We start from the raw sequence: 64,443 nt of genomic DNA on the forward strand, positions 1-64,443 counted from the left end.
ATGGCAATATTATAATGAAATTACAATGTGACCCCAGATAATCTGCCACCTGGCTAGGTTCCCTGTGAAGGCCCAGAAGACAGTCCTTCACAAGAATGCCCTGGTAAAGCAGGGGCACCTGTTTTGCTGAGAAGGTCAGTGATGGTTGTCTTCTGTAGACCAGGATTGACAATAGGAGATGCTGTGGTAGTACTGGGCCCCCTTGTATCAATGAAGATTCTGGAATAGCAGAAGCCAATGATGGTATTTAACTGACCTACACAAGATGGAAATAATTTTCGTAACAGGCCTTGTCATGGGCTGAACTGTGTCCTTCCCAACCCCTAGTACCTCAAATGACTGTGTGTGGACATAGCATTTTTGGAAAGATAGTGAAGGTAAAACGAGGTCACAGAGGCCCTAATCCAATATGACTGGTGTGCTTGTAAGAAGAGAAGATTAGGACACAGACACACACAAAGGGAAAACTATGTGAAGACACAGGGAGAAGGCCACCATCTATAAGCCAAGGAGAGAGGCCTCAGATGAAACCAGCCCTGCTGACGCCTTGATCTCAGGCTTCGAGCCTCCAGAACTGTGAGGAAATACGTTTGTGTTGTTCAGTCACCCAGTCTGTGGTACTTTGAAATGGCACCTTGAGTAGACTAACCTGGGCCGCAAGGCTGAAGTCCCAACCAGAATGCCCTGACCCCCAGAAATCTGTTGTGACATTACTAGACATGGTATTCTTACGGACAAGAGACAGCATAGCCAACTTGGGTGATAGATGACTTGTAAACCCCCGAGAAATTTAAATGTGGGGAGCAAAAAGCTGATGTCAGCCACTGCGACAGAAAGTCATGTTCATTCCTCCGGTTTCCAGATCTAAGTCAGTTCACAGACCCAGAGTCCAGCAATTGAAGGGAAGGGTGTGGACCTTTGGGGAAGCACTCACAGTGCTGCCGGAAGTATGTATAATAAATATACCCCCAATGCTCCCCCAAAGGTACCTGTGTCCCTTTACATTCACTTACACCCAGAAGGAGGTTGAAGTCAGCGGCTCATTCGCCAAGGCCAGCGTTCATCCGCGGTGGAGAACAAAGAAGCCACAGATGGAGACAGGACAGTGGGATGTTGCTTGGGACTGAATAATTGTGTCCTCCCCAAATTCACATGTTGAAGTCCTCACTGTCCACGTGATGGTATTTGAAGCTGGGACTTTTGGGAGGTAATTGGGGCCAGATGAGGTCATGCGCGTGGAGCCCCCATGATGGGATTCGTGCCCTTATAAAAAGAGGAAAAGATAGGAGATCTTCCTCTCTGTCTCTCTGCCCTTTGTCTGTGTGCATGGACCAAGGACAGGCTATGTGAGGACATGACCAGGAAGAGAGCCCTCACCAACGGTCTGGGCATGCTGGCTCCCTGATCTGGGACTTCCAGCCTCCAGAATCATGAGAAAGAAATGTTTGGTGTTTAAGTCCCCAGCCTGTGGTATCTGTGACCGCAGACCGACCTAAGATTTGATGTCAAAGTCAGAGAAGTCATCAGTGGTAAATATCCAGAAGCCAGACACCAAGGTGAAGCCGTGTGTCGAAGCCAGTTAACACCCAGGAGAGTAGAAGCAGACATCATTCTGGTCAGTTTTGTTACCCCATTGTTTAAGCTCGACGTGTGATAACTTTAAAAAATATCAGTATGAATGCGTGGGGGCTAGGTAGAGTACGACAGGAGCCTAAGCTGCGAGAGGACAGCCCTAGCTTTTGACGCCTAATTCCAAAGGAGGACACGTCCTTTTCTATCCTTGGTCTCCTGGTTCCCGGCAATAGCAGAGTCCTGGCCTGGACAACCTTGCATGCTGACCTCATTTGCATTCCGTTTTTACATTTTGGGGGATGATGCCCTATTCTACGGTGACTCAACTACCTAGAAAGTACCATCATTCAATAAAACCATCTTGCTAATTTGAAATGCTGGAAAAGGGGTGCCTGGGTGGCTCAGTGGGTTAAGCGGCTACCTTCGGCTCAGGTTATGATCTCAGGGTCCTGGGATCGAGCCCCTGGTCGTTCTCCCTCTCCCTCTGCCCTCCCCCTGCTCCTGCTCTCTGTCTCTCTCTCAAATAAATAAGTAAATAAAATCTTCAAAAAAAATGCTGGAGAAAACAGACCTATAGCATGAAGAGGATTTGGGTTGGCCAATATTTTCATCAAAGAAAACAAGATTATGAAGAGCGGCTGTACCATGTTTGCCCACTCACATCAACTTCACAACGTTTTTGTTGCATTTCCTGGCGCCCGCCTTTTAACACAGAACGTCCTCAGGCCGAGTGAGTCCTGACCAGAGATCTTAGCAAGACTGGGTCAGCGTAAAGGAGTTGAAAATCTTCATAAATGCATGCTGAGTGTTTGTTGCTATTCATTACGTGAATGCTCTTAAGAAAGGAATTTTAATGTTGACATTAATGGAATTCCTGTAAGTACTTCAGTAAGTCCTAAGCCATGCAGCAGGTACTTAGCAAGGAGGTGAGAGGTGGAGTTTGTTTGTTTTTTTCTTCTAGGTCTACAGTAACCATCCTTTTTTTTTTTTTAAAGATTTTATTTTATTTTTAAAGATTTTACTTATTTATTTGACAGAGACAGCCAGCGAGAGAGGGAACACAAGCAGGGGGAGTGGGAGAGGAAGAAGCAGGCTCCCAGTGGAGGAGCCCGATGTGGGGCTCGATCCCATAACGCCGGGATCACACCCTGAGCCGAAGGCAGACGCTTAACGGCTGAGCCATCCAGGTGCTCCAAGATTTTATTTTTAAGTAATCTCTGCACCCATCGTGGGGCTTGAACTCACAGCCTCGAGATCCAGAGTCACACACTGTGCCGACTGAGCCAGCCGGGCGCTCCTATAGTGACCATCTTTTTACGATTATTGTTTTCTCTCATGGAAGAGAGTTCTGGTCTGTACATAAACTGAATAGTGCACATTGTTATTATTTTTTTAACCTATCAACTCACACTGTTACGCCTTCATGCGGAAGGGAAGCATTTACGTCGGATCTGAGAACAAGGCCCGGTATACTGCTGCGGGACCACACTGTCTGAGGATCTGAGAAGTGGAGCTGGAGCCTTCCCACGAGGAGTGGGGACAGGCCCGAGGTGGGGAGGGGGCAGGGAGGATACCGCTGTGGTGTCCCAAGCAAGGAGGCGGCCTTAGGTTTGGGTGCGTGGTCAGAGTGAGTGGAGGGGTCCCAACTTGAAGTGATAAGAAGTCTGTCGACAGAATTTTCGAGCAGGGAATGAACCAGACCCTCCGCAGATTTATTCTGAAGCGCCAGGCCCCTGGTAGCTAAAGGGGGAGGAAGGTCACCAAGTGGGGAGGCTACAGAGACCTAACGCTAATACTGGACACCTTTGAGTCTCCCCTGGGATCTCACTGCTGATCCACGGTGTCTTCTCTGCCCCACGTCCCTGACACACACACAGAAGGAAGCCGACGTAGTGGAAGGAACAGAGGTTTCAGAGATGAGCAGACGGGGCTTCGAGTCATGGTTCGGGCATGTATTTACGTGCTAAGTGACCTCGGACGCACAACGTGCCCTCTCTGTTCCTTCATTCCCTCCTCAATAATACAGGAATGACAAGAGGACCGACCTTATAAGGTGTTTCTAGGGTTAATGGAGGCGTTGAAAGTGTCACAGGTTTATTAAGGTATCTCAACTCACTGGAGATATATGCATAAATGGTCTCATTTTGTTTATTTCCTATTTCCCCGTAAATATCCCTCCACAGCTCTCCTTCCACACTTCCCCCGATGGAAGTATAATACCACATTCCGCTGAGGTGTGAAACTCGTCGCCCTCATACTGTGGTGCTTTGGGGCCAGACCGTGGGCCCCAGTCTGATCTGTGCTTTGGGACGATTCCTGGGCTTGCAGACATAAGCCACATATATATCTTTTTTAAAAAATTTATTTGACAGACAGAGAGAGTACAAGCAGGGGGAGCAGGAAAAGCAGGCTCCCTGCTCAGCAAGGAGCCCAATGTGGGGCTCGATCCCAGGACCCAGGGATCATGACCTGAGCTGAAGGCAGACACTTCACCGACTGAGCCGCCCAGGCACCCAAGCCACACATATGTTACCTACTCCTCAAGAATCAGGTCATCGAGGGGCCTCTCCTTGGCCTCCACTCCAACGGCCAATCCCCCAGGCCTCTACCGTTCCTGAAGCCCCTTCCTCCCTGCCCCGGCAGCTTCGAGGACAGTGCCAGTGCTTCACTTCCCAGGTTTCAGAGAAACCCCATCTTAGGAAGATGCTGGGTTGCCTCCAAGCCTTATTTTGTGGGTGGTTCTCTTAGAGTGTCTCCCTTCTCTGCTTGAGGGAGGAAAACACTGTGGAGTCCCAAACTAGCCCTCTTCTATCTACTGGGCAGCGGGACAGAAAGCTGGTTTTTCCCCAGTAAGATCTGTGGGCTGGCGGCTGGCCCTAATAGTTGCTGGTCCTCTGAACTCAGAGTTTGGGGTAATGAATGTCTTTTGCTCTAAGTTTTGGACCCTGAGCTGTGGTCCCTAAAGTATAGGAACAGGAATCAGACAAGTGGTCACGAGGAGCTCTGGGTGAGTTTAGAGGACTGACCGTGAAGGGGTATGTGGAAACTTTCGGAGGTGACGGAACATTCCACATCTTATTCTGGTGGTGACTCTATGATAAAATTCATGGGACTGTGCACCTAAAATGGGTGAATCTCACTGAATCTAAATTATACCCTAACCACGGGCACCTGGGTGGCTCAGTCGGTGAAGCGTCTGCCTTCGGCTCAGGTCATGATCCTGGAGTCCTGAGACCGAGCCCCGCATCAGGCTCCCTACTCAGTGGGGAGTCTGCTTCTCCCTCTGCCCCTCACCCCGCTCATGCTCTCTCTCTTTCTCAAATAAAATTTTAGAATGTTTAAATTATACCCTAATCAAAGGAAAAAAACCGCCAGGGGCCAAGGAAAACAATCTGTCTGGGTACCTAACAGTATCCTATCATAAGAGAAGGTGCCAGGGCCTGGAACATAACATTCACCAGCTGGTAGCTGCCGTTCCTGGTGTGGGCCAGCTTGGCTGGAGCCGTACCAGCGCTGTGTACTCACAAAACCACTTACCTCGTCACCCATGGCTACCTCTCCCATGCTGTCCTGTTACCTGTGACCGCTGGAGTGGCACCTCCCAGGACAATGGCCAGCCTGGTACTCTGGGCTCCACTGTCCGCATTGCCTTTGCTGACATCCCTGCGGAGAAGCCCGCCCTCACCCACTTATGGAGAATGCCTCCATGTTTTCATCAGAAACTTTAAAATATTCCATTTCAGTATTGCAAGCTCTTGAGGCTTGACACTTTGGAAAAGGAGGTCTTGCCCAAGGCTTTCGAATAGCAGTTCTAGAGGAAATGAGGGACTGTCTGGGGCGGGCAAAGGGTCTGTAAAAGTCAGATGTCAACTGGGATCACCCTGTCACTTGCGATTCCCATATAAGTGGCTTAAACCCCTGTCCCACATCCATACGAGCCCCAGCATGGGTCTGGGCATTCTGAGGAGAACCCGCTTTTCTCCTGACTATATGCTTCTGGCTCTGAGTTCTTGCTTGGGCTGAGTTAGCTCAGGAAACAGATGTCCTCACATCTCACCCGCACCGCCGCTTCCCCACCCTGGAGACTGGGGAGTGTAGAAATGAAGAGCTCTGCCCGCACATTTGCGTCACCTGACAAGCTTTTACAACTCCCCACGCCAAAGCTGTAACCCAGGCCGCTTCCCTCAGAATCTCTGGCGGTGGAACCCAGGCATCAGGATTTTGCAAAGCTCCCCACGTGCCTGTGTTGGGCAACCAGAGCTGAGAAAGAGTGTTTTTGAAGTTGAGATAGATCTGGGTTCATTTCTTTTTTTCTTTTTAAGATTTATTTATTTGAGAGAGAGAGAGAGAGAGAGAGGGCATGAGCAGGAGGGGCAGAGAAAGAGGGAGAGAGAATCTCAAGCAGACTCTGTGCTGAGTGTGGAGCCCAATACGGGGCTCGATGTCATGACCCTGAGATCATGACGGGAGCCAAAATCAAGAGATGGAAGCTTAACCGACTGAGCCACCCAGGCGCCCCCTGGGTTCATTTCTTTTTATTTTTTTTCTTAAACTAGGCTCTGTGCCCAGTGTGGGACTTGAACTCACGACCCTGAGATCAGGAGCCGCACTCTCTATCGACTGAGCCTGCCAGGCGCACAGACCTAGGTTCATTTCTTCAACTGCGTATGAATGTACAATTGAGTCAAAGTGAAAGTTTTTCTATAAAGCACACTTCACAAAAAATTAAGTGTAATATGAGTCACTTTGTATTTGTGACTTCAAAAGAATATATACATATATATGTGCTGCTCTATGCATAAAAAGTTTCTGGAAGGTCGCACAAGGTACAGTTAGAAGTAGTTTCGTAGGCCTGTGGTAAGAAGGAGAGCTGTTTTACTGTATATCCTTTCATACTCTCAATTATTTTAACAATATGCATATTTTCTTTTTAATTTAATTTAATTTTTTAAAGTTTATTTATTTTTTGAAGTAATCTCAACATATACCCAATGTAGGGCTCGAACTCATGACCCTGAGATCGAGGGTCTCACGCTCCTGACTGAACCAGCCAGGCGCCCCTCCTTTTTAATTAAATTAAATTTAAAAAATTTTAAATTTAACTAATTAATTTATTTATTTGAGACAGAGAGAGAGAGAGAGTGCACAGGGGAGGGGCACAGGGAGAGGAAGAAGCAGACTCCCCACTGAGCAAGGAGCCCAATGCAGGACTTGATCCCAAGACCCTAAGATTACGAACTGAGCCGAAGGCAGACACTTAACTGACTGAGCCACCCAGGTTTCCCAAAACATATATATTTATATTTTTTAAGATTTTATTTATTTACTTGAGAGAGAGATAGATAACAAGCAGGTGGAGGGGGAGAGGGAGAAGGAGAAGCAGACTCACTGCTGCAGGAAGCCCTATGCGGGGCTTGATCCCAGAACCCTGGGATCTGAGCCGAAGGCAGATACTTAACTGACTGAGCCACCCAGGTGCCCCTCAAAAATATATATATTTTTAAAAGATTTTATTTATTTATTTGACAGAGATAGAGACAGCCAGCGAGAGAGGGAACACAAGCAGGGGGAGTGGGAGAGGAAGAAGCAGGCTCATAGCGGAGGAGCCTGATGTGGGGCTCGATCCCACAACGCCAGGATCACGCCCTGAGCCGAAGGCAGACGCCTAACCGCTGCGCCACCCAGGGGCCCCCAAAAATATATTTTTAATTGAAGAAAAAAGAAAGTTACAGAACAACGTTATGTTTAAAAACATCTGCATATGTGCATGAATTTTGAGGACTGCCCACGAGTGAGCGCTTGTATATACATAATGTGTTTCTGGAAAAAACTGTGATCCGTGGCCACCATTAAGGAATAGTGTGGTAGGCAAAATAACGTCCCCTCAAAGATGTCCATGCCCTAATCTCCAGAACCTGTGACTATGCTTTGGTACATGGCAAGGGGGAATGAAGGTTCTAGATGGAATTAAAGTTGCTAATCACCTGACCGGGAGATGGGGAGATTATCCTGGACTATTCATGGATGCCCAGTGTAATCACAGGAGTCCTTATGAGTAAAAGAGGGAGGCAGGAGAAGAGGGATCAGAGTGAGGGAGAGGTTTGAAGACACTATATTGATATCTTTGAAGACGAAGGAGGAGGCCATGAACCAATGAATGCAAATGGCCTCCAAAAGCCGGAAAGGCAGGTGAGCAGATTCTCCCTAGAGCCTGCAGAAGGAATCCAGTCCTGCTGACACCTTGATCATAACCCAGTGAGAGCCGTTTTGGACTTCCAACCTACAAAACTGTCCGATAATAATTGTTGTTTGAAGCCACCAGGTTTGTGGTCATTTGTGACAGCAACAATAGGAAACTAATATAAATGGATATTGAGGCAAGAGGACACCCCGGGATATTTTTACCTTTCAATTCATGCCCTTCTTTAAGAGCAAAAGAAACAAATTCATCAAGTTTAAGCGCTAAGGGGTGACCTTAGACAAATGGTTTTCATCCAAGCTCGGGAGCCTCGCAGGAGAGAAGGCTCTGGGTGGATGGGGCTCTAGAGCCTGCTGGAGCTGAAGCATTTTCACTATTATCTGTTATTTATATCGGGCTTTGGTGGCTGTATGAGTCCAGGTTCTCTAGGGAGAGAGAGAGAGAATTGGAAAAACCTAGTGTTCTTCTGTGTCTTTCCTTTACTATCATACAGAACACTCACCGCCCTTTCTGACGCCACATATGGTGGAGGGTTCCGCTACCGACCAACTCTCTGTGACACCAGCTGGGTGTCCTACAATGTAATTCAATTCTGACACCATCTGCCCAGAGACGGCGTTTTACCTCGCAGGTTAAGGGCTTTTTCCTATAGGACTGCTCCGATCCCATGTCAGATACTGATAGCAAGTCTCACAAGTCACCTGTACCTCTGACCAATGGCTTAGAAATTGGGGATTCCAAAGACCCCCCTACCCCTTGAGTTTGATTAATGTGCCTGAATTGCTCGTAGAGCATAGGGCCAGGTTTGGGAGAGTCCTGAGCACGGGGGCTTCTGTCCCCGTGGAGTTGGGGTGGGTCACCCTCCCGATATGTGGATATGTTCACCAACTTGGAAGCCCCCCAAAGCCCCTACTATTGGGATTTTATGGAGGCCTCCTCATGTAGCAGGATCAATAATTGACTCCATTTCCAGCCCCTTTCTCCTCTGTGGAGGATGTGGGGGGGGGGTGGGACTAAAAATTCCAAGCTTCTAATCCTGGCTTGGTCTTTCTGGTGACCAGCCCCCATCCAGGAGCCCAACCAGAGTCACCCCATTAGAACAAAAGATACCACCAGTGTTCAGGAGTTTCAGGAGTCCTGTGTCAGGGACGGGGGACAAAGACCAAATACATATATCTCATTAAAAATCATGATGTCAGAGAAAGAGAGAGAGAGAGATCTGTCATAAAAAATTGGCTCACATGATTATGGAGGCTTGTAAGTCCCAAGATCTGTGAGTTGGCAAGGTGGAGACCCAGAAGAGCTAGGTTTAGTTCTAGGGCGTGTACAAAGGCCTGAGAAGCAGGAGAGCCAACAATAGAGTTCCCAGTTCAAAGGCCAGCAGGCTGGAGGCACAGGAAGAGCAGCTCTTTCAATTAGAGTCTGATGGCAGGAAAAAAGCCAATGTCCCAGTTCAAAAACCATGAGGTAGGAAGAATTCTCTCTTACCTGGAAAAGGCCGGCCTTTGTGTTGTATTCGGACCATCAACTGATTGGGCGAGGCCCACCCACCCTAGAGAGGACAATTTGGTTTACTCAGTCTACCAGTTTAATATATGTGCTGCTGAAGCAAGCACTCAGTTTATCAATTTAAATGTTAGTCTCATCCATAAACGTCCTCATAGCCAGCATTACCTTGATCCCCAAACCAGACAAAGACCCCACCAAAAAGGAGAATTACAGACCAATATCCCTGATGAACATGGATGCAGAAATGCTCACCAAGATACCAGCCAATAAGATCCAACAGTACATTAAAAGGATTATTCAGGGGCACCTGGGTGACTTGGTTAAGCAACTGCCTTCGGCTCAGGTCATGATCCTGGAATCCCAGGATCAAGTCCCCCATCAGGCTCCCAGCTCAGTGGGGAGTCTGCTTCTCCCTTTGACCCTCTCCCCTCTCGTGCTCTCTCTCTCTCTCTCTCAAATAAATAAATAAAAATCTTTAAAAAATAAAAAGATCATTCACCACGACCAAGTGGGATTTATTCCTGGGCTGCAAGGGTGGTTCAACATCCACAAATCAATCAACGTGATAGAGCACATTAACAAAAGAAAGGACAAGAACCGTATGATCCTCTCAGTAGATGCAGAGAAAGCATTTGACAAAATACAGCATCCTTTCTTGATTAAAACTCTTCAAGGGGCGCCTGGGTGGCACAGCGGTTAAGCGTCTGCCTTCGGCTCAGGGTGTGATCCTGGCGTTATGGGATCGAGCCCCACGTCAGGCTCCTCCGCTATGAGCCTGCTTCTCCCTCTCCCACTCCCCCTGCTTGTGTTCCCTCTCTCGCTGGCTGTCTTTATCTCTGTCAAATAAATAAATAAAATCTTAAAAAAAAAAACAACTCTTCAAAACAGGGGCGCCTGGCTGGCTCAGTCGTTAAGCGTCTGCCTTCAGCTCAGGTGATGATCCCAGTGTTCTGGGATCGAGCCCCGCATCGGGCTCCCTGCTCAGCGGGAAGCCTGCTTCTCCCTCTCCCACTCCCCCTGCTTGTGCTCCCTCTCTCGCTGCCTCCGCTGCCTCTCTCTCTGTCAAATAAATAAATAAAATCTTAAAAAAAAAACTCTTCAAAACATAGGGATAGAGGGAACATACTTCAATATCATAAAAGCCATATACAAAAAGCCCACAATGAATATCATTCTCAATGGGGAAAACACTGAGAGATTTCCCCCTAAAGTCAGGAACATGGCAGGGATGCCCACTCTCACCACTGTTGTTCAGCATAGTATTAGAAGTCTTAGCCTCTGCAATCAGACAACAAAAAGAAATAAAAGGCATTCTTTTTTTATAATAATTTTTTATTATGGTATGTTAGTCACCATACAATACATCCCTAGTTTTTGATGTAATGTTCCATGATTCATTACTTGCGTATAACACCCAGTGCTCCATGCAATACGTGCCCTCCTTAATACCCATCACCGGCCTATCCCAATCCCCCACCCCCTCCCCTCTGAAGCCCTCAGTTTGTTTCCCAGAGTCCGTAGTCTCTCATGGTTCATTCCCCCTTCTGTTTACCCCTCCTTCATTCTTCTCTTCCTTCTCCTACCGATCTCCCTGCTATTTCTTATGTTCCATAAATGAGTGAAACCATATGATAATTGTCTTTCTCTGCTTGACTTATTTCACTTAGCATAATCTCCTCCAGTCCCATCCATGTTGCTGCAAATGTTGTGAAATCATTCAAAAAGAAATAAAAGGCATTCTAATTGGCAGAGAAGAAGTCAAACTCTCACTCTTTGCAGACGACATGATACTTTATGTGGAAAATCCGAAAGAGTCCACCCCAAAATTGCTAGAACTCATACAGGAATTCAGCAATATGGCAGGATAGAAAATCACCGCACAGAAATCAGTTGTATTTCTATACACTAACAATGAGACAGAAGAAAGGGAAATTAAGGAGTCGATCCCATTTACAATTGCACCAAAACCCATAAGATACCTAGGAATAAACCTAACCAAAGAGGTAATGGCTCTGTACTCTAAAAACTACAGAACACTTATGAAAGAAATAGAGGAAGACACAAAGAAATGGAAAAACATTCCATGCTTATGGGCTGGAAAAATAAATATTGGTAAAATGTCTATACTACCCAGAGCAATCTACACATTCAATGCAATCCCTATCAAAATACCATCAACATTGTTCACAGAGCTGGAACAAATAATTGGAAAACTTGTATGGAAGCCAGAGGAATGTTGAAAAAGAAAACCAAAGCTGGTGGCATCACAACTCCGGACTTCAAGCTCTATTACAAAACTGTAATCATCAAGACAGTATGGTAGTGGCACAAAAACAGACACATAGATCTATTGAACCAAATAGAGACCCCAGAAATGGACCCTCAACTCTATGGTCAACTAATCTTCGACAGAGCAGGAAAGAATATCCCATGGAGGAAGGACACTCTCTTCAAGAAATGGTGCTGGGAAAATTGGACAGCACATGTAGAAGAATGAAACCAGACCATTTCCTTACACCACACTCAACAATAGACTCAAAATGGATGAAAGACCTAAATGTGAGACAGAAATCCATCCAAATCCTGGAGGAGAACACAGGCAGCAAACTCTTTGACCTCAGCCGCAGCAACTTCTTGCTAGACACGTCTCCAAAGGCAAGGGAAACAAAGGCAAAAATGAACTATTGGGACTTCATCAAGATAAAAAGCTTTTGCACAGCAAAGCAAGCAGCGGACAAAACCAAAAGACAATAGACAGAATGGGAGAAGATATTTGCAAATGTCTTATCTGATAAAGGGCTAGTATTCAAGATCTATAAAGAACTTATCAAACTCAACACCCAAAAAACAAATAATCCAGTCAAGAAAAGGACAGAAGACATGAACAGACATTTCTCCAAAGAAGACATCAAAATGGCCAAAGACACATGAAAAAATGCTCCACATCACTCGGCATCGGGGAAATTCAAATCAAAACCACAGTGAGATACCACCTTACACCAGTTAGAATGGCAAAAATTGACAAAGCAAGAAACAACAAATGTTGGAGAGGATGCGGAGAAAGGGGATCCCTCTTACACTGTTGGTGGGAATGCAAACTGGTACAGCCACTCTGGAGAAAAGTATGGAGATTCCTTGAGAAGTTAAACGTAGAGCTACCTTATTCCCAGCAATTGCACTACTAGGTATTTACTCCCAAAATACAAATGTAGTGATCCGAAGGGGCACTTGCACCCCAATGGTCATAGCAGCAATGTCCACAATAGCTAAATCGTGGAAGGAGCCAAGATGTCCATCAGCAGATGAATGGATAAAGAAGATGTGGTCCATATGTACAATGGACTATTACTCAGCCAGAAAGGATGAAATCTTACCATTTACATCTACGTGGATGGAACTGGAGGGGGTTATGATGAGCAAAATAAGTCAATCAGAGAAAGACAATTATCATATGGTTTTACTCACATGTGGAATATAAGAAACAGTGCAGAGGATCATAGGGGAAGGGAGGGAAAACTGAATGGGAAGGCATCAGAGAGAGAGAGTGAGAGAAATCATGAGAGACTCTTAACTCTAGGAAACAAACCGAGGGTTGCTGGGGGGGGGCGGGGATGGGGTAACTGGGTGATGGGCATTAAGGGGGGCACGAGATGGGATGAGCACTGGGTGTTCTAGGCAACTGACCAATCATTGAACTCTACGTCTGAAATAAACCATCCTCACGGCAATGCCCAGAATAATGTTTGACTAAATATCTGGGCACCCTGGGGCCCAGTCAAGTTGACACATAAAATTAACCATCACAGTGACTAAAAAAAGATTTGAACCTCATTGGCCTACTAAACATCCTCCATTTGACTGATGAGAAATTTGAAGTCAGAGATGGGAAGGCCCTTGCTCTTCTGATCTTCCTTACTGGGTTTACCTTTGCTGGTTCAAGTTAGGTGGGGGGGCTTCATTCCCTTGCGAAGGTTCCAGGGTGGAATCTGCTTTCTCGCTTTTTCCAGCTTCTAGGGCCCACCACATTCCTTAGCTTGTGACCCTCTTCCTCTATCTTCAAAGGTAGCAAGATGGGTTGAGTTTTTCTCACATCAAATCACCCCAACACGGACTCTCCTGACTCCATCTTTCACTTACAAGGACTCTTAGATAATCCAGGATAATCTCCCCATCTCAAAGTCAGCTAATTAGCAACCTTAATTCTGTCTACAATCTTAATTCCTCCTTGCCAAGTACCATAACATAGGCACAGAGGCTGGGGATTAGGAAATGGACATCTTTGGGGGGACATTATTCTACCTACCACAATTCGACTGCCCGAGGTCTCTGAAACAGCTTGTCTCTTCACACTGCTGACCTCTGTCCAGGGGGACACCGGCTCTGTGGATCAAGGAAGAACCCTCCCAGCTCTCTGGCATCCAGGTCCCTACTTAGCCAGCGTTATTGTCTCAGAATTTCTTCCTTTAGTGATTGCCTGCCTGGAAAGTGGTTGTTTCTTTTGGGGCCAAGCGTATAGAACTCAAACGAACCAACCAACCTAAGGTCAGCTTCTCGTTTTTAAATGGCACATCTAGGGGCGCCTGGGTGGCTCAGTCAGTTAAGTGTTGGACTCTTGGTTTCGGCTCAAGTCATGACCTCAGGGCCATGAGATCAAGCCCTGCAGTGGGCTCTGTGTTGGGCATGGAGCCTGCTTAAGATTCTCTTTCTCTCTCTCTCTCTCTCCCTCTGCCCCTCTCCCCACTTGCTCTCTCTCCCTCTCTCTCTAAAAAAAATAAAATAAATGGCACATCTAATCAAAACCTTGGCACTGAAGCTCTCCATAATTTGGTCCCTGTCCACTTGTCATTTGATCATGAAATAAGCAGTTCATGAGCACCTCTTCAATGCCAGATGCCATTCTAGATTCCTCAGGCACAAAAGTCAATGTGACAGAAAGCTCATATGACTAGCTCATAGGTCTTGTAATTGACAGGTCCCGGAAACTGAGTGGGTTGAGGGATGGAAGTGGGAGTGGAACAGCTGGGACAGAAGGTGTAGGAAACAGCATTTGTAACCAGCGACCACCCCAGTGACTGCTTTCTTAACAATGCGGAAAATCTACCTGGGGGGGGGCAGGAATGAGTGCTGGGACAAGGGAGGGAGGCAGAACAGAGCCCAGGGGTCAGTTCTGACCTCCACAGCAGCCCCAGAACTAGAGAAGGGGAGAAAACCATGCCCAGGGATAAAATGCACTAAGAATAAAGTTCACCGTGCATCAGCAATGGGGGTGTTGAATGAGCTGAGCTGACTTCTCTGCCCGTTACCCAAAGGGAAGCCTGCTTACTGGGGAACCCGTCTACTGATCCAGAGGCTGCAGTCAGGTGGTCCTTTCAAGGAAGATGATCTTGGGGTAAATAGTTCTCTTCAAAGGCAAAGCTGTATCTCCTATTCATCGAAGTCCTCCTGTTATAAATATAAACGGCCAACTGAGGAACACCAAGTATTTGAAAGAAACAGCAACATAGAGAAGTCCAACATGAACAAAGAAATATCCTGAAGGAAGCAAATCAAAGGCTCCAAAGGGTCAAAAATGATCTTTAAAAAAGATCCTTTATTTAGTACCCCAGAAAGATTAGGAAATATATCACATACATAAAAGCAAAAAGAGCAGTCAGGAAATGAGAAAGGTCTTAGAAAGTGGGGGGGGCGTGGCACCTGGGTGGCTCAGTCGGTGAAGTGTCTGCCTTCAGCTCAGGTCACGATCCCAGGGTCCTGGGATCGAGCCCCGAGTTGGGCACCCTGCTCAGAGGGGAGTCTGCTTCTCTCTCTACCCCTCCCCCTGCTCAAGATCTCTCCCTTTCTCTCTCTCTCTCTCTCAAATAAATACATAAAAATCTTTTAAAAAAAAGAAAAATAAATAGATAAATAAATAAAGATATGATTAGATAAATAAAGATATGATTAGAAAGTACAACAAATAACAGGGCACCTGGGTGGCTCATTAGGTTAGGGTCCAACTCTTGATTTTGGCTCAGATCGTGATTTCAGGGCCAGCAGTCGAGCCCTGCGTAGGGCTCTGTGCTTAGCAGGGAGTCTGCTCGAGATTCTCTCTCTCCCTCTCTCGCTGCTCCTTTCACACCACCCTTGCACTCACGCTCTCTCTCTCAAAAAAACAAACAAACAAACAAACAAACAAACAAACAAACAAAAAAACCCAACAAAACGAATATGAAGGAAATAGCACAAGAGCTAGATTATATTCTCAGGAAGACATAGAAAGTATGAGACAGATTTTACCTGTAATATCAAGCCCATAAAAAGGGAAAATATTTTCCAAGCCGTTGCCATGATTGTTCAGAAAATCCCTGCTTCTGCACTCAGTGCTGATGGACTCTAGCAGTTCGGTGTTAAGCCTACAACTTGTTTCCACATCTGGCAGCACAAGCACATTGGCGCGAAAACCAGCATCCCTTAAATCTGGAAGGTCTTTTTTTTTAAGATTTTATTTATTTATTTGAGAGACAGTGGGCACAAGCGGGGTGGGGGGAAGGACAGAGGGAGAGGGAGAAGCAGACTCCCCGCCGAGCAGAGAACCTGACATGGGGCTCGATCCCAGGACCCCGAGATCGTGACTTGAGCCGAAGGCAGACACTTCACCGACTGAGCCACCCAGGTGCCCCTAAATCTGCAAGGTCTTTTTGAAAGTTTTGCTCTTCATATCGTAGACAATATTTATCTTTTTTTTTTCATAGGCAATATTTAAAATTAGTAACTAACAAAATAAAAATTAGCCCTTTCTAAGGAGTAGAATTATCCATATATTTAAGAGAATCCAGGAGTATTTCAATTTATACCATTAGAGCTGGACAGAATCTTATCTCAATGTTAGGAAAAGAAAGCTGAGGACCACAGAGAGTAGGTGGGCTGTTCGAGGTCACCCACAGTCTTAGTGCTGAGACTGGCCTTTTAATTTCTAGCCCACTGTGGACCGGAAATCAGTTTAAGGTCAGCTTAAAACTCTTCTCAGAGTTTCTAAAGTTACATGCTTTTCGAAACTTCGTGCATTGCTTCAGTTGAACAGAATTTTAGTGATAGAAAAACAATAACTATCTTACAAAATAACTTTTATTTTTTATTTCTTAAAATATTTTACTTATTTATTTGACAGAGAGAGAGAGAGCACAAGCAGGGGGACTGGGCAGGCAGAGGGAGAAGGAGGAGCAGACTCCCCACCAAGCAGGGAGCCCGATATGGGGCTGGATCCCAGGCCCCCCGGGATCATGACCTGAGCTGAGGGCAGACACTTAACCCATTGAGCCACCCAGGCACCCCACAAAATAACTTTTAAAAAGGACCCATACAAATAGTTTTAGAGAAACACAAACAATTCAGGTCGACTGCTGTCAGGGTGACAGAGAGGCAGCAGTCTCGACCAGGATTTAAATGTGCCCATGGCAAGTGACATTCTAGGGCTTTTAGACACAACTTCCTTTTTTTTTTAAGTAATAATATTTTTTATTATATTATGTTAGTCACCATACAGTACATCCCTAGTTTTTGATGTAAAGTTCGATGATTCGTTACTTGCGTATAACACCCAGTGTACCATGCAATACGTGCCCTCCTTACTACCCATCACCAGCCTATCCCATTCCCCCACCCCTCTCCCCTCTGAGGGCCTCAGTTTGTTTCTCATAGTCCATAGTCTCTCATGTTTCATTCCCCCTTCTGATTACCCCCCCTTTCTTTATCCCTTTCTTCCCCTACTGATCTTCCTAGTTCTTATGTTCCATAGATGAGAGAAATCATATGATAGTTGTCTTTCTCTGCTTGACTTATTTCGCTTAGCATTATCTCCTCCAGGCCCATCCATTTTGCAGCAAATGTTGAGAATAGACACAACTTCCTATGCAGATATGATGGCCTATAAGAAATCCCTTGTCAGGGACGCCTGGGTGGTTCAGTCCGTGAAGCATCTGCCTTTGGCTCAGGTCATAGGGTCCTGGGATCAAGTCCCACACGGGGCTCCCTGCTCAGCGGGGGAGTCTGCTTCTCCCTCTGCCCCTCCCCCTGCTTGTGCTGTCTCTCTTTCTCTCAATAAATAAATAAAATCTTTAAAAAAAAAAGACTTTGGACAAGTGACCTCTCTGAGGTCTTAGACAGTCACGACATCGTTATATTATTATGATTATTATTACAGATTCCCACTTGAATATCAGAGTTCCAGATGTGAGTGTGCTACTTACGGGCCCTTCTGTCTGTCACTGTGTTCACAGGTGAAGTGACAGCCCATGCTGTCTGCTTTCCAAGGTTGTGGAAAAGACCCTCCAAGACAGTAACCATCACAGTAAAGAGACCAGTAATAGCTAACATGTAGCGAAAGCGAAGTTATCTCATTTAATTCTGACAATGTTCTTGATTTAGTTATTGTTTTTTTAAAAGTAAGCTCTATGCCCAACGTGGGCTTTGAACTCATGACCCAGAGATCAAGAGTTGCATGCTCTCCCGACTGAACCAGCCAGTGCCCTGAATTCTTACAATACTTTTGAATATGGTAGTGCCTATAATTATCTCCAATTCACACCCAAAGAGCCTGGGACACCAGAGGGCGTGTCTCAGCACTTTGAAAACTTGACAGTGTTCTGGAAGTGTGGGGGATGATGACTGGGATGGACATGCTCAGGGACGGAAATACAAATGGGACCTTGGGCAAGTCTTATCCCCAAACTGGGCCTAGTTTTCTTATCGGTAGAATAGGAGGGTTGAACCCTTTCAAGGTCCATTGAAAACTTCAAGGGCCTAAATACAAAAGCTCGGAGTAAGGCCTATTGCCTATACACCATAAAGTAAATTATTTCAAGTCCAGATTGTAATAAAGTCACTGGTCCCTGTCTCTACAGCAGGTCTATTCAGTTCCCATGTTGAGGCATGAATGCCATTTCACCCATTGCCAAAGAGCCCCTTTCTTTTATGTTTAATTGACAAGCATGAATGCTTCGAAATGTTCTGCATATTTTCTCCTTCGAGCATAATGAAAGGACCAAGGAACATTCCCAGTAAAGCCTGCTTAGTGCCGGATTATACTTTAATTATATATCCTTGGCTCCTTTGGCATGCCTTCCTGAAATATTTATTGTGCATTTTTCCATAAGACCAACAGGATGCATTTATTTTCCCACGTTTTAATTACAAATGTAATATTAAAATTTTTCAGAGAGAGAGAGACAGAAGGGAAGGAAGGAAGGGAAGAAGGAAGGGGGGAAGAGTGAGAGAGAGAGAAGAGGGAGAGAGACAGAGACCCTATGCTGTAACACATTTCCAATATTTTTTCATTCCCAGATGCCTCCTTTCAGTCCTTGTTCAGCTGCTTCCAGATTTTTCCACAGTTCATTCAGTCATTCCACAGGTATTTATGAGGCCGTATCATGTACCAGGCACTCACTGCTCTAGGAACCAACTATGCAGCAGTGAGTATGACAAAGTCCCGGTCCCGTCCCAGCCCGGCTGCAAGCCCCGTGTCCATGTGCCTTTGCTCCCCCCCCTTTCCTGGGGCGTGGGGGGGCTTCACATTATATCTTAAGCATTTTTTCCATGTCTGTCTTCCAGTTCTTCTCTCAGGAGCTTTGGTTTGGTTCCATTTCTCTGTTTCTGAGGAGGGTAGGGAGTGGAAAATCCCTTTGCGTCATCTTTTGCTCAATTCCATAACTTCTTCCAGGTGTGGAAGGTGATAGCAGTAGACAGAGGCAATCACATGCAGGGTAGAAGTGAAAGAAAATAGCAACCCTTCCTTTTTCTCTTTGCATCATTTTGCTTGGGAGAAACAACGGAGAAAATAGTACAAAACGCGAATTGCTAAGATAGGGTAACTCGACTCGGTAGTCAAGGAATGCCCGAGACCCACAGCTGCACTGTTCGTGCGTAAATACCAGCGGTTGAAGAGAGACCAGGTCACCTTGAACCTGGGAGATATCTCCGAGGTAATAACAGCAACAAAAACAAAATTCCAATCACAGGAATCCCTGGCCAGCCGTGCAGCTCTTCTGGGCCTTCAACACCCGGACGGCACTTTCTCAAATACAAACAATGTGTGGGTGCTTCCTATGGGGAAAAAAATGCTTTTATTATAATATTACTTAAACATATGCTAACATAAAATGAGACATCCTCCTTATGCTTTTAATAGTTAAACAACTATAAAACCAGAATGGGGGGCGCCTGGGTGGCACAGTCGTTAGGCGTCTGCCTTCGGCTCAGGGCGTGATCCCGGCGTTGTGGGATCGAGCCCCACATCAGGTTCCTCCGTTGGAAGCCTGCTTCTTCTTCTCCCACTCCCCCTGCTTGTGTTCCCTCTCTCGCTGGCTGTCTCTCTCTCTGTTAAATAAATAAATAAAATCTAAAAAATAAAATAAAATAAATAAAACCAGAATGGTTTTGCATGTTAAAGGCAAACAAAACCACAAAATCAATAAAATTCAAAATCACTCACATTCACTTGATGGGTGATGTTGTTTTGCTGAAACTAAGTCACCTTCCCCAAGTGAACGTTGGTACGCACGTTATTAAAACAATGCCTCTGGTTTGGAGCAAATACACCGCTTATGCATTAGATCCCTGTTCTTTTGATCCAAGAGGACCCAAAGCAATGAAAACAGTACTCTTTGCTTTCTTTGTGTGTGTGTTTTTTAAAGATTTTATTTATTTATTTGAGAGAGCAGGCGAGCGAGAGCAACAGTGGGCGGGAGGGGGTGAGGAGCAGAGGGAGAGGAAGAAGCAGACTCCCCGCTGAGCAGGGAGCCCCACTCAGGGCTCGATTCCAGGACCCTGGGATCATGACCCGAGCCAAAGGAAGACGCTTAACCAACTGAGACATCCAGGTGCCCCAAAACTGTACTCTTTGCATTACTATGATTGTAAATAGAAACGCAAAGTCGGAGGCTGAAATTGCATGACAGTATGGTTGACCCTTGAACAACACAGGGGTTTGGGACACCAATTCCTTGCATGGTTGAAAATCCACATATAACTTTTGACGGCCCCAAATTTAATTGTTAAGAGCCTACTGTTGATGGGAAGCCTTGCCGATAACAGGAGCAGTCCATTAACACATAGTTTGTATGCTCTATGTGTTATATAGTGTATTCTTACCATAAAGTAAGCTAGAGAAAAGAAAATGTTATTAAGAAAGTCCTAAGAAAGAGAAAATACATTTCCAGCACCACACACAGTATTTATCGGGGAAAAAAATCTGCATATGAGTGGACCGGTGTTGTTCAAGCCCGTGGTGGGGAAGGGTCACCTGTACTTGGTTATAAGGTGACCACCCACTTAATACAATTCTGGCAGACGATCTGAGGACCGCAGGTCTGGAAACACTAGCGATTAAGAGCGTGAGATCACCAGCTCTGAGTGTGTATCCCGGCTCTGGCTTTGGCGCTTTCCAGTTGCTGCTTTCCACTCAGGCGAGTTATTTAACCTCTCTGTTCCTCAGGGCTCCTCCGCTATAAAATGCAGATGATAATAATAGTTCTTTAATTTCGCCAGCGGAGACGGACGCCATGACCCACTTTCTAGGCATGATGTGGAAGCCTGGACCTGGAGAGAAGCTTCGGAGAGCAGCTCGAACTTATTTCAGAACTGCTCTGTAACCTGAGAAAGGCACGGAGTTGGGCAAGTTGAGAAAAAAAACATGTTTCTCTGGCCTCCCCCCCTACCCTCCCGATAACTGCATTTACTGTCCCAGGTTCCCGCTTACAGAGGGAGAGGAAAGTATGATTGGGCCTAAAAAGGGAAACAGTGGCAATGCCAGTAAACAGGCGATTGAGAATCGGTTGAAGCCAGGCCACAAGACAGCTGTTTTTATCTGAAGCCCACCCCGATAAGGGCTTGCTTCCTGGCTTCCTGGCCTGGCACGAATCTCCTGATTCCTGAGGCCCCCAAGGTTGAAAATAGCCTAGCCACCTGCCAATGGTCGGTATATTTTTAGGACCAGCAGGATTGGAAACAGGGCTGGAACCTGAGCCAGGCGGCTGGGTGGGTCCCTCACCTCCAGTGGGTTGCTAGGTCCCGAGCGGCTGGATCGAATCCAGCGGCCCCACACTGAAGAGAAGAGGGAGCTCCGAGAGGAGCAGAGTGGAGGAGGGAAAGGAGGTGAGGTTTGTTCATTTTAGGGGGGAGAATACAGGGAGAAGAGGGTGAGTGGGAGCCCTCAGCTGGAGGGTATTTGGATAAAGGATGTAGGAAGGTTGTGTAAAGGGTAGGACCGCGTAACAAGCAAAATTCACAGCACTAAACACTTTTTTTTTAAAGGATAGTTAAAATTGATCTTATTGTCTTTTACCAATCTCTCAAACAAAAAGCCCAATACATTTGAATTTATCCAAATACTGTGTATTTGTCAAATTATAACAGATCCAAAGATCTTGTTCTCTGCTTCCTCTTATCTCCATCTCACTCAAGAGAAAAATGAATTCGGGGCGCCTGGGGGGCTCAGTCGGTGAAGCATCTGCCTTCGGTTCAGGTCATGATCTTGGGGTCCTGGGATGGAGCCCCACGTCGGGCTCCCTGCTCAGCGGGGAGCCTGCTTCTCCCTCTCCTTCTGCCACTCCCCCTGCTTGTGCTCTCTCTCTCTCTCTGTGTCAAATAAATAAATAAAATCTTTAAAAAAGAGAGAGAGAGAAAAATTAATTCTTCTTGTCTCACTGTGGGTCTCACTCTCTCCCTCCTGAGTGATTTATCAAAGTCATTCTTCCAAACCAACATATTCCTCCCAAGCAAACACACATTTACAAAAAGAGAAGAGATCACTAAACGAGAGAGCAGAACAGGAGAACCTCACTTAATCTGGGAGACCAAAAACATTTCCAAGAAAGTAATACGATTAAAGCTAACTGCACACACGTTCATCGCAGCTTTATTTGTAATAGCTGCAAAGTGTAAACAGGAGAAATGTCCATCGACAGGTGCAGGGGTAAACAAGCTGTGGTGTGTACGTACAATGACACAGTACTCAGTAATAAAAGGGAACGAACTACTGATACACACGACACAGATGAGTCTCCAAATAATTACGCGGTCGAAGAAGCCAGACCAAAATAAAAACAGTGTACTCTATGATCCAGTCTATGTAAAACTCTAAAAAAAGCAAACTATAGGGGCACCTGGGTGGCTCAGTGAGTGAAGGGTCTGCCTTCCACTCAGGTCATGATCCCGGAGTCCCAGGATCAAGTCCCGCATCGGGCTCCCTGCTCGGCAGGGAATCTGCTTCTCCCTCTCTGCTCTTCACCCCGCCGTGCTTGCTCTCTCTCTGTCTCAAAGAAATAAAACCTTTTTAAAAAAGCAAGCTATATATATTAAATATGTACAGTATTTTGTATGTCAATTATACCTCAATAAAGTCATTTAAAAAAATTTTAATTCCAGCATCATTAACATACGGTGTTATATTAGTTTCAGACGCACAAGAGCAATAAAGTCCTTTCTCTAAAAGGCGAACTTATCTGTAGTGACAAGAGGCAGATCAGTGGTTGACTGGAGAGCGGGGTTGGGGGGAGGCAGTGACTAAACAGGGTCGCGAGGAAATCTGGGGGGTGATACATATGTTCACTATTTTGATTGTGGTGATGGTTTCATGAGTCAAAACTTACCAAACTGTACACTTTAAGTCCAGTTTGTTGCATATTCATACACTTCAATTAAACTATTTGAAGAATTTTTTAAAAGATGGTATTTATTTATTTGAGAGAGAGAGCAGGAGTGGGGGTGGACAGAAGGGGGGGAGGGAGAAACAGACTCCCTGCTGAGCGTGAAGCCCACCGTGGGGTTCGACAGGGGGCTCGACGAGGGACTCGATCCCGGGACCCTGAGATCATGACCTGACCCAAAGTCAGCCGCTTCAGTGACTGAGCCACCCAGTAGCCCTGAAGAATATTTTGTTAAGTCAAATTTGATACTCAAAGGATGAATAATGTGGAATCACAGTGCTGATGTGGGGCAAGGGGGTGGCAAGGGGGAGAGAGATGCGAAGTTTCTGAGTGAGGGAAAGGGTGTGACACGTTCGAGGAGTTCAGAAAAGTCCTATTTGGGGGCGCCTGGGTGGCTCAGTCGGTGAAGTGTCTGCCTTCGGCTCAGGTCATGATCCCAGGGTCCTGGGATCGAGCCCCACATCGGGCTCCTTGCTCAGCAGGGAGTCTGCTTCTGCCTCTGCCTGCTGCTCCCCCTGTTTGTGTGGTCTCTTTTTCTCTCTCTGTGTCAAATAAATAAATAAAATCTTAAAAAAAAAAAAAAAGAAAAGCCCTATTTGGAAGGAGCTGAGAGATTGAGGAGAAAGTGGCGGGAAATGAGGTCAGAGCGAGCAGTGGAGATCAGATCACGTAAGGCCCCACGCTCACCCATTCTCTGAGCAAATATTTGCTGAGCGCTTTCTATGGGCCAGGTGCTCTTCTGTTAGGGATTATTTTAGTTTGCTAGGGCTGCCATAGCCAAGTACCCCAGGCTGGGGGGCTTAAACTACAGAAATGTAATTTCTCAGATTTTTGGAGGCTCCAAGGTGGAAGCAGGCTTGGTTCCTCCTGAGGCCTCGCTCCTTGGCTCGTAGACAGCTGTCTTCTCCCTGTGGCCTCACATGATCTTCCTCTGCATGTGTCTGGGTCTCAGTTTCCTCTTCTTGTAAGGGTACGAGTCATACTGGATTAGGGCCCACACATGTGACCTCCTTTTGCTGTAATTGCCCTGTCTCCCATACGGTCATATTCTCGGGTACTGGGGGGTTAGGATTTCAGCTTACGAATTTTAGGCAGGGCACACTTCAGACCATAACAGGGATATAGCTGTGTACAAAACTAAGACGCATGGTCTCGGGGAGGGGGTCTCATTTGAGAGGCGGGAGACGGAGAATAAACAATAGTCATAATAAAGTATACAGACTGTTGGAAAGTGGTAAGTACTATGGGGAAAAAAAGTAGGGCATGATGAGAGTTTGGGAATAGGAGCCAAGTGACAGAAGGTGGAGGGGGGGATGGAAGTAAAGAAGGAGAATGACAAGTTTTGTTTTTCATCCTGGAGGAAAGCTATCGGAGGGTTTTAAACAGCGGTGTGATGTGATATTTGTTCTTGAAAAAGATCACTGTGCTTATGGGAAATAGAATAAAGAGAGGGCAGGCAGGGAGGAGGACATGGCAATGGTTTGGGGTCATACCCCCCTGAACTAGGGCAGTAGTAGGGATGGGATGAAGTGAATCGATTTAAGATACGTTAAGAAACAAATAAGACAGATGAGAGTTTTGGGGGGAATGGGATAGGCTGGTGATGGGTATTAAGGAGGGCACGTATTGCATGGAGCACTGGGTGTTATACGCAAACAATGAATCATGGAACACTACATCAAACACTAAGGATGTACTGTATGGTGACTAACGTAACATAATAAAAAATTAAAATAAAAAAGAAAATAAATGTACCAGATAAAACACACACACATACACACACAAGTTTCGTTAAGAAAATACAATCAAGGGGCGCCTGGGTGGCACAGCAGTTAAGCGTCTGCCTTCGGCTCAGGGCGTGATCCCAGTATTATGGGATCGAGCCCCACATCAGGCTCCTCCGCTATGAGCCTGCTTCTTCCTCTCCCACTCCCCCTGCTTGTGTTCCCTCTCTCGCTGGCTGTCTCTATCTCTGTCAAATAAATAAATAAAATCTTAAAAAAAAAAGAAAATACAATCAATAGGATTTGATGACTGATTGAATGGGGAGGGTGAGGACAACGGAAAGAACAAGGATGATTTCTAGGATTGTGTCTCATGTAGCAAGCTGACTGATGGTGTCACTCCCTGGGATCAGGGACACTAACAGAGGACCTGGTTTGGGAGAGAGGAATCGTGAGTTTGCTTTTGCACGTGCTGAGTGAAACGCCTGTATGATCCCCAAGTGGAGATAACCACTGGTCGGTGAGGTAGGTGGGCCTGGAGCTCAGAAGGCACGCGTGGGCTGGAGGCTCAGGTCTGGGAACCAGCAACATAGAAGTGGCAAAGGCCATGGGAGTGGATGAGATCAAGCATGCCTGGTAAGCCGACTTCGTTTCTCTGTTCCGTTTGTTCTCCCACTCTTCGCAATGACAACTTCACTTTCTCCACCTTCTTCAAGACTTCTAGTACCCCTGCTCGACCAACACACAAACACACCACCTCTATCACCAGCTGAGTCCCAGATAACAACCTCTTCTCCTGAATCTTGCCCACGTCTGGATTTTCTCTGTCCCATCGTCGTTGATACACACTCACTCTTTCCACATGTTAATTTTTTAAAAGATTTTATTTATTAATTTGAGACAGAGAGAGGGAGAAAGCAAGCATGAGCAGGGGGAGGGACAGTGGGAGAAGACGGCTCCTGGCTGAGCAGGGAGCCCGATGGTGGGCCCAATCCCAGGACCCTGGGATCATGACCTGAGCCAAAGGCAGATGCCCTTTTCACATGTTTAGAACAATTTTCCTGGACCCTACTTCCCCCTCCAGCTATTATTCTACATTTTCCCCTTCATTGGTTCAACTTCTCCCAAGAGGGGTCTATTCTCAAGGCCTCCTTTTTCTTTGCCACTCACTTCTCAACCTCCCTTTTTTCTTTTTTAAGATTTATTTATTTGACAGAGAGAGAGAGAGACAGCCAGCGAGAGAGGGAACACAAGCAGGGGGAGTGGGAGAGGAAGAAGCAGGCTCCCAGCGGAGGAGCCTGACGCGGGCCTCGATCCCAGAGCGCTGGGATCACGCCCTGAGCCAAAGGCAGATGCTTAAGGACTGCGCCACCCAGGCGCCCCTCAACCTCCCTTAACCTGTATTCACCCCCCTCCCCATCCAATTACATTTTTCAAGAAGGTTGGCAGGACCTCCGTGTTCATAAAACTAATGGGCATCTTTTCATTCTGCTCTTCCTTGCTATCTCAGGAGGATTTGTAACAGTTGATAGCAGTTGAGAACAAAGGTTTGTTCTCTTCAAGCTCCAGGCTCACACCAGTCATTTATGAAAAAAGCATCTGATAAATACTCAAGTCTAAATGACCGTAGTTTGTCTCTTGTTCTTTCAGGTGAAAGTGGAGTTCCATGAGAAAAGCGACTAGTTCTGTGAGTAACTCCACTGAGCAAATTATTATTTTTTTGAGACTACCATCATACTTTATTTTTAAGAGATTTTATTTTTTATTTTTTTAAAAGATTTTATTTATTTATTTGAGAGAGATAGACAGCCAGCGAGAGAGGGAACACAAGCAGGGGGAGTGGGAGAGGAAGAAGCAGGCTCATAGCGGAGAAGCCTGATGTGGGGCTCGATCCCGGAACGCCGGGATCACGCCCTGAGCCGAAGGCAGACGCTTAATGACTGCACCACCTAGGCGCCCCAAGAGATTTTATTTTTAAGTCATCTCTGCACCCCATTCGGGGCCCAAACCGATAACCCTGAGATCCAGAGTCGCACACTTCACGGAGCCAGCAAGGTGCCTCTGACGTAGGAAACTGGTTAGGGTCGGAGCCGATGGCCAAGAAAGAATTCTTGAGATGTCTTTGGTGCAAAAAGGTGGCTTTATTAAAGCCAGGGGGACAGGACCCGTGGGCAGACGGAGCTGCACTGGAGTCGGGAGGAGTGGCCCATTATATTCTTTGAAGTGGGGAGGGGGTGAGGGACAGCACAAGCTTCCAAGGCATTTTGGAAACAAGGTTTCCAGGACCTTGAGGGGGGTCAGCTGTTGTTAGGAAAAGGTCGTTTATTACTGTTTAGTAAAAACTAAGTCATCTCAGCCAAGAGACCCTGTAGATGTATTTCGTTGGGTCATAGGCTTGGGGGATGATTGCCAACATGTATCTCGCGGGGTGCGGGTAGAGATAAAGGAAGTTTCCAAAGGAATTTCGATATGTTTAAAGTATATTCACAGGATCCTGGGGGGTCGGGTTAAGATGGCCTTTTGCCCTCAGCAAAGTGTCAACAGCGGGGCAGCTGAGCTCCTAGAGGAAGGTCAATCTGCCTGTTTCAAGGACTTTCAATGGGCTATAAGTAGTAAGGAAATTCAATTTTTTCTTTCTTTTTTTTTTTAAGGTTTTATTTATTTGACAGAGAGAGAGAGAGAGAGCCAGAGAGCACAAGTTGGGGGAACGGCAGAGGGAGAGGGAGAAGCAGGCTCTCCACTGAGTAGGGAGACCCACGCAGGGCTGGATCCCAGGACCCCGGGATGGTGACCTGAGCTGAAGACAGATGCTTAACCGACTGAGCCACCCAGGTGCCCCTAATTTTTTCTTTTGCCTTGGTTTCCCACATCACCTCTGCCATCATACTGAAGCAGAAAAGCAAGGCTCTCATCTCACAGAGTCAAAAACGAATCTCGCGGACAATGGAGAGTGAGCAAAACAATAGAATTTTATTAAGCAAAGATACGGAAAAAGCTCTCACGAGTGAGAAGGGTTCCGACCGAGCTGCCGACGTGGACCTCCGCTGACAGTCTTTTATTTAAAACTGGCCAGGGAGCCTGTGGCCTTGACGCTCTCGTGATGTCTTCATTTGAGTAGACTGGTGATAACATCTTTCATGGCTTACTTCTTTGGGGTCTGGTCATTCCTTGTGGTCACAGTGTGACAGCCACAAAAAGACCCCACCTCTGATGCCCAGGGCAGGGTGGTCTGGTTTGTTCCCTTATCTCTGGTTTCCTTACACCTCAGCGTTTGTGGGATTTTTGGTGAGCCGAGTCATGTAGTCCCCTACCTCTCCCTCCCTCCCTAGCCCCGCCTGCCCCTTACTCAATACTTTTTCACACAGAAGTGCTCTATGCATACTTCCTGTTTAGTTGCACAGAATATTAAGAAGACCTGTACCCAAGGGTTGAGATTTAATAAGATCAATAGTTCTCGTTTTTTTTTTAAGATTTTTAAATTTTTTTAAAAAAGTAATCTCTATACCCAACATGGGGCTCAAACTTACAACCCCAAGATCAAGAGTCACATGCTCCACTGACTGGGCCAGCCAGGGGCCCTGTCTCACTGCTTCTTCAGGTAAAAGTGAATTTGTCTTTTTTCTTCAAGTGTGTGGTGACAAAAAGTACAATGACTATTAGTACAGCCTAATGCCGCTGCCTTGATTCATGTCAGGGCACCAGCGGGTTCACCCACCATTGCTTTTACACCATCAGTGAAAATGTCCACACAGGAACCAAAAAAAAAGGGGGGGCTATTATTATGCAAATAGTTTTGACCTTGGGGGGCCTTGGAAAGGAAGGGGGGAGGGGATGACAATTTGAAAATCACCCTTTTAGATTCATCAAGATTTACCCCTAGCCTGATGAATCACATTCCCTGAGAGGTGGATAGTGGAAAAAAGTGGGGTTCTGTTAACATGGAAGAAGAACAGGATCACGCTGACAATGTAAAAGAACAAAAATTCAACCGAGTAAATTCAAAGATGTAATTGGATTTCTTCAGCGATTCATGAATCAGCCAGCAGGCCTTCTAGCGAAGAGAAGCATGGTGAGTAGTTATACAAAAATGGAAGGCTTTTAGAGGCAGGAATGGGGTGGGACAAGGAAGTTACTAGCAAAAGAAAAAGGAAAGAATTATTTGCAGGCAAGCTCACCCTCCCCTAAAGGGAAGGGCAGGGGGTCTAATTGTGCCGATTACCTCACTAGTGCTGATCAGGAAATTCCAGATCGATTGGTTTTAAAGTCCACCCCTGGGAGAGGCTGAAACTGCAATTAGGAGTTAAGTCTTGGTGGGGCTTAACATTAAGTGACTCCATTTTGGGCCTTGGGGCTTTTGTTTCTATTTAACAATAGCCAGTCAAATGTCTCTTCATTCACAAAACAAAACAGGTTTAGTGGGATAATTAAGGGGGGAATGGCATGATGAAAGTTTGAATTAAGATAAATTTTTAATGATTACAACGGTTATCTAGGGTATAACTGTTGGAGTGGGTGGCTGAGCGGAGGAGAGGGTCTTTCGAAACAAGGAGATCAAGGATAATGGGTGGGTTGACTTAAAGTTGGGAAAACACCTCTGAAAATAAGCCTGTAAACTACCCTAGATTTAGCCCTGACAGCCTCTGGGAAGACCCAATGATAAAAATTAATAAAGGGAAACCTCACTAAAATGGAGCCTGGAGGTTGGACAGGGGAAGCTCTCACACCCTACCATTCCTCTCAATTGTAAACCCAACAGAAAGCGAGGGACCTGGCACACAGATAGCATTTTGCCATCGCAGCAGGAGGAAGAAAGGCTTTCCTCTTCCCCCTGGCAACAGCCCAGCCAATCAGAGACAGCCACAGCTCAGCTAATGAGAAGCCACTATACTTAGAACTCCCAGTTTCCTCCAATGGACTTCTTGTTTACAACTGCCCCCTCTCTATAAAAGAGCCTTCCTCTCCTTTGAACTCTGGACTTGGCTATGATTTTGCTGTGCTTTGCTTGCTCCAGGTTGCAATTCTCTGCTATTGCCAAATAAACACACTTTTTGCTGATAAAGTAACTGGCAGTTTATTTTTATTTTTTTAAAAAGATTTTTGTTTGATAGAGTGAGAGAGAGAGAGCAGGAGCAGAGGGGAGAGGAAGAAGCAGGCTCCCTGCTTCAGAGGGAAACTGACGTGGGGCCGGATACCAGGACCCTGGGATCATGACCTGAGCCAAAGGCAGACGCTTGATGGACTGAGCCACCCAGGAGCCCTGGCAGTTTATTTTTTAAGGTATACAAGACAGACCTCCAGAATTCAGGCTAGATTTGGGGAAAAAAGGCCATGAGGTTATCAAGTCTTGAGGATACTGGGGCAGGATGGGGTGGGGTGGATGGGAACTGACCTGACCAGCTTGTATTTTGTTAGACTAAAGGACACTTCATTTGATTTTTTATTTGTTCGTTTGTTTGGTGTTTTTTTGTTTTTTTCAGAACAAAGGTGTATCTGCCTGGAAGTATGCAAATCCATACCTCTAAAGAGATGGAAACGATTCCACCTTTGAAATGAACTCCAGTTTCTAACAATCTCGTTAAAGTTATTTAAAATTGTAGGGGCGTCCACCAGAGCACCTCTTCATTTACAACAAATTGCCATTAAGTGCTATAAATAATTCCCATAGCGCGGTTTTCTTGCCTGTTTTCCGAGCCTCGTTAGTGTGGCCGCAGATGAGTAGCACGGGACCCAAAACTCCTTGGTCCTTTGAGATCACATAGGGACGGGCAATCATGGGGTCTCCTTCACTGCCAAGAACATACAGTTACGCAAGCTTACGCAGGCTCAAATATCACGGGCCAATCAGAGTGTCCTTTGATGACAGAATCATTTGTAATTTAGTTTTTATGGGTTCAATACGGTTTTATTTGGAGGTTTTGCTTCAAAGACGAGGAGCTCCTTTGGGTGTGTGTAACCAGATTAAACCAGAACTGGCTTCTTCGACATGGAGTTGAGGTGTTTTAAATGTCGGAGTTCATTTATTTAGTAAAGTTACTCAATATATGTCTAACTTCTGATTTTACTCCAAATGCCAACATTAAAAATGACCTTTGTAGCATTATATGAAGAACCTCAACATTTATAGAATCGCTCCCGTTTTACAGATAGGCAAACTGAGGCTACAAGAGCAAACTTGCCCAGGGTCCCATACAGCCAGTAGGTGCCAAAGATCAGGTTTTAGCCCAGATCTGAATGCTTCTCGTCCATGCTCTTAACCCCTGCACTGCAGTGGAGTGTACCTCCCTTCTGCAGTGGACCTTTGGAAAAGAACTCAGAACTGGATTATAGGGCTGTCACTTTTGAAGTATGAAATCACATGGGCTGAAGTGAAGTCTAATTATATACAAGCTACATCTTAAGTAGCTGTTATTGCAAGATCTCCCTGCCGTGGTTTTACTCATCCCAGTCATTAAAATCATCGGTGCCTTCTGCGTTTGCCCATGTAGTGAGTAGGTAAGTAGGTGAGTGTGACGAGTTATACACCCTGGATGCTTAGTGAAATTTTAGTGCTGCCCTTTGGCATGTTCCTTCGACAGGGTGTCCCCCAAGTCTAACTTAAATAGAAGTAGTTTTTAAAAATATTTCTTAAATTTTAATATTTAAGTTAAACAAAATAGAAATATATTTTATGGGGCACCTACCAGATTCCTAGATAGAAAATCCCAGATTGGTGTGCCATTTATGAGAGAAGCCAAGGAGTTAAAGCACAAAGGGTTGGGTCACGGGGAGTGCAGGTGTTGGAAAGGAACACAGCAAAAGGGTGAAGACAGCAGGATAGCAGGAAGCTACTTAGGGTATGATGTGGGATCTTCCTGACAACCCTTAAAATTTCCAGGAAAGTTACCAAATTTAGAAAATGCTGAGCGTGTTAGGATTTGTTTTGGGAACTAGTGAGACTCATCTGGGTTTGACGCAGGACAGAACCAAAATGGCACTCACAAATGTTAGAGAGCGTAGAGACGCTGACGTATGAGGACGTAAAAGCATGAAAATCCCCTGGAGAACGCTGACATATAAGCTGGGATTGGGAGTGACCCAAGCCAGTGTCAGGGCTACACCACCATTAAATACTATGGACTGCCCTTGAGTTTTTGTGATCGGGTTGACCAGTCTCAATGGCCCATGGTCTTTCTTCCTTTCTTCATCAGCTCTCAAATTCTTCATAATAATAATTGTTATGTCCCGAGTCCCTTCGATGTAGTCCTCTTTACAAGCATGGCATTATTTCCTCTCTTCAGGCCATCATCTGAAGGAAGGTTTTACAAATGAAGGCTCTGAGCCCAGGGAAGTGAGGCAACTTACCCCAGTTTCCACAGCCTATGACTCCATGCTTCTTGCCGTAAACCACACTGCCTCACACACCCCGTTCCACAGTCACCTTCTACGGTCAAAAGGAGTTCCTGACCTTCGCTTCTTTCCCCCGAACACTATGCCTAAGACCATCTCCCTGTCTTGGTCAATGTTCTCTAGCGTGGTGACTAGAGAGCCTTGTCTAACAGTGTTGTAACCTCACAGGTGCAAAGAGTACAGGTGTCCTGGCTGCCACAACCATCCTGAGCTCTGCCCACAGGCTCACAAAGTCACAGGCACCTCTTGGTGTCACTGAGGCCACCTCAGCCTCCTGGAGCATGAAAAATGCTCCCACCATTTAAAGAATAGAACAAAAGCATCATACATAGTGTTGACATTGAGCAGGCAATTCAGCCAATGTTCTTGACTAATTGGTCATTTCGTAATTTTTATTTTTCTTATATGGATCACTGGGTGAAGGGGATGAGAACTACGGAACCATGTTTCTGGGGTTGATTCTGTAAGTTTGGGTGAGGAATCAGGGCAGGAGAACGTCTGTTTCCAGGACTTTGAACAGATATCTCTGGCCAGGCCTGCCACAGACTCATCATAGTCCAGCAACCTCATTGTACAGATGGGTGAATTTTGAGGCCTGGGATGAAGAAAGGATTTGCCCAAGGTCATATAGCTAATTGGTGCGACGATGGAAATCAGTTCCTTCTTTCGCAAAAAGTACGCTAAGCAATTCAAACTGTCTCTCTTCTCTGCCACCAAATGCCTGCTAGTATGATTCCTATTACTTTTTTTTTTTTCCCCAAAATGAGCTATGGCAAGAATGAACAGGAAAGGAGCTCTGGGCAAAGGATTCCAAAAGGAATAGCAATGCAATATGTCTGAACAGTCTAGAACTAAAGGCATGGCCTTGATGCCTTTGTCGGCCTGGATTTGCCATGTGTCTGGATTGCCAGCCGAGGAGAATGCGGTTGAAGCCGTGTTGATGTCCCCCCTGTTTTAGCTACATCTTCCAGTCCCCGCCCAAGGTAGTGGGAGAGCTAAGCAATATCCCCCACTCCTTTCAGAAGGCCCTTCTCAAACTGACTTGGTATCAAAAGTTGCTCACCTTTACAAAGGCTATGAGCAATCCATGCTCCCTGAGTCCTAATCCCAAGACTGTCCGAGCTGATGCCTAGCAGACGGCCTCTCTCCTGAAGCAGCTAACATGGGCTCTGCCAAAAAGGGAGATCATTCGCTCTTCAATAAACAGCTGCTGACCCATGCCTCTGCACGGCGTGAGGTGAGGACTTGAGGATACAGATTGGACCGGGGCCTGCCCTCAGGGAGCTCCCAGCCAAGTAGGTGAGGCACATAGTCAACGATTTCGTAGATCAGCCCACCATCGGCACTTAACCTATAACCCATCAGGCACAATGCTACATCCCGGGGGTGCAAGGATGGATAAGACCCAGTCCAGCCCTCATCACCTCAGAGACAGACAGAACAGTGGCAATAACAGTGTTTAACTGCCTGGAAAGTGTGTAACTGCTTTGGAGTGGGGGAAACTCTGAAGAGAGGGATCCAAAGGGAGTGTTGGTCCCAAAACCATTTCGCCACAGAGAAATTCCTGGGAAACCACCTGTTGGATTGAGGCAGCAAAGGCCTCAAAGTGAAAGGATTAACACTCGGTCTTTGGCTGGTAAATCAGATCCCCTGCGAGCTAAATAGCCTCCAGCCAGTTTCTTAGAGCTTGGGGCCAGGACAAGGACCTTCAAGGGGAAGGTTTTGCCTGAAGGTGTTGCTGACGCAATTGTGACGCAGACTGAGATTCGGCCTTCGGGAACCTCCGAAGTTCTGCTCCCGTGGTGATCTCTATCTGGGAAGGCCTTTCCCAGAAAGGATCCTGAACTGTTTCATTCCCATAGGTGGATACCTGGTCGTGGCAGTGTCTCCCAGACTTGCCTGAAGAGAAGAATCCCTGGTGTCATTCCTAGTTGTACTGATGACCTTGTTTTCCTCCCGGTGTGATATTTTGAGTTAGAATAAGAAATACATATTTGGGGGGCGCCTGGGTGGCTCAGTCGTTAAGCGTCTGCCTTCGGCTCTGGGCGTGATCCTGGGGTCCTGGGATCGAGCCCCACATCAGGCTCCTCCGCTGGAAGCCTGCTTCTTCCTCTCCCACTCCCCGTGCCTGTGTTCCCTCTCTCGCTGGTTGTCTCTCTGTCAAATAGATAAAAATCTTAAAAAAAAAAAAAGAAATACATATTTGGTCTTCCTCCCCAATTCTGGCACAGAGCTCCCTTGGAATTTCCTAAGTGAGGAGAGTGCTAAAGGCGTCTTGATACTTGTAACAAACCCCCTTCGATCACACATGAGCTTATGTTAATGATATAATTTTTGGAAAGCAGGAGGATGGGGACCAGATGCCAGGGGAACCAACCCTATGATTAGAAGGTTGAACATTTCAGTCCCACCCTGCTGACCTCTCAGGATGGGACGGGGGCTGGAGGTTGAAGCAAGCACCAATGGCCAGTGATTTCATCAGCTATGCCTATGTAAGGAAGCCTCCAGAAAAATCCAAAAGGAGAGGGTTCGGGGAGTTTCCAGGTTGGTGAACCAGAGCACTTCCACATGTCACCATGCTGGGCCCCCAACTCCACAGGGACAGAAGCTCCTTTGTTCGGGACCTCTCCTTATGTGTCCTTTCACATCCTTTGTAAGAAACTGGCAATTGAGTGAGTCAACTGGTTTCCTGAGTCCTGTGAGCTGCTCCAGCAAATTAACTGAACCCAAGGAGCGGGGCGTAGGCACCTTTGATTTATAGCCAGTTAATAAGAAGTATAGGTAACAACCTGTACTGGCGATTGGTATCTGAAACAGAGGGCAGTCTTGTAGGACAGAGCCCTTACCCCGGGGGATTCGATGCTATCTCCAGGTAGATAGTGTTACCCTTAAAAAAATAAAACTACCCATTATTTTTACCAGCAAAAAGGGGGCTTATTCAAGAATAGCAGAGAACTGCAACCTGGGACAAGGAAGCTATGGCAAAACCATAGGCAAGGCTAGAGGTGGAAGGACTGGAAGGTTCTTTTATCGAGGCAAGGGGGCAGTTGGGAGGGCTCTTGTAAACAAGAAATGCATTTGGAATAAACTGGGAGGTGCAAGTATTGTGGCTTCTCATTGGCTGGGCTGTTGCTGGGGGAGGAGGAAGCCTTCCTTCTTCCTCCTGGGCTAGTAAAGCAGTATCCACCTGCAAGGTCCTTCTCTTCCTGTTGGTTCAGTAATGGATCACGAGGGTAGGGTGTGAGAGCCGCCCCTGCCAAATGCTCTGACTCCATTTTAGTGAGGTTTCCCTGTATTAATTTTCACAACAGTGTCAGAATTGAGATGAATTGTAGGACAGTGTCAGAGAATTGTTCCGGTGGTATAGAAAAAAACCTACACTTTAGAACTGTTGGAGCAGAATCTTACCTGGAAATTTTTATTCAGTAGGTCTGGGGAGGTTCTGAGAATGTTCTAACAAGGGCTCCAGGTGATTCTTCCCGTCAGGCCAATTTGGGAATCCATGAGGTAAACATTACCCCCAGGAATTTGCAATGAAGGCTTTGCTTCCTAATGTGGAATCTCAAACACACATACCTAAGTAGTAGAGTGTAAAGGCTTTTAATAATAAAACAGACCTTACGTTTGAAGAGCATCCTATAGTTACATTATCACATACACTATAAATATCACCACATTAGAACCTCCTAAAAGCCTAGTAAACTGGATAGGCCAAGGATTCTTGTCCCCATTTTAGGGATGAGGAAACCTGCCAGAGTGTAGCTTGTCATATAATTGGAGAAAAAAACAAATACACATTAAATGATGCAAGAACAACACAAAGCAAGATGCCTACTTTTGCAAAAGAATACTTCATAACAGGACACACAGGCTGAAGGGCTATGGAGCCCAAGGGTAGCCTGAGGCAAAGAGGAGTCCAAAGCCTCCCAAAGGAGGACACATTTCTGCCTTCAGAGACTCGGTTATTTTCTGGGTCACCATGAAATTTGTCTACACTGGATTCTTATGTGAACTGTACCAGTTACATTTTCCACAACCACATATTATAACACAAACCAGTCTGACCTGCAAGGGAAGTACACGGTTTGGGCCTTTTGCAATTGCAACGCTCTGCTGTCTAACCAGTTTGTTTGCAAAATGACATGTGGCTGGGCCAAGATGAAGATGTCCTAGTAAAGCCTGGCTTGGGCTCCTTTCTGGGCCTGCTTAGGGCTTCCCATACAGTGGAGTCGAAGGATTTCATTTCATCCAATTATACTGATGCCTTTTCTGGATTAGGCATTGTGCTGGCAGCCGTGGGTCACTTTGAGGAATTCCTAGTCTAGGTAGGAGAGAAAGGAAGACCTAATGCACAGCTAGTGATTACCTAAGTCAGGAAGAATTGCAGAGCAGAATAAGGAACGCTCTATGGTGACGGAGCTGGAGTTAATAGTTCTCATGGAAGATCCTGAAAGGTTTGTTGGAGGAAGTAGCATTTCCACTGGACCTCGAAAGACAGGTAGGTATTCCAAAGACAGAGAAGGGAATCGATGAACAAAGGCATCAGAAGCCCGAGCCCAAGGGAGATCTGGCTGCCCATTGCTCGTATGGGGCAGTCGAGGAGAATTCTCTGGGCCTTCTACTCGTAGGGAGGGAAGCTGTGGCAGCCGCACCTTACTCTGCCTTTCTGAACAGCGTTGACATTTAATTCTGAGTATTCCATCTTTAATGCTATTTCAAGGGGCCTATGAACATTACCGACAGTGCCGCTTCCTTTCGAGGGGGAGTATTTGGGGCAGGCAATGTGGTCCGGGGGTCCCCCTGTCCTCCAGGGAGGCCTAGTTTATTGCGTTAGAGTATTGGGTGCATCAGAAAAGGTTTACAGAGGACCGTCTATACCATGCTGAGGGACTGCAGGCACTTCTGAGACACTGAAAGGTTTTAAGCAGCAAAGTAAGAGGTCACCTGTACATCTTACAGACATCCCTCCAGTTGCCGGTTGCCGTCTGGGAGATGGTGTGCGCAAAGGCAAGAGTGGAAGCAGAGAGCCCAACCAGGAGGCTACTGCGGAGCTCCAAGCAAAAAGTCACGGGGCCTACACAGTGCCCGTAGCACAGCGGAGGGAGTGGAGAAAGGGGGTTAAGAAGATGTGTCTCGGTGGTAGAATTAACTAGCTTTGGGTACTCACTGTATGTATGTGTGTGCGTGTGTGTGCGCGCGCCTAGGGAAAGAAGGAGGGGGAGGGAATCGAGGGTGACTGCCCGACAAGTGCAAAGAGAGATGACCCTCCGTAAGGGTCTCCGGTCTCCTCCAAGGGCGGCAGGAGGGGAGGGGAGAGGAGAGAGGAGGGACAGGTCCTGGACGTCAGGAAGAAGTTCGGAGCTCGGAGAAGCAAGAAACCCGAGAGGCCAGGTGGCAGGAAGGAGGCTCCGCCCCCGGCCCCGCCCCCGGCTCCACCTCTTCTCCCTCTTCCCACCCACCCCCAACCGCAGCTCATCCTCGAGGGCGGAGAGAGGTGGCATTTGAGTCCTCCCGTATCCCAGCAGGCAGTGCAGCCTAGAGACGCTGACAAAGGACCGGAGGAGCAGTCGCAGCTGCTTTCCGAGGAGCCGGTGTTGCCGAGGTGAGAGTCCCCCCACCGTCCCGTCACCCACTTCCTCCGACTTCGGGAAGACGTGGAAGTTACGTTGCCGAGAGACCCCGCGCAGGGACTGAGCTGTACCCAGCCCCCGCGCTTGGCTCTGTGACTGACGGCGGGGCTCGGCGGCGCCGGGCTGCGGGTGGGAGGTGGGGAGCGGGCAGATGAAGCGCTTTCTGCCCCATCTGTGACTGTCAGCTGCCCCGTCGCCCGCGGAGCCCGGCCGGAGGGTCCGGCCGGCCCGTGCGTGCCTTTCCCGTGCCCGGGCGGAGGCAGCAGGTTCGGGATCGTCCCGGTGCCCGCCCGGCAGAGTTCGGTTGCCCCGGGGATGAGACTCCAGGGACAACTCTTTGGCGGATGTGGCGAGGAGGGCTATAGGGGAGGGAGGCTGACTCTCCATTCGGGGTGACACCGTCCTCGCCCTCACTCCTTCCCCCAGCCCAGCCGTTCCCCCTCGGCGAGCAACTGGAAGGAAATCGGCGGGGATGGAGCGAGGCGTCCCGGGATGGCTGGAGGGTGGTGAAAGTGGGGTGGCGAGGCAGACAGGGAGAGCGAACGCCTTCGTGGAATAGTGGCCGGGGGTGGAGGGGGTACGTGGCCTGCATCCGTCCCCCTTCCTGGACCTCTGCACGGATCCTGATGGTTGCACCAGCTGCTCGGCTGTAAACAGGCTCACATGACCGGTTTCACATGGAGCCGGCCGGTGTGGGGACGAAGGCTGGGAAGGCTGGGCCCCAGTCAGGTGGAGCTCCAGTCCTAGGACAGACCGTTTCACACTCCCTCTCCTGCCCTCCAGCCCTTATTCCTTGTTCCGCGGTTTCCCCTCTGGGTAAAGTTAAGTGACATCTGCCCTCTCGGGATTGAAGTTGCTTTTCTGCCCCAGTAGAATCCAAGAGACCTCACCTCGGGGAGCGAGAGGGCAACATATTAAATGAAAGCGGTCCCGGATTTTTGACCTTTGAGGGAGATAAAGAGATGAACGCAGACATGGAAAATGGGATGCTTTGGATCGTGCCTAAAAAGCAGTCCTGTTCTATCGGAATGCACTGCGTTCTTAATGTGAATTCCAGAGAGAAGGGGGAAAGTCTACTGTTTCAGCCAGGGCACACCTGGAATTTAATATATTCTTGCTGATGGAAATCTTGTCCATGTTTCCTTCAAGTGCTTGGAAATCTGCCTATAAAATGCTGTATACAGGATATTAACCAGGGAGTGGACACCCAACCTCTAGATTACATGTATATGTGGTAGAAAGCAGTGGGAAGTTTGGAAAACAGGAAATGGGGCCAAATGTGCCTTTCAAGTTGTTCACGTCTACATATTCAAACAGGATACAAGATTAAAATAGTTTTTGAAGCATTTCTAGAACTTTCAAAATACAAGGTTTACTCAAATACCAGGATAGTTGAAAATTTGGAGTTTCTCAAGTCTGTAAGGGATGGTGGTGACAGATTCCCTTTACATGTAATATATAATTAGATGTAATGGACAATACTCAGTATAGTTACCCCTTTGTAGGTGAGGACCAAAAACAGAACAAATAGCTTATAAAATAATGCATGTTTCTCCCCCTAAATTGTTCCGTGCACATTTTCTTCCCCAATTTTTTATTTTTAATTGTTTTCTCCTGAAGCTTTGACATTTAATTCTAATTTCTTTTTTTTTTTTTTTTTGAGAGGGTGTGGGGAGAGGGAGAGGAAGAGAGAATCTTAAGCAGGCTCCACACCCAGCATGGAGCCCAAGGTGGGGCTCGATCTCATGACCCTGAGATCATGACCTGAGCCAAAATCAAAAGCCAAATGCTTAGAGGACTGAGGCACCCAGGTGCCCCTTACTCTAATTCCTGAAAAACAATTAAGAAACTACAAGAAAAGCTTCCCCATCCTCCAGTAGCCCAATAAAGTGAGTAATTTGCTACTCTTTTTCTGTTTTTAGTATGTTTAAGGTGGAAGATAGAGGAATTTAAAATATTGTCTAAAATTTAAATGGGCAGATGATCTGTGTTGCTCTGAATCTTGTTTTGCCACCTTGGAATATTCTAGAGAATCTTGCCCTACAATAAATAGATGAAGTGATTTACTGTTTGAGGCCTTCTGTTTCCTCATCTATAATATAAAAGTTTTGTTTTAATCTCCACGGTCCCTTATAGCTCTCCAATTCCGTAAAATAGTGCAGTTTTTGATTGGGAACTACTCTTGGACAAAATGAGATGGTTAAATAAGTCCAGTTGTTGGTGTCAGCCGGGAGAACATGCAGTCCATAACAGGCGAGCCAGAATCCAAAGAGGAATAGGGATTGTGCTCTGCAGAATTCTCATTAGGTAAATTAGCCATATGGGTTGACCTGGGCCCCTCTGTCCTCTTGATCAGGAAATTGAAGATTGCCTCAGCTAAATCCTGCCTCCAAAATTAGAACAGTTACACCCGACTTTCTTAACCTTCAGGGCATGGTACAAAGTGATTCTTTTTTTGTTGTTTTTAAGATTTTATTTATTTGACAGAGACAGAGAGAGAGGGAACACCAGCAAGGGGAGTGTGAGAGGGAGAAGCAGGCTTCCCGCTGAACAGGGAGCCCGATGCGGGGCTCGATCCCAGGACCCTGGGATCATCACCTGAGCCGAAGGCAGATGCTTAACGGCTGAGCCACCCAGGTGCCCCTGGAGTGATTCTTTCATTCATCCCAGCTTCTTCCTGAATAAAGTGGGCTATGTGACCAGTGATGAGTTAGGATGAGAAGAAGGCTCTAGCAGGGTCTCGCCTTGGCAGTGCGTTGGTTAGATCCCCAGGACCAGCGCCCTTTTTCTGCTCTGCAGCGTTTGAGCTTTCATTTTGCCAGCACATCCCGAAATTGTCAGTCTCAAGGACTGATTCACACTAACCAAACTCACAAAAGATTTTTATGTTAATATGAGCGCCAGTTGACTAACTTCCGTGAGAAGTCGAACTGCCAAGCTGACCAGAAGATTCGTGGATGAGCCCGGGGTTCCCTTTGCTTCTGACACTATGGAAACACAGACGTTGTGCTCCATCTCCCCCCTCTTTCTAGGGACCGTGTGGAACACTCCTTTCTTAAAACACCTAGTGGTTGTTACCTTCGACAAGGTTACAGCTTTTATGTGAAAACCCTTGCAGTCACACCTCTGTATGGATAGATCCTGTCACCTGATTGAATCTGGGCCACCTGTAAAACAGCTCTAAAATTGGTTTCCTCTCCCTTCCTGCTGCCTTCATCTAGGCCCTCACTTCTTCATGCCACGTTGATTTGAAGGTGACTTGGTTGTTCCCTGTCACTCCTCTGGAGTCAGGTGTTGCACTTACTGGTCAGCAGCAATGAGATTCCTACTTCCAGTCCCTTCTCCGCTTAAGACCCTTCAGAGGTTCCCCATCGCAGTGGTTCTCAAAGTGCAGTATGCCTTAGAATCATCTGGAGGGTTTGTGAAAACACAGATGACTGGGCCCCAACCCCAGGATTTCTGGGGCAGCAGGTCTAGCCTGGGACCCAAGAATTGGCTTTTCTAGCAAGTTCCCAGGTGAAGCTGCTGCTGCTGGTCTGGTACCACATTCTGAGAATCACTGGCACCCAGAAGCAAATCTCCACCCCCGAACCTGGCTTCCAGGGTTTTTCACCATCTCTCGCCACTCCTCTATACAGCCTATTTTTTAACCATGTGCAGTGCCAGAGCTCATCTTAAGAGTCCCTTTCATGCTTCTACACATCTTCTTCCTGGAATTCACCCCCCTCTCCACTCCTACTGCAAACTCCTATTTAAGGCAGCCTGGCACTTTCTTTATGCTCCTAGAGCTTTTTTATCTGCCAGCATTTTAACACTTGTCACATCATATCCTAATTACCATGTATATCTGTTTTTCCTGCTAGACTGTTTTTCAAGGGCTGAGACAATGTTTTCATCTTTTCTCCATATTCCTCAGCACAGGGCCTAGCACATAATAAGTGCCCAGTTGATGTTCCGTGAATGAATTTGTGATTCTGAAACTCTGGAGAGGGCCATAGGTAGCAACATACGTATTCATTTTTTATTTTATTTTATTTAAGATTTTATTCATTTGTGAGAGAGCACAAGAAGGGTTAGCGGCAGGCAGAGGGGGAAGCAGGCTCCCCGCTGAGCACGGAGCCCAAAGTGGGGCTTGAGCGCAGGCCCCTGGGATCATGACCTGAGCGGAAGGCAGATGCTTCACCGACTGAGCCCCCCAGGCGTCCACAACATGTATTTCATGTAATGAGTTCATACGGGTTTTGCTTTGAGAATCGCACATTCATCTTGAAATACCTGAAGACATTGAGATATTATGAAACAAAGATGGGAAATAACTAGTTTTAAGAAAAATGCTTTTAAAACTGATGCTGCTGGAGGGCATCCTTATTTTTGTTAAATCTTAAAATGTACACTACTCAACTTTTCCTTCTTGAATAGATAATAGCCTGTCATCACTTTATTTATAGCAGGTCAGTCCCATTGGTAAGACATCAATTTACATGAAAAACCTAGGAAGCGTGTAGAAACCAAAAGGCCTAATACTGCACAACGAATGATTGAACCTATAAAGTGGACATTAGAACTTTGCTTGCGAAAGACTTGACTTTTTAAAAGATTTTATTTATTTATTTGACAGAGAACAAGCAGGGGGAGCAGAAGAGGGAGAAGCAGGCTCCCCGCTGAGCAGGGAGCCCGATGCGGGACTCAGTCCCAGGGCCCTGGGATCATGACCTGAGCCGAAGGCAGACGCTCTACCGACTGAGCCACCCAGGCGGCCCCTGAAAGACTTGACTTTAGGACTATACCAGCCATTAAAAAATCCTAATAGACCATACTGGAGATTTAAAGAGGAAGAGAGCAGAGCCGATGAAATGGGAAGGTTGAATAATAGACTAAAGCAGAAGAACTTATTGCTCTTAACTGTTCAGTATTTCACTGGCCATTGGCAGACCACACCGAGTATGGAGGAAGGAGATAGTCCTTGTGCCCAGATAAAAGGGAGCTGGCCCGGAGGTGGAGCTGGGAACTCTAATCAGAGTAAACACAAGAGGTAGGGAGAGGCAGTAAGGAGCTGGTGCACTGTGACCTAGCAGATGGGTCACCCGTTTCCGGGGAATCTGGACTTCAGATGTCCTTAGCTGTTTCAGGCTTGAAACTCCTTCAGCACCAGAATCCCCAAGGACCACTTATCTCATTTGAGTTTCTTGCAGCCTCTTTCCAAAAAAAAAAAAAAAAAGGCAGGAGGGAGGGCAAATGACAATATGCTTTCAAAGTGCTTTGTTTCTGTTTTAAATCTCCATTTTGAATCTGTGGTGAGCAAAGGTATTGAAACTCCCATTTATCTCGGAGTCTGATCTCTTCCTTCTTATGGTCAATCTAAAGTGAGGGAAACAAAATGATCACATTTTGGGGTCCTGGTCTCCCTGGACTGATGGTGGAAAGTGTGAGGACTTCATGTGTGTAGGTGCGCGTGTGTGCGTGTGAGAGAGAGAGAGTAGTTTGCAAACTGGTCACAAGGTGGTGCACACACATAAGATTTTCTTTGAAATTTCTTTTCTTTTCTTTTTTTAAAAGATTTTATTTATTTATTTGACAGAGACAGAGACAGCCAGCGAGAGAGGGAACACAAGAAGGGGGAGCGGGAGAGGAAGAAGCAGGCTCCCAGCGGAGGAGCCTGATGCGGGGCTCGATCCCAGGACCCCAGGATCGTGCCCTGAGCCGAAGGCAGATGCTTAATGACTGAGCCACCCAGGCGCCCCCTGAAATTTCATTCACGATTGCATTTCTGTGCCTTTGGTCCAGAGGGAAAGGACAAGGCGGCTCCCGCATCACCAGCTCCCAGCGGCACTGTGTCCCTGTGAGGTGGGGCTACGTTGGAGCCCAGCTGGGCACTGAGGAGCCAGGGCTAATGATGAGGGGGAAACGGGAGGGGTGGGGAGCGGCAGCTGGGAGTGCGGCTTCTCTGTTCTCCACTTACTCCGACCCACGGTAAGCAGCTCCCATAGATTGACTGTCCCTTTAATTGGGCCCCCTTACCTGTCTTCCATGGACAACGTGTGTTCAGCCGTGAGGAAGGGGCACGCTCCTTGATGGAGGGAACCGTTACTTGTCAACACCTGTAGGCAAGCCGATAAGCTCAGTATGTGCTAAGTGCCTAACACCGAGCTTGGGTCTGCGCAGGATGAGAAAAAACCAAAAACCCCACAGAAAAACAATATGGCATGATGCTTGAAGTCTGGGGAGTCCAAATGAATCCACACAGAACAAATGCCAGAATATTCAGTCACTACAGTAAGTACGTTAAAAGATAATGTAATAAAAGTAGCAAGATCGTGTAGATGAGAGAAGTAGAGGAGGACGGCGAAGGGGAGATCTGAAGGAGGCGTTGAAGGAAGGGACGTTTTGGTGTCCGGAGAGGTAGAATAGGAGATAAACCTTGGTTACTAGTGCTGTCACGGGTGGTTCCTGACAGCCGTAGGTCTTTCATAATCAGGAACAGAAAGCACGCCCGTCTTAGTAAGTGAAACTGTCTCTCCATTGTTTTTCTTTATAAAAACGGAAAAGGAAGCACATGTATCAAGACTTGAATTTTGGATCATCCTTTGAGAACTCTCCTGGAAAAGCAGGGACCTTTCTAGAGACGAGGGCATGTGTGACAGTGTGACAGCATCACAGGCAGGACTTTTGAAATGAGACACGGAGGAAATGGTACCGTATAGGGAAGTGTGAGTCTGGAGACCAGAGATCTGCCACCGGCACCTTGTATGACCTTGGGTAAGTCCTTTAACTATCCTGGGCCTGCTTTCCTCAGAAGTAAAATGAGAAGGGCTGGGAGCTCACATTCTTCGACTTGGTGTGTGTTTGACTTTTGGAAAGCAACCTCATAAACCGATTTGGAGTAAGGTTTTACTGGCTTAGTATATAATCTCTCCCCAGAATGTTTGCACTTTTGTCATTTTGCAGTACGGACAGGAGCAAAGAGAAAGTGTTGGTCTCCGGAAAACCATCCATTAGAGGCAGGTGTCCCGGTTCATTATGTTTGCGGGCAGAATCTCTAATATTGCTCCCGTGACCTGGTGCTAATTCGGAGTTCAGGAGGCATGGGATAAGTGAGACATGGGAACAGGGATACAAAAAGAAAGAATAAATTGCACAAAATGGATGAAACCCGTCGTTAACGGTGACCGGGGGATAGACAGTCTATTTATTCACAATTCCTGGGGAAATGTGTATGTATTCAACTCGTAAAGAGAAAGCTTCAAAATGAAAAGAATACGAATTCTCTACGAAACCATTATGGAAAGCTAGCGAAATTTCTACTCTGACTTGTGCCAACGACCTTCCCCCTTAAGGCTGGAAGCGAGTTCAGTGCTTGTTCTGTGTGGTTAATTTTGACTTCCCAGTCAGCTGTGTAAACCGTGTCATGCTCCTTGGTAACAAAAAGATGCACCTTTCCCTCAGTTTGCAAGTCCTCTTAAACCTTTGTTTTTCTCACTGTAATGAGTTTCTGTTGCATCTAAAATGATTTTAAAGAATTGAAATCATGGCATTTAACACATCGTTTTAGGCTTTCCATGTTATTAACAGATCATGAATTGGAAAATGCAATTAACAGAGATTTTTCACACATTGTTTCTAAATTCCTTCTTGAGTTTCCAGACTGGCACCTTTTCCAAATTAGGCCCTGGAGGAGTTGTTGTTTAATTCGACTTAAACACACACACACACACACACACACACACACACACACACAACCAAAACTCTTGAATAGGTGTTCATAAGGTTCTGAATTCAAAAGATACAAAAAGGTATCCAGAGGAAACTGCCCTTCCACCCTTGTCCCTAGCCGCTGAGTTAGTTTCTCCAGGGGCAGCCCTGGCCATCCTTCCGGAGGTTACCCGGGGCCGGCAACCCTCTCTCTCCCACGCAGGTGGTGGCGTACTCGACTCCGCGATGTACCTTGCCTTTCTCGCGTAGCCCTGCACCTGCCCGTCCGTCCATACCTACATGACACAGAGCTTCCTCTTTCTTCTTGACGGCTTCCCAGCGAATGGCTCTGGCCTCCTTTATCTCATGACCCCCTCTATGAAGGGACAGTTTGGGCTGTTTCCACTCTTTGTTGACAACAGCTAACCCTTGTCGCGTGCCAAGCTTTGTTCTGTGTGCCTCCCATAAATCATTGTATTTACTCCTCGGGACTGAGGATTAAAACACTTCCACGTACGGGATTTCACACAAGAGGGATATTTATGCCGGCTGAATTCCTAGAGGTAGAATCTCTGGACCCGAGGACGTGTGTGTTTACTTGTGGCAGGTGGAGCCAGCGCGCCAATTTATAGCCCTGTCGGCCACGGTAGGAACATGCCTGGTGCCTCCCACCACGTGCTCTCAGACTTGTTGACTTTCGCCAATCTGGCGAGTAATAACACGTATTTCAGTGCAGCTTTCGTTTGTGTTTCTCTTGCGAGTGCAGTTCTCCGTCCTCTGGGAAGTTTAAAAACAGTTTGTCCTTTTCTAGAAAATATTGTAGCATTTGCTCGTTTTTACGATGAGTGCTTTTTCATATTATTTGTATTTCCTCGACATCTAGTAGGGAAAGTAGACCTGGCCTGTGACTGAAAAAGTTCTTTGGCTTTGCCTAGATGGTTTTCTTTTTTGGGGGCCAAGCAGTGTTTTAAGAGTTTTTAGATAGTCAAATTTATGAAAATTTTTTGGTTTCTGATGGTTAGAAAGCCTCAGATAGAAAAGAAAAAGATTTCCCATGGTTTCTTAGTGTTTTACAGTTTTCTTTTTCTACATTTAAAACTTTGATCCATTTGGAATTTACCCTAATAAAGTTTTGGACTTTTGTAAGGAATAGGGGATAAATTTAGTTTTTTTTTTTTTCCCTAGGTGGATGCCCGGTTTTACCATTTATTGACTAAATTGTTTTCCAGAAATCAGAGATGCCATGCCACCTTTTATCCTAAGCTAAATTCTCATCCTTTTTTTCTTTTTTAAAGCATTTATTTATTTATCTGAGACAGAGAGAGCACAAACGGGAAGGAGGATTAGAGGGAGAGGGAGAAGCTGAGCAGGGAGCCCCATGCGGGCCTCGATTCCAGGACCCCAAGATCATCACCTGAGCCAAAGGCAGACGCTTCCCTGACTGAGCCACCCAGGCGCCCCTAAATTCCCATCCTAACAATGTTTTAGAATGAGATGTTGAATACTATTTAGTGATGGCAAACTCGGATGTTGTGTTTCTGATAGCCAAGCTTACTAAGAAAGTAATAGAGCTAATTACTTTCTGTTGAGAAAAATATACCAGACTTCTGAGAGCACATTATCCAGATAGAAATGTGTATGGCCCTTAGCGAAAGAAAGAAATATGTGGCAAATAAAAACTCAAAATTAGAATGATTCCATCAGATGCTCTTCAGAATAATCTTAGTCTTATTGTATTACAGTGGAGAGTTCGTTAGCTAGAGTAGAAATGCTGGACTGCAGGCGGGAGGCCTGCTGACTTTATTTGTCTCTGTCTCTTCCTAATTTAATAACAACAGCAAACACTTAGAACATTGCCTGGCCTACAGTAAGTGCTAAAAGCATTGCATGTCTTAATTAATTCAGTATATGTAATTAATAAAAAGTTTGCAATCTGTTATGAACAATACACATATTACATGTTATTACTAATGAAAATGTCAGTAGGCCCTTTTTAGCTCAGTCAAAAAAACCCAAACCCCAGCCCAACACTGTCATGAGCTGCATGCACGGGTCCTGTAAAATACATGGATAGGAAGTAACGTGATGATCTGGGACAGCTCGTGGGTGATAATCTTGCCAGCGTTGTGCCTCACCTTCACATCTGTGTGCCTTGGCATATGCTGTTCCCTCGGTCAGAATGCCCTTCCTACCTGTGCCCCTCCCCCAGAAGTATATGCCTTTTTTTTTCTTTTTTCTTTTTAAGATTTTAATTATTTGAGGGGCGCCTGGGTGGCTCAGTCGTTAAGCGTCCGCCTTCGGCTCGGGTCGTGATCCCAGGGTCCTGGGATCGAGCCCCACATCGGCCTCCCTGCTCAGTGGGAAGCCTGCTTCTCCCTCTCCCACTCCCCCTGCTCGTGTTCCCTCTCTCACTGTCTCTCTCTCTCTGTCAAATAAATAAATAAAATCTTAGGAAAAAAAGATTTTAATTATTTGAGAGAAAGCATGTGAGTGAGCATGAGCAGGGTTGGGGAGGGAGAAGCAGGCTCCCCGCTGAGCAGGGAGCCCGATGCGGGGCTCGATCTTACGACCCTGAGATCGTGACCTGAGCCGAAACCAAGAGTCGGTCCCTCAACCGACTGTGCCCCCCAGGCGCCCCTCAGTTTGAGTCTTTTGAGGGCAGGACCTGTGGATTATTCGTCTTTGTATCTCCGCACAGCTCTTGACATAGTTCCTGGCTTATAACAGGTGTTCAGCTGAAAGAAAATAAAAATTTGCATATGTGATTATACGGTATCTTACTTGATAAAAGCTGGGAGGGCCTCAAGCAGAGTCGCACAGCAGCCCCTGATAGCTGGTAAAAGCAAACAGTTCAATCTTGTGTTATATTGCTCTTTGAAGGTGTGGGAGCTTGAACACAAAGTAGAAAATGGTGCATGGCCTATTTTAAAGGTGTCATCTACAAAGTGGAAATCAGACATTTTCTCGGATCATGTTGTTTTAGCTTTGCATTTTCAGAAGCCACATTCGTAGGATGCTCGCTAAATAAGAATGTTGTTGATTAAAATTAGATTAGGAAATAAACACAGCAACATCACACCTGTCAGACTTCTGCTAGCTCCAGCTATTCACAACATAGTCAAGAACTCCACAAGGAATCCAAAAGGTCTCTAAGCTGGAAGAAAATAGTTCTCCTGGAGCCTGTGTGCTCGATGTAGGAGGGGCAGGCACAGAGCCACTTGCCTACGGACTGACTTGGAATTTTCATCGAAAACTCCCAAGGACTCCTTAACAAGTTTAGATATTCGGCTTCCTTTCAAGACATTTTTGCTTGTCTTGGGTTTTTGGTAGAAAAAAGGACAAAACTCTCCCACCCGTGCTCCCAGAAGGCAGTAACTAAGGCATTGTGGAAATGAGTGTAAAAGTAAGTCTCATGTTTTTCTCCCGTAACTCATGGAAACTTACTTTGTTTTTTTTATTTTTTTTATTTTTTAGCCTTTGAGAATTCTGAGTAGCTCACATAAGATCAAATGTGACAATACTTAATTTATTCTACTTTTTAAGAAATCCGAGGTTTTAAAAAGAGTGATGGCCCTTTGATCTCACCTCTTTGAAACAGGGTGATTAATCCGAGGTAGAAAGACTTCTTTATTCTAGTATTTATGTAATCTATCATAGGTTGAAATCTTGAGTGTGAAAGGAGCATGTGTAAATTTCTTGGCATAGTTTGGAACAAGCTGTATAAGTAAGCCACGAGGAAAAGTCCAGAGGCCTCTTTAAATGGTTTGGGGAGCTATTTTAATGCAAGCTGAACATGCTTTTTGTTGGAGGGACAGCAAATGAAAACAGGTGTCATTCGATTTCCTTCTCTCTTCTTCTCTTTCTAGATTGCCAAAATGCTTTGGAGTTTTTAACTAACTGACTTAAGAAAAGTCCAAAATAGATTTGAGACTGTAAAAACAGAAGCTGCAGCAAGGGGGATTCAGTGCCAATGCATCAACAAAAAAGACAGCCAGAGTTAGTGGAAGGAAATCTTCCTGTTTTTGTGTTTCCCACGGAGCTAATATTTTATGCAGATGACCAGTCAACACATAAGCAAGTGTTGACTCTGTATAACCCCTATGAGTTTGCCTTAAAGTTCAAAGGTGAGTCTCCCAGGTCTCTTTTATGGATTGTAACTAGTCCCTACTAATTGTTTACGTGTAGAAACTAATTTTTAAAAAACACTAATGGCCATTGTGACTTTTTCTTTCAGTTTTGTGTACTACTCCGAATAAGTATGTTGTCGCTGATGCTGCAGGTGCAGTAAAGCCTCAGTGTTGTGTGGACATGTAAGTCAAAATCCCTTCCTGGTAACATGTTTTAAGTGTGTCAATATTTATGTGTTTAACTTGAAAAGGATCTCGTCTTGAAGCCGTTCCCACTTTCGGCATTTATTACATCTTGAATTTTTGCTGGAAGTTTTAGTCTCTCACAATTCTTCTTAAAATTTCATTTATTGTGTTTTAAAGGTTATTTGTTGATTTGAGAGAGAGACTGCTCATGAGCCGGGGGCGGGGGGAGGGAGAAGCTGACCTGGAGAGAGATCCTGACCTGAGCAGAAGGCAGACGCTTAACCGACTGAGCCACCCAGGCGCCCCAGTCCCTCACAATTTTTTTTAAAGATTTTATTTATGTATTTGTCAGAGCACAAGCAGGGGGAGCGGTGGGCAGAGCAGGCGGAGGGAGAAGCAGACTCCCCGCTGAGCAAGGAGCCCGACTGGGGACTCGATCCCAGGACGATGGGATCAGGACCGGAGCTGAAGGCAAACACTTAACCGACAGAGCCACCCAGGCGCCCCAGTCTGTCACAATTTTTAAGAAGCCCCTAAGATTCTCAACAGGTTGACCAAATCCTTAGTAATATTTCACGATGCTGGAGCTGACTTGTGTGTTAATTTTCCGTGAACATCTCCTCAATTGCCGTGTTCGTAGTTATAGTGGGATCGCTTATGAAGGTCAAGTTCTAACTCATTCCTTTAAATTTCTCTAGCTATAACAGAATTTAGCTTTCTTTGGAACATCCTAGTATAGTGATATTTGGGAAACTAATAATACTACATTCACAGAACAGTGGTAATGTAAGTTCATCTGAAATGATTCGGCTAATAAGCCTGGAAGCTAATCTCTACAAACAGGAAGCAAGTGTGTTATCTGAGCTCTTCCAGATAATTTCGTCAGAAATTAAGTGTCAGATAAACGATTGTTTGTTCAAGCTGTTCATATTTAATTTTCACTTTAGAGCTAGTGGTGACCAGATGGATTCATTGACCAGCTCTTAATTTAAGCTACCAAGTAAACTGTAATTGTTTAAACCTATGACAATGAGACACAGAAGTGTTTTCTCCTGAATACATTTTCATCCTCCCGTAGCCATAAAATGATGCATCTTTGGAGGACGTGTTTTCACAGGTTTCGTTTGATTTTCATTCAATACGTAATAAGCAAGGACGATTCCAAAGAAATGCAGTCTCTTGCCAAATAAATGTGTTATCTTTGACCTAATTGGTTTGTGTTCTCTATTAAGAACGAAGTAAGATAAATGGAATTGTAGATCGCTCTCGTAAAATTGCGAGTTCTTTATACTCTTTTCAGAGGAAGACAGAAGTATATTGTTAGCCTTCTGTTGCATTGGTCATACTGGTTACTTACTTACTCAGTTGCTTGTTTTTACCTGCGAGCACGGACTTTCAGTTTTGAGGCTAGGTGAGGTTTCTTACTTGCACGACAATAAGCAGCAGTAGAAATCCACGAGACTTTGGTAACTGTTGCTGCCCGCAGATCTCAAGGGGGGAAAAAAGTCCTGCTCAAAGGAATTTTTTTTACCTATAATTCTTTTACTTTAGATTTTTATTCTATTTGTAGAGTATGTGTTTTCATCAAATATTTTAGAATCACCCATTTCCTTCTGGGTTATGCTGTGACTTTTTTTTTTAAGCATCATTAGTAACTTTATATTTGAGCATTTGGTTACAGTTAGTTAATACTCTCCTGTATGAAATCTCAGGCTGAATTCTGTTTGACGGGCCCCCAGAAACCTAAACGGCATTTATTTTTTAATGTTTTCAGTGTGATCCGTCATAGAGATGTTCAATCCTGTCACTATGGCGTAAAAGACAAGTTCCGCCTCCAAGTTTCCGAGCAAAGCCAGAGGAAGGCTTTAGGAAGGAAAGAGGTTGTGGCTATTCTTCTCCCATCTGCAAAAGAACAACAGAAGGAAGAAGAGGAAAAAAGGATAAAGGAACATTTAACCGAAAGTTTATTTTTTGAGCAGTCCTTTCAACCAGGTAGTTTTGGGGTTGCTTTTAAAGCCCGTTGGCGCTCTTAACGCATTTCTAACTGGAAAATCATCAGGGAGCTAAGAATCATTACTAGAAAAATGATCTGCCACTTTCCACCTAATTAACTACTTCAAAACGGAACCGAACTAGAGATCAGGTACCTAAAATCGAGCAAGAGGCCTAGAGTTGGACTTGAAATGGGCAGAGGAGCTCTCGGCCGCCGAGGCTGTAAGGAGAGGGCGAGTGTTGCTCTTGCCTGTGAAGTGTGTCGACCCGAGAATGCAGCCCCCTGTACTTTTGAAGGCTAGCACAATTTGGCAATTATATACTTTTGTTTCTGTGACTTTCCCGTATCCTTTCTCATTTAATTAGTTCGAAGAAGGAGAGAGATTGTGTTTGGCAATAGGCCAAGCTTGGTGCACTGTTCATATTATTTTGAAAAAAAAAATCTCATTAAAGTTGAAGTTAATTAAACTAAGTAGATTATAATATCCCCTGTGGGCTATTAATTGAATCCCTCTCCATTCCTCATTTCCTTCCAGCTTAGATACTCAGAAGTGTTATGATATATTCTTTCAACATTGACACTATCCTCGTGTTCAACTCTTTGGACGTCATTCCTCCTCCCTCTTAACGTCTCATTATCTCCTTCCAACCCCATTATAAGAGGAGGAAGATAAAATTTTCCATAGAAAAACATGGAAACTTTTTGATAGTGATATATGAATGTGATAGCAGCTGTCCTTGAAATTGCAACACTATCTATGAGGAATTAAAAACAAATCTACTTGTCATTACAGTAATTCACAGATCCCTATCAGTTTGTTCATCTTACAGTGTTTATTTGGGTAACACAGGGAGTCATGCCTCTTTGATTTACTGTGGGCAAGAGTCTTCTCCGTCCATGTATGGAGTGCCCAGATTTTCTGGTGATACCAAGACTAGGGACTAGCTAGTAGCCAGTAGATTGCTTCTTCTCAGCAACTGTTATTGACCAGTAGGACCAGATTTACATCTTTTGAAGCTGAAAGAGAGTCTCTGGTAAATGTCACTTTGATCTCCAGTCAGTATTGTGAAGTTGGCTTCTACGTGTTTATGGAAATGCAAGATTCCCCCTTTAAGATGCCTCCTCTAGAATAAGAAAAGTCATGTAATGAGTATTTGGTTTTTGATGTTAAATTCGTAATTTAAAGGAAAATGGCCATCGGCTCATTTCTGTATGTAAGAGACCAGTGTAATAGCCCCCCCCCAATAATAAGGATTGAAAGTTTAGTTTTATATATTTTTTCCCTTTATTTTAAAACTTACTAGAATTCAGGTGAAAATCATCCTAAAAGGCTAAATAATTACAGTGTATATTAATTGAGCATTGTATTCTTACTTTCCTTGGACAGTGAACCTTTGGCATCTGAAGTCTATTAGAGAATTCTTCTAACTGTAAAGTCGAAGTAGGTAAATGAATGAGGTGATTTCTGTTTTGGGGAGAAACCCTCTCTAAGCCATCCCTGTCAGGAAGCCCAATGAAGGCAGGCACCTTACTTGTCTCCTTAAGTCTCACATCCTCGGCCATAGGCAGCGTGCCCAGCGCGGACTAGTGTGTGCGTGGGTTTCACCAGGAGGGCTGGACTTCTCGTCCAGTAGGGTCCGTTGGATTGCTTTGCTTTGTCTTACAAGGTTTCCATGGCTCTGGCCACTCCTCAGAGCAGGAGCAATACCGCAGTAGAGCCCCATATGAAGTCCTGGCCCACATGTCCAGTGTGCCGGGAGTTACCCCCATGTTTCTAATCACGTGGCGGGAAACTGAGGAAAGTTGTCTTCTTTAATAGAGTACTAACGGTGCCTGATTTAGTCTATGCGGACAAAGTGGTATTTGTCGCTTCTGTTTGTTAAATGAATAGTAAATTATGTGTGGTTTCCAGTATGTAAAATTCTGTGGTTTTTCATTAAGCGTCTCTGAACTAAAATGTTGAAACGAATCGAGATTGTTTGGGGGGATGTTTGAAATGTCATTATTTTTGCACCCCTTTAGAGAAGTGATTATTAGATAGTGTTGTGAGGTTCTGTGAACTTGGCAGAAAACGGTCAGAGGCTAGATCGTGAAAGATTCAGATTTTATAAATGTATTTTTATAAATGTATCTAAAGGCAGGAAAATGAGAAATTTCTGCTCGAGTTGATTGTACTATAAAAGCCATAGCAGTAACATTCAAAAAGGAAAACAGCACCTACAATCCCACACACTTAACAGATCTGCTTATATAAGTGTTCCGTGTTATTTTCCAGACCTTGTCTATGTGTCTAAGTACATTTATATATATATATATATATTTTAATTTAACAGAAATTTAAGACAAACCCACAGAGCATACTTTAACAAAATACCAAAGCCCAGGTTATTAAAAAGTTGTTTTGAAAAGATGCGGCTGAATCTTACTGGGTTTGTCTTAATTACATTACTAATGAACTGCTATGTCTAGGCAATGTTTTGAGTCCGTGCCCTCTGGCTTAAGAAAATTACACTCTATTATTGTTTATAATAATAAAAGATTGAAAATGACCTAAAAGCCCATCAGTTGGGGATTGGATTAAATTATGAATAATCATAAGGTGCGATGCCAGGCAGGCATTTTTTTTTTTACGAGGATCTGATAGAATGATAGATGATTATACATTGACACGGAAAGAGGCTCATATATATTTCTGAGAGGAAAAAACAGTTATGGAACAGTATGCATATTATGGTCTCATTTATGTTAAAAAAATTTTTTTTACATGTTTATGTGACTGTTTGTAAAATCTGAAAGGTTCTGTACCAAGCTGTTTAACAGGGTTCTCTCTAGGACAGTGAGACCGATAAGGAACCTTTGTTTCTATAGCTGTATAAAATTTTTACAACAGTCTTGGAGTATCAGAAGAAAAGCCATTTCCTCTTTGAAAAATTTCAAGCATCGATGCAAATGTCTTTGGAATTTCTCTAAATACTGAAAATTCCTTGAAATTCTCTTTATTGTCACAAGTAAATGTTTGCCTTAACGCTTACGTCTGCAGCAAATGTAAATGCAAAGATACTTCATTTACTCACCAAAATAAGACTTGTTTTTAGGTGTTTATGCTGTTGTTTTGTCTCAAGCAATAATCACTATAAAATTTGAATTTGTTTTCACCTCTCTGGCTTTGGCAAAGCTCAATTAAACTTCGCACAACAGCTAAGGTATTAATAATTTAGAAAAGCTGCATTTAATAATAAAATGAACAGTGTTATTTCATTAATAAAACACAAGATTGTGTTGCTGTTGGCTATTCCTTTTAATGAAAGAAGGGTAGTGGGAAAAGCTGTCTGACAGAATATGCTGTTACCGGGTTTCTTAAAAACTCGGGTATGAATATGGCACACATACAGCGAGCGCTGTGGGATAGCAGGCTTGATAATGTTTTTAAAATTTTCTTTTATTGTAGTAAGAACGCTTAACACAGGATCTACCCCACTCACAAATGTTCACGTGTACAATACAGTATTGTTAACTGTAGGCACGGCGTTGTACAGCAGGGCTCTAGAACATACTGGCCTTGCTTAATTGAGACTTTATGCCCGTGATTAGTAACTCCCAATTTCAGCATACCCCCCGGTCTCTGGTAATCACTGTTCTTCTCTCTGGTTCTGAGTTTGACTGTTTTTTAGATACCTCATGTTAAGTGCAATCATGCAGTCTTTGGCCTGCTGTGACTGGTTTATTTCATTTAGCATAGTACTTGCCAGATATTGTTTCTGCTTCCTTCTTTGCTGTAAGTGGAAGAGAGCAGGGGACAAGAGTTTTCACAGGTAGCTTTTTTTTTTTTTTTTAAGATTTTATGTGTTTTGAGAGAGCGAGAGAGAAAGAGCACGAGCAGGAGGGAGAGGGAAAAACAGGCTCCCTGCTGAGCAGGGAGCCTGTCACCGGCTGGAACCTAGGACCCTGGGATCATGACCTGAGCTGAAGGCAGACACTTAATGACTGAGCTGAGCCACCCTGGTGCCCCGAAAGGTAGCTTTAAAACCCTCAAGTAGTGCTTTTCTGCTGCTTTTAACTATTTTCAAAAATAGTAGCAGGATGCTACGGTTATTAGGACCAAACCTGTCTGCCTCAGATGCTCTCAGAGGGCAGCAGGCTCCAAAATGGCGGAAGACAGAAGCCACCCATTGGGGTCCAGGAAGAAACTATCAGAACTTCAATTTCTATTTCTAGCCCGTTCTTTACAAATTCTGCTTGTATATTTTATAAACATATACACATGCTGCTTGCTTGAATTCTTCCTACTCATTGGGGTGAGGTGGGGGGAGGGGAGGGGTGGTGACCTCTCGGTAGGAACTTGCTACCTCACAATGCCGTTTCAACATTCCATTCTGTAATGACTCAGAGAAGTTATGGGCTTCCAGATAAGTCCAGCAGATACGTCCCTATGGCATGGAAATGATGGGCAAAGAGTCAGAGGAGTAAGACAAAACCCGCATCCTGGTGAGTGGTAGACAGTACATGCGAATGAACTTTGGTCTTGGGGCATTTGTAGAAGCAGGCTCAGGAGTTTTTGTCTTCTTACAGAGAACAGAGCTGTCTCAGGACCTAGCTTACTAGTCGTCCTCCTGGGAGTGGTGTGCGTTGCAGCTCTGATGCTTCCTACGCTGGGGGATGTGGAATCGCTCGTGCCTCTCTACCTCCACTTAAGTGTGAATCAGAAATTAGTGGCTGCTTATATCTTAGGTAAGTGTGCCGAAGCTGCGTGCGGGACATGTGTGGGCCGCGTGTAGGCCTGGAGGTGGTCGTGGTGGTATCACGTGGGTACGGGTAATGGCGGTACTGGGGCTGGTTTAGGGGTTTTTGTGTTTTTGTTTTTTGTTGTTTGCTTGTTATGTTTGTTTGTTTAGAGAAACAGGTAAGATTGCTTCAAAAGCACATGTTGAGGTAAAGTGCATTTTAAGATTTAATTTTTGCCTTACGTTTCGTTCTCTCTCTTTTTTTCTTTTTAAATGTATTTATTTAAGTCCTGTCTACACCCGTGGGGCTCGAACTCACGACCCCAAGATCAAAAGTCACATGCTCTACTGACTAAGCCAGCCAGGCGCCCCTACGATGAGTTCTTTGTGGCTTATGGATCTAGCATCTAATACCGTAGCCAGTTGTTTTCATTTTGCTGAATTGCGATGGTATAAAGCGTGTATAAAATGCGTGTATTGCACGATCCAGCATTTTCTGCTTCTAGGAATTGATCCTGGGGAAACACCGAGACAAAGTGCATACAGTGATAAAGGTGGACAGTGCAGCCTTGTTTAACACTGTGAACCTTTCTCTTTAAACCAGTCCCCAGATTTTCTTTCAGTTATCCTCGCTTGAAATCTTGTAATTAGTTAAAGTGAACAAGCAGTGACTCAGTCCCTGCCATGTGTCAGGGATTAGGGTTCCAGTCATGACTGACTGTCTTTGTAGTCTCCTGTCACCTCTCCTGAGAGGCCAACTCTTTTCAGTATTCTCTCAGTACTCCTTGGTATGCTCTCTTTTTAAATTTTTACTATTTTTAAAGATTTTACTTATTTATTGGACGGAGAGAACGTGCACGAGCAGGGGGGAGAGGCAGAGGGAGAGGGAGAAGCAGACTCCCCACTGAGCAGGGAGCCCCACGGGGCTTAGTCCAGGCCCCTGGGATCATGACCTGAGCCAAAGGCAGACGCTTAAACCACTGAGCCACCCAGGCGCCCCTATGCTCCCCTTAAATTTCAAAATTGTCTTCTCAGTTTGACTTGCTACCTTCCATCTGTGCCCCTTCTCTTCCTATTCCCACCCCCCCAATCCGTTATTTTAACCCCCCCCCCCCGCCAAATGCTCCATTGCATTGCTGGCAGATGAATTTCCATTCTGGTTTGGTTTCTCCCCCGCCACTCCCTTCTCGGGAGCCGTCAGGGATGCCCCGTAGGCCCGAAGGAAGTACGACTCCGTAGTTGGGCATCTGAGGCTCTCCACCCTGAGACCTCTTTGAGCCGATCTCATCTCGCCGATTCCCTCTGTAAATCCTTGATCACAGCCTGGGAGGTTCGTTAGGGACCCCAAAAAGCTCATGGGGAGTCCGGTCAAGCTCCTTGTCTCGCTTTGCCGTCCCTGCTCCTGAAATGCCTGCTGATCTCGTTCTTTATCATTCCTGTCCGTCGTTTAGGCTTATTTCAGCTTTACCTTTTGGGGCAGCTTTTCTGACTGCCCTGGTCTTACGTGATTGTTCTCCTCAGTACTTTATCACTCACTTTTTTTTTTTTTTACCACTTATTTAGGACTGAGCATATTCTTACATGATTAAATTTTTACAGTTTTATGTATGGAGTCTCTTCGAAAGAGACAAGCCCAGAAGGAATCCTGTGTCTCTTTGTGGTCCTAGAGCCCTGGGATACAAATAGGTTCGACATGTTTTTCTTGATGAAGTTGGCTGGCTTTACTGACACTTTAAAATGTCGCGTCTTATAGCTGATGTGACCGGATCAAGCGGGAGGTATATTTGATGGTTAAAAAATTAGCTACGGCCAGACATTAGTGATTTAATTAAATCTATCCCGTGACTGCCCATTGCTGTAAATTGGATTTCTTCTGTATAATATCAACTAAATTCAAACTGACTTTGAATTCTTGCTAGAGTGCCTGTCTGTGTGCTGTATTTTATTTGTCCATCGAGATCTAAACAATTGCTTATTGAACGGAAGATTTTGTAAAGTGCGTGGCTTTAACTGTTCTGCAATTTTTTTTTCTTTCAGGTCTTATCACAATGGCTATACTTAGAACATGAGCAAGGAATTCAGTTGACTTCTGAAGTAAATTTATCTTGCAAATATGAATGTGGACTGCCTTTTCTCTCTCTTTCACTCCATTAACATGCTACAAACTATTGAGTGATTTACCATAATTACAAAAGTATAATATATATTTTAAATTACTCTGTAATTTTATTGGAAGGACTCCAGCACACTCTGTTACAGACAGCAAGGATGCTTCTGAGTGACACCTAGGAAATTATTTGAAGAAATTCTTTTTATACCTAAAGCTATTGCACAAGAGACTTTAATTAAAACATCTGCTATTTTCTCATCTTTTTTTCTAATTCACTTTGATTCTTAAGGTCATATGTTCTTCCAAGTGAAACGCCTGAAAGAGCAAACTGACCAGCCAGAACATAAAAAGACATTTATTTCCTAACTACAAACATCAATGTTACTATGTAAATTATACCTTGTCCTCTTGTCATTATAAACACTTGCCATGGTGTTTCTCAAGTAAGTTTTGCCGTTAATGTGTGGAGGGTGAGAAAAAAAGAACGAAAAAAGTGTAAAGTGTGGAGGGATCATGCTAGGATCTCCCGGAGGACCAGACATATTTGATGCCTCTGGTGAACTACAGAGTAGGTTGTGGTCCAGACGCCAAGCGTCTGGGGTTTTCTTTAACCCTCACAGAAGCAGCACGACTCCTCTGTTTGGTCTAAGACTTTGAAAGGAAGGGAGGCGCTTGTTCAGGGATTTGGTTCACCCTGGCTTTACCTCAGGATCATGCTTTATGTTAATAGGAGGAGAAAAATCACTTTATCATTTCTTCCTAACCCTTTGCCTGACTGTCAGCAACTAGCCCAGACTGGGATTACCAGAGGCCGGGTATTGTATGTGGAGATGTTTTTCACCTTTCAACTCTAAGCCAAGTATAGAAAATCCTTGATATGTGTCTATTTTATATCAGTCACTGAGACATTTTGTAAGTTTCTATTTATTAAAACAACTTTACCAAAAAAAGCCCCCAAAGCACAACTATTTACATTTCTTTATAGCCTCTTCTGATCTTTAACATATATATGCAGTTTCAGCTGTTAATTGTCATAATAACTGATCTTTTGACTTAGGATTTTTATCTGACAGCACAATGCATTGAGTCTCTTGAAAATCGTCTTCCAGATCTTTCTATAGAACGAACTTATGCACTGCTACTGTAGTCTTCTCAAGGAGTATACATAAACACAACATGTATGCCTGAGGTTGGATTTTGCAGGAAATCGTACTTTGCTTCTAAAGCGAAAGCGTTTACGTATCCTCTTTCATAGAAAATCCTCATTGTTTAACAATTTGGGGAAGATAAATCATTAAATGGATCATGTCTGTACATTGTGTAATGACTGAACAGCACAGAAATGTAATCTATTTTAAACTTTGTAAAAAAAAATTATGTTCAGCAGCGATCCCTGTTTCTCTGTCCGTTTCAGGTCCGCTGTGTGTGCACGCAAGTGTGTGCGTGCGTGCGTATGCGTGAGTGCATGTGCGTGCGAGTGTGTGTGGGTGTGGGTGTGTCAGATAACACATTGTAGAGGACAGAAATTACTTTTAAAAAATAAATGAAAATGGAGGCCTCAGTTTCACACTGATGTACACATTTTATTCTGGTTACCTCTGAGGAACTCCGTTTTAGTCTCCTGTGTCCTAGAGGTGTCTCCTAGTCCTGTGAGTTCAACAGGAAAAATAAGAAGGGAAATATATGAGCTAAAATGTCTTAGGTTTCCTTATGTACCAGGGGAATTCATTTGTTTAAATTTCTGAATAGGTAATAGTCACGTGCTTCAAAGATCAACTATAAAAAGCTATTCAGGGGCGCCCGGCTGGCTCAGTCGGTGGAACGTGCGACTCTTGATCTCTGGGTTGTGAGTTTGAGCCCCACATTGGGGGTAGAGATGACTTTTTTAAAAAAAGAAAAAGGTATACAGTAAAAAAAAAAAAAAAACAATTACTGCTTGCCTTCCCCGTCTACTCAGGCCCTTTCCAGTGACCACCGTTGTTGGTTTAAATATGCTTCCATTGTTTCTTTATGTAATTACGTATTTTTGGGACGCCTGGGTGGCTCAGTCAGTGAAGCGTCTGTCTTCGGTGCAGGTCATGATCTCCGGGTCCTGAGATCGAGCCCCGCATCAGGCTCCCCGCTGGGGGTTGGGGGAAAGTTGCTTCTCCCTCTCCCTCTGTCTGCCACTCCCCCTGCTTGTGCTCTCTCTCTGTCAAATAAATAAATCTTTAAAGAAATAAATGTGTATTTTCATTTTTATGGTTTTATATATGAATGGTAGCTTGTTCTATGTACTATGCTGTACCTAGCTTTTTAAAAAATTAACATATAATGTATTATTGGTTTCAGAGGTACAGGCCTGTGATTCATCAGTCAACACCAGTGCTCATGACATCACTGCCCTCCTGAAAGTCCAGCACCCAGTTACCCCGTCCCATCACCCCCCTCCACTCCAGCAACCCTCAGTTTGTGTCCTGTGATGAGTAAGGGTCTCTTATGGTTGGTCTCCCTCTCTGGTTTCATCTCGTTTTATTTTTTCCTCTCTTCCCCTATGCTGCTCTGTTTTGTTTCTTCAGTTCCTCGTATCAGTGAGATCATATGATAACTTGTCTTTCTCTGATTGACTTATTTCACTTAGCATAATCCCCTCTGGTTCCATCGACGTCATTGCGAACGCCTAGCTCTTTTTCACTTAACACTATATCCAGGAGAATTTTCCAGATAGTGAAGAGGATCCTCATTCTTTTTCTTAACAGCTGCCGAGTGTTTTCTTGTGTGCCGTGTCGTATCATTCACTTAGCCAGTTCCCTCCTGACCGGTTTTACCAGCACTGCCCGAGCGTGTCTGTCCTTCCGCCGTCCCAGCGGCCACGTAGCAGCCGTGTGTTCTGCCAATCTGATGGATGAGAAGCGGCTTCTCCACGTACTTTCTTTATTAACTCCACAGTGAGGTTGACCACGTTTTCATAGAGCTATTTATTCATATCCTCTGTTCCCCCACCCCCTGCTCTCTGGCGGGTAGGGGCATTTTGTGATCATGAGTTGCAAAGATTTCCTTCTAGTTGCTCATTTTTCTCTTGACTTTGCTTATGGTATGTTTTCCATGTAAAACTTATTCTGGGGTAGTTGAATTTATGAATCTTTGATGACTTCTGGGTTTTGAATCTCAGAAAACCGCAGACCGTTCCAAGGTTACAAATCCTATTTACACATATACACACAAACACCAGTTTGAAGATTGAATGAAGAGAAGAATCCATTTGTGGTAGCAAAAAAATTAAAATTCAAAAACCCCAGGTTTAAATTTAAAGTTCAAAATCTTTTATGAGGGAAACTATAAGGCACTCCTGGTAAACAGGAAGCTAGACTTGAGCAAATGGAAAGACATCTTACTGTTCTTGGACATACAGTCTTGACATCATTAAAAAAATTCCCTTGTTTCTTTTTTAATCGTCTTTTTTTTTTTTGTTTAAGGTAGGCTCCACGCCCAGTGTGGAACCCAACATGGGGCTTGAACTCATGACCCGGAGATCAAGACCTGAGTTGAGGGACGCCTGGGTGGCTCAGTTAGTTAAGTGTCTGCTCTCGGCTCAGGTCATGATCCTGGGGTCCTGGGATCGAGCCCCGCATCGGGCTCCCTGCTGAGTGGGGAGTCCCCTTCTCCCTCCGCCTTCTCTGCCTGCTGCTCCCCCTGCTTGTGTTCTCTCTCTCTGACAAATAAATAAGACCTGAGCTGAGATCGAGTCAGACACTCAACTGACTGACCCCCTAGGTGCCCCTCCATTTTTTCCTAAGTTATATAAATTTAATATGGTTCCAGTAAGAATACCAAGAGGTTTTGGTGTCTCTTTTTAACCTAGACAAGTTGATTCTAGATTCATATGGAGACATAGGCACAGCTAGGAAAACTCTTCAAAAGATTGTTAATGGGAGAAATTCTTCCAGAAATTAAAACATTTGTATAATCCCAATCATTCTAACTGTGGCATTAGTCCATGAATAGACCAATGGAAAAGAATTGGAAGTATAGAAATAGACCCAAAAGCATCTGGGAATTTAGTATATGCTAGGGGTGTCCTCTCAAAACAGAAAAACAATGTACTGGTCAGTACATGGCACAAAAACAACTGAATAGCCATCTAGAACAAATTGAAGTTGGACTGAGATATGCTACCAGGATAAACGCAAAATGGATCAACAATTTAAATGTAAAAAAAAAATGAAACCATAAAGGTGCTAGATAACAGTACGGGAGAATTTATTCCTTTATAATCTTGGAGGGGGTTTATTCTCAATGACTCAGCAGCAGTATTTCATTATCAGACGAAATTCATAACCAGTGTCTCTCCTAGGCAGCTCCCCTCCTCTCTGAAGTGTGTCATTTCCCCCATTTTGTAAAAGGCCCCCCCTCCCAAATGAGTTTCTAAAGTAGATTTCCAGAATCATCAAGCAGTTGGATCTTCCCTATCAGAGATTACTTAATTCAACTCCCTTAAGTCCTTCCCTTTAATTGGAAACCTGTCACATGTGGACAGGCGGTTATCCTCAAGAACTGGGTGACTGGCAAGTGATCCGAGGTCCACTGTGTGTCTGTGCTGCTCGGAATGATGGGCCACGGTGTCCGGCCGAGCGTGGGGGCACGGGAGAGGGGCAGAGCAAGTGCCCCGCAGACGGACAGCCTTGGCCTCGGTTCCCCAGCGGAAGCGTGTGGCCCGCTCCACACCTGCTGCCCCCAATGGGAGGGGCCTGAGCCGGCTCTTCGGGGGTGGGCTGGCGTCCTGCCCGGAGCAGGGCTGGGCTCACAAGCAAAGGCAATGGTGAGTGTGCCGTGAGGCGAGGCAAGTGGCTTCGAAGCAATTTCCGGGGACACAGTGGAGACCCCGAGGGACGTGCCAGTATGTCCCGTCGGCCGTGAGGACAGCACGTTCCCTGCCGCGATTACAGGGGCTGCACGTGGGCGGCTGAGGGGAGACCCAGACTTCCCAAAGGGCCACAGGTATGACTAAGTTTAATCAGGAACAGGGTAATGAAATAGCTGTCACCGTGCAAACAAATATGATTCATCCCCCGAGCAGCCGGCAAACAGGAAATGCACGGCAAGAGGCACACGGCGAGGGCTGTAATTATCTGTCTCTGCAGGTGTTCCGGTCACCTCGAAATCGGTAGGCCCGCAGAGTTCCGCCACCCAAGTTAACTACAAAAGGAGCGGTGCAAAGGCAGCCTGTAAAGTTTCGGGGTTCCAGGAGGGCTTGTGGAGACGAGTGTCTCTCCTGGATGTGTTTGTTCATTCCGGGAACACTGGAGTGGAGAGAGGACAGGGCAGCTGCCCAGGAGACAGGTACGGGTTTCAACACACACACGGAAAGAGAACACTGACATTTCAAAACTTTGTTATTATGAAAAAGATTGAAGATTGCCAGTAGCACCTAAAGCCCTGACATTTCGAGAGAACACAAAGGGAACAATTTAAAATGGACCCAAAGGACATTGGAGAGCGTTGGGGGTGGGACTGGAACCACGCAGTTCCATTAGAAGGTTCGGATGGAGAGCCCCGCAGAGCCTGGTTGTGTTCTGCCAGCAGGAGAATGCCAAGTTAGTGATTATTTCATTAGGAAAATATTTGCTACACCTATAATCTGGAAGTGATAAACAACATACCAGCGCAGAACATTACTCTCCAGGATTAAATACCAAACAGAGTAACAGTTATACAGCTATACAGGCCGCTGGGATGAAACCTCGTCCAGTTACCACATCAAAGACCCTTTCAGTAAGCCATAGGCAGAAAAGAGAGGAATCAATTAGGACCCTGGTTTAGAGAGGCTTTCTATAACCAAGAGAAAAGAGGATTGCAAATAGACGAAGCTTGAGGTTTGTTCATTTTCTTTCTTTCTGATTTGCCACTCGCCCCCCCCCCGGCCCTTGGTTAATCAAAAG

At 45.3% G+C, this 64,443-nt stretch overlaps 1 protein-coding gene across 7 annotated transcripts; it reads left to right on the forward strand.

Moving 5' to 3' along the window:
* Positions 1-37,551: 37,551 nt before the first annotated feature.
* Positions 37,552-60,454, forward strand: MOSPD1 (motile sperm domain containing 1). 7 transcript variants are annotated; one of them, XM_087860211.1, is made up of 8 exons: positions 37,552-37,671; positions 43,278-43,543; positions 44,246-44,455; positions 49,255-49,512; positions 49,623-49,698; positions 51,476-51,693; positions 56,264-56,422; positions 58,453-60,454. In XM_087860211.1, exons 4-8 carry the CDS (start codon positions 49,359-49,361, stop codon positions 58,482-58,484), a joined length of 639 nt encoding a protein of 212 aa, XP_087716337.1. In that variant the 5' UTR covers positions 37,552-37,671; positions 43,278-43,543; positions 44,246-44,455; positions 49,255-49,358; the 3' UTR covers positions 58,485-60,454. The 7 variants fall into 7 exon arrangements, with proteins under 7 accessions (XP_087716337.1, XP_087716338.1, XP_045645492.1 ...); XM_087860212.1 differs by lacking the exon at positions 44,246-44,455; XM_045789539.2 differs by lacking the exon at positions 43,278-43,543 and having other exon boundaries at positions 37,563-37,671.
* The last annotated feature ends 3,989 nt before the right edge of the window (positions 60,455-64,443 follow it).

Source organism: Ursus americanus, chromosome X (genome assembly GCF_024610735.1).
Source record: "Ursus americanus isolate L20-20 chromosome X, mUrsAme1.1.p, whole genome shotgun sequence".
Classification (NCBI taxonomy): domain Eukaryota; kingdom Metazoa; phylum Chordata; class Mammalia; order Carnivora; family Ursidae; genus Ursus; species Ursus americanus.

Coding starts and splice junctions, on each gene's coding strand:
- MOSPD1 (XM_087860211.1), top strand. CDS start 49,359: ATGCATCAACAAAAAAGACAGCCAGAGTTAGTGGAAGGAAATCTTCCT. Junction 49,699..51,475: donor CCTCAGTGTTGTGTGGACAT/GTAAGTCAAAAT, acceptor TAATGTTTTCAG/TGTGATCCGTCATAGAGATG. Junction 56,423..58,452: donor AGTGGCTGCTTATATCTTAG/GTAAGTGTGCCG, acceptor TTTTTCTTTCAG/GTCTTATCACAATGGCTATA.